Source organism: Lynx rufus, unplaced genomic scaffold (genome assembly GCF_022079265.1).
Source record: "Lynx rufus isolate CCGP_SWC_20201006 ecotype Redwood Valley unplaced genomic scaffold, mLynRuf1.p SCAF_9, whole genome shotgun sequence".
Classification (NCBI taxonomy): domain Eukaryota; kingdom Metazoa; phylum Chordata; class Mammalia; order Carnivora; family Felidae; genus Lynx; species Lynx rufus.
In genome coordinates, this window is record NW_025814897.1 from 40,452,640 (window position 1) to 40,524,728 (window position 72,089).

The 72,089-nt window shown below is 37.9% G+C and overlaps 1 protein-coding gene across 2 annotated transcripts; it reads left to right on the forward strand.

Annotated features, from left to right (window-relative positions):
• Nucleotides 1-723: 723 nt before the first annotated feature.
• On the forward strand, nt 724-52,349 carry SLC36A4 (solute carrier family 36 member 4). 2 transcript variants are annotated; one of them, XM_047071028.1, is made up of 11 exons: nt 724-871; nt 13,118-13,241; nt 14,648-14,738; nt 15,939-16,027; nt 17,065-17,160; nt 19,503-19,587; nt 24,780-25,007; nt 26,930-27,028; nt 33,392-33,561; nt 42,717-42,886; nt 48,042-52,349. In XM_047071028.1, exons 1-11 carry the CDS (start codon nt 820-822, stop codon nt 48,347-48,349), a joined length of 1,512 nt encoding a protein of 503 aa, XP_046926984.1. In that variant the 5' UTR covers nt 724-819; the 3' UTR covers nt 48,350-52,349. The 2 variants fall into 2 exon arrangements, with proteins under 2 accessions (XP_046926984.1, XP_046926985.1); XM_047071029.1 differs by lacking the exon at nt 24,780-25,007.
• Nucleotides 52,350-72,089: the final 19,740 nt, after the last annotated feature.

Consider the following 72,089-nt stretch of genomic DNA (forward strand, 5'->3'; position numbering starts at 1 on the left):
AGAATTCCATCTTTGCCATTTATTACTTTCCTGTCCTTGTACAAGTTACTTAGCTTTGTGGGCCTTAGTTCCCTCATCAGTAAAACGGATATAAACATTAGAATTATCTCACAGGATTGTCATCAGAATTATGAATAGTTCTTAAGAGTGTCTGACACATCAGTACAATTATTCTTAACCTTAATTTTCTTTCAGCCGTGAGATTAACGCCAAATATTTTTGGAGGGCACTGAAAAATCCTTAAAGTGAAACTATTTGACTAAATTAAATCCTAAAATTGAGTGCATCCTGAATCTCTAAACAGGGGCATAGGAAGACGGATAACCGAGGAATAAGTCAGAACTCCCGCATGGAGAGGGGACAATCCCCTCCTACTCTGCATTCTCTCTGGTGCCTTACAGAATGCTGAAGCCTTGCAAATTAGATGGGCCCTTCAAATTTAAGTTCGTGGTCACCTTTTAAGTCCTCCAGGGAACTACAGGCCTGGGTCCCCGCCAGCTCTGAGCTCCCATGCCAGTGACCTCCAAACCGCCCCTTGTGTCCCGTTATACCGCCCTCTTCCGCCCGGTCTCCGCTCCCTCGCGTCCTCCCCCGCCAGCGCCGCTCGCCCGCAGCGCCGGGCGAGCCCCAGGACGGCCCCTCGCGCGCCAGCACCGCGGCGGGCCGGGTAGCGTCACTGCGCATGCTCCCCGCCGCGCGGGTGGGGTCCTGGGGGCCGGGAGGCGGGCGCTGGGCGTGGGTCGCGCTCGGCCGGGAAGGCCTCCGCCTGTCTCCGGCCACGCAGCGGCGGGGGAGCGGCGTCCTGGAGACCCCCGAGAGATGGAAGCGGCGGCGCCGGCGGCGGCCGAGGCGGCGGGGCGCGAGGAGCTCGGTGGGTGCTGCGTGCCGGCGGGGGCGGAGGCCGCGTGCCCTCGGGATGCGCCCGGGCTCGGGGCCGGCGCTCGGCCTCGGCCGGGGAGGCGGGAGCTGGCGCCGGGCCGCGGCTGCCGCTCATCCGCACGCGCGTGGCCCTGGAGAGTCGCGGGTGGCTTTCCTGGAATGGTCGGGGGCTCTTGGGGTCATGGGTCTGGCACGGGTATGAATTGAAAACCCGGCAGAGCAAACCTCCGCGGAACGTGGGATGAGCTGAGGCTCGGGGAGGTGACTGACCCCGGGATGGCACCGGCGCAGGAACGGGTTGTCTGACCGGAGAGCTGGGCCGGCGAAAAGCCCGGCCTACCAAGGGCGTCAAATGGGCGTGCGGGTGTGGGTATATGTGTTTGTGTGTGTGTGTGTGTGTGTGTGTGTGTGTGTGTGTGTGTGTGCGCGCGCGCGCGCGTGTGTGTGTGCGTTGGGGGTGGGCTGCGTTGTGTAAACACGTCAATGGCAAGCGAGAGCCTGCGCGGTGACTCTCCGAGTTTCCCCCAGCGATGCTTTAAGGCTTTGCGATCGCAGCAGCCCCGTTCTGAGTCCTAGGTGAATCCTTAATTTACCGGGTGCCACCGAGGAGTGGCGAGCGCGCCGAGTTCACCTAACTGGACAGGAGAGACCTGTAGCCAGCTGGATTGCCAAAGTTTGTTTTCCTGTTTTCCTCTGGTCTCTTATCTCCTTGGCGACAGGGCAAGTACAACACTGTTTATGGTTTCCTGCTGTCACAAGGAAAACAAAAGCAAGGGTCGGAGTAGTCTTGTCACTGTTTCCTGTAGTTGTACGAATTATATTTAGGAATAGTTTTAATTCGATGCTGAATGATTTTTTTTTTTTAAGTTGAGCTTTAAAGAAACACTTCATTATAGTAATTAATAGGTTGGTGTTCCTGTGATAATGGGCAGGGCACTTTGCAAGTGATTTCTTTCAAGTCCTAATAATGGTAGAAATAAACTTAGCATTTTATTGATTGTTTACTTTGTGTCAAGCCATGTGCTACGTGCTATACATACGCACTGTTTCCTTTAACCTTCAAGACAATTGGGTGAGGTAGATGCTATTATTATCCCCATTTTATAGGTACAGTAATTTTAAGTTAATTAAAGGCATAACCCAGATACAAACCCAGTTTGTTTTAAATTCACTAATAACGCCTCTTAGGATGTGGGGAATGGGCATTCTCATGCGTTGATGGTAAGAACAGTGTAATGTAATTATCATTAAAAATGCCCATACCCTTTGACCCAGCAATTTTACTTCTAGAAATATTTCCCAGAGAAATAAGTCATGTAACAAATACTTATGTCAGGAAATGTTCACTACGTTATTTATAGTTGAGAAAATCTGGTAACTATCTAAATGTCCAATTAAAGGAAATTGTTTGGGTAAATTGCGATATAGCCATATACTGAATAGACCATTAAAAGTAATATGGGACGATGTTTGCCACATACATGTTTTAAATGTTTATTTATTTTGAGAGAGGGTGTGTGTGTGCATGGAGGAGGGGCAGAGAGAGAGGAGAGAGAGAATCCCAAGCAAGCTCTGTACTCCCAGTGTGGACGTGGGGCTTGATCTCACTCTTCTTTTCTGAAATTCAGGAAAGAGATGGATATGTCCTTTCCAGAAGTATGGTTGTAGCCGTGGGCTTGGAGAGAAATGGTTACACTCTGGATATACTCGAAAGTATAAGCAGAATGATTTCCTAACAGATGAGATGAAGGTTGAGAGTGAAACAGGAAACAGGGATGACTCCAGGGATCTGAGTATTTGGAAGAATGAAATTGCCATCAACTCAGATGTTTTGGTGGTTTTATAGAATGTCTCCAGATTCTTTGATATTTGTCTCTTCAAGAGGAGGACTTAATTTCCTTCTCTTGGAGTGTGGATTGTATTTACTAACTTGCTTCCAACGGACAGATGATGGTGGAAGTGATAATATGTGACTTCCACCAGGTCTGAAAAGGCATTGTGCCTTGCTCTCTCTTTCCTGGATCATTCACTTGGGGGGAAGCCAGCTGCCATGTTGTGAGGATACTCAAGCAGATGTTAAGTAGGTAGGCAATTAGATTTATGTCTAGACCTAGTGAGAGATCTGGTCTGGAGATATAAATTTGGAAGTCATCAGCATTTAGATGGTATTAAAAGCCATGGGACTGAAGGAGAACATACAGGAGTGACTGCATGTATTTGCACTCTAAAATGTTACGAGTGGTTGTTTCTGGCTAGTGAGGTAATTTTAATTTAAAAATATTGCTTATGTATATATTTTCTGATGTTCTACAATGACAAAATATTATTTTCTGCAATGACCAGATTTTAAAAATTGGATGTCTATGTAAAAGGCACTGGTAGAGATGTTAAGACACAGATTTTCTTAAGGTATGTAAGTAGCCATTTGTACAGCTTAAGGTCTACACTTCATTTCATAGGCAGTGGACGACTCTGGAAGGTTTCTTGCTGTGCATATTTTCACCACTTCAGAAATGAATAAGACAGTTACTATTCCCATATTGCATAGATAGTAGTTTATAGATTTAGAAGACCACATTATGTTATATTAAAAGAAGTTATTTCTATTTTTAGTTTGTCCATTGTCAAAATAAAAGTGATTTATTTTGCTATTATAAAAGAAATGCTAGTTTATTACTCTCTTCTTATTCCTTTTCTACATTTTCCAGAGGAAGACAGTAAAAAGCACTCATGATCCCATTGGCAATCTCTATCCTTAACGTATTCCCCATTTTTGATATGTTTCCTTGCTTTCATTTTAAATTAACTTTTTAAAACATCATTGAATTCATACTGTGATTATCCAGCTTTTTCACACTCAGCATGATATACTTTTCCCTGTTTTACTCAGACTTCAAAACTATAATTTAATGTCAGTGTAATGCTTTATAAAGTGGAGGTCCTGTAGTTAATTTAGCAATTTCCTGATTGTTGCACATTTAGGTTGTTTCCAAATTTTCAACATAAATAATGTTTCATTCAACATCTTTGTGCAGAAATCCTTTTTTTCTATATACTGGCTTGTCAGAAGTGGAATTACTAGGTGAAAGGATAAACATTTTTAAGGTTTCAAGATATATTGGTAAATTAATGTGATTTTCTTTAATTCTGACTACAACTAGAAATTTAGGTCGATTTTTAGGTTAAGAAATTGAGGTTGAAACAATTGTCTGGGCAGTATAAAAGATATACAAGTACTGCCTAATTTAAGAATGTTCCGATTTTCTGCCCTATTCATGTATACATACGGTATGTTATGTATCATGTATAATATTGAATGAGGCTGGTGTTTCTTATTCATATGGTTTTTCCATTTGTAAATAGAAATAACTGTGTTTAGGTAGTTTGCTATCCATTGCTTAATAGTGTTTTATTTTATAAGGCGTTGTTAACTCTTACCTAGAGTAATCACATAGCACTTTTTAGAACTGTCCAGTTCAGTACTTGGCCAAAAATTACAGCAGGATGTTGGCAAATAATAGTAAATTATAATATAAATTGTAATTTTGTAACTTTTAATTATGTTGTTTGAGTGTTCTGATTTACTCCATACCCTTCTAAACTTTGTTAAAGCATTTACCGTGACCGTGTTAGGTTTTTAAGTACTTGTTTCTTCTGCTAGTCTCTATTTCCTTCTGGCCAGCATAACACATTTTGCCTACACACAGTTTGCACCTCATAAATGCTCAAATTTATTAATTGTTGATAGTAAATTAATTAATAAATTTCTTGTCAGAAATTTACATTTAAAATCCTGTGCACGCTCCTTATCAGGGAAATACAAATCAAAACCACACTCAGGTATCACCTCACGCCAGTCAGAGTGGCCAAAATGAACAAATCAGGAGACTATAGATGCTGGAGAGGATGTGGAGAAGCGGGAACCCTCTTGCACTGTTGGTGGGAATGCAAACTCGTGCAGCCGCTCTGGAAAGCAGTGTGGAGGTTCCTCAGAAAATTAAAAATAGACCTACCCTATGACCCAGCAATAGCACTGCTAGGAATTTATCCAAGGGATACAGGAGTACTGATGCATAGGGGCACTTGTACCCCAATGTTCATAGCAGCACTCTCAACAATAGCCAAATTATGGAAAGAGCCTAAATGTCCATCAACTGATGAATGGATAAAGAAATTGTGGTATATATATACAATGGAATACTATGTGGCAATGAGAAAAAATGAAATAGGGCCCTTTGTAGCAACGTGGATGGAACTGGAGAGTGTGATGCTAAGTGAAATAAGCCATACAGAGAAAGACAGATACCATATGGTTTCACTCTTATGTGGATCCTGAGAAACTTAACAGGAACCCATGGGGGAGGGGAAGGGAAAAAAAAAAAAAAAGAGGTTAGAGTGGGAGAGAGCCAAAGCATAAGAGACTGTTAAAAACTGAGAACAAACTGAGGGTTGATGGGGGGTGGGAGGGAGGGGAGGGTGGGTGATGGGTATTGAGGAGGGCACCTTTTGGGATGAGCACTGGGTGTTGTATGGAAACCAATTTGTCAATAAATTTCATATATATAAAATAAAAAAAAAAAAAAGAGAGAGTTGCGCAGGCTGAAGACCAAGTCTATTCCAGTCTTAAATGCACTTTATTATTTATTTATTTTTTTTTTAGCAAGCAAGCTTTGCTCTTGCAAACTGACCAAACTGGCTGGTGTCAGATTGTATAGCTGAATGAAATGTGAAATTAAATTTGTTTCCCCTAAAAAAAAAAAATAAATAAAAAAAAAATAAAATCCTGTGCAGCATGATTGCTTCTAATATATCATTATGTAGGAAGGGGAGGAACACTAGTGTTTACTGACTACCTCTGTGCCAAGAACTAGGTTCTGTGCTTCATAAATGTTACCTCATCTCATTATAAAACCCCTGTGAGGGAGAAGTTACTGCTCTCATTTTACGCATGAGAAAGTAGGCCCACAGGAACCCTGGTTAAAGTATAAATCAGATCAGGTCACTCCCCTGCACCAAACTCTGTTGCTGTGTTGTCCAGTGTGATAATCTGCAGCCGTACGTATATTTGAAATGTTGTTTGTCAAATTAAAATATGATGTACGTGTAAAACGCACACTGGATTTCCAAGACTTAGTATGAAAAATAAAATGTAAAGTATCTTGTTAGTAATTTTTTTGTTGATTACATTTTCAAATGATAGTATTTTGAATATATTGGCTTACATAAGATATATTATTAAAATTAATTTTGTCTGTTACAGTTTCCTTTTTCAAAAATGTGAATACTAGAACATTTAAATTATGTTTGTGGCTCATGTTATATTTCTGTTGTACAACGCTTCTTTAGGTGGCTTTCATGTCACTCAGGATGGTCTGCAAGGCTGTGTACCATCTGTTACCTCTGTTACCTCTGATCTCGCTTACTCCCCCCTTGCTCTGCCCTCTCTGCTCACTCTGGCCTCCTTCTCCTGAACACACCAGGCTCTCTACATCCTCAGAGCCTTTGTCTTTGCTGTTTCCACTGCCTAATTGCTCTTCCCCCAGATAACCACATTGTTCACCGCCCCCTCCTCCTTCAGTTCTTCTTTAAAACCCTACTTTCTCAGTGAGGCCTAATTCTGCTGTCCTATCTAAAACCATAGACTGTCCCTCCCAATCCCTATTTTCCTTCTTAACATTTAACACTAGCATACTCTCTATTTTACTTATTTATTGTCTCTTTCCTTCACTAGAATTTGAGCTCCATGAGGGCAAGAATTTTTGTTAGTTTTAGTAATTGCTTAATTCCCAGCATCTAATAATACCGACACATATTGGATGTTAATATTTGTGAAACTGAATTAAAAAGGATTGCAACCTCTTTTATGAGCACATTCAATCAGAAGGCATTTTAATGTGTTCTTTAGATTCAGTAACTATCTTGTATCTTTCAAACTTCATACAAACAAATCATGATTCAAAATCATGATAATGTAATCGGCCCTAAAACCTGACTGCTTCACCTGCTCTTAGTTTACTTAGTTTAACAAATACATATTTCTTACTATGTAATGTTACCTAAATAATACAGGCTAAAACTGCAGAGAAGGTCTTAGGGAGTTATATTTTTAAGTGTAGCTTTTAAAAATACGTTTAAGCATATGGTTATTTAACTAATAATGTGTCATATTGCCTTAATGGTAGATGAGAAACAATTTAGAAACGTGTACTTCTTAAATTGCTAACACTGTTAAGAATAATTTTATCTCAAATAGTTTCAGATTTAAAAAAATAGCTCTTCTTAATCTCACTGTTATTTGAGAAGCTTCCTGAGATAATTAAATTTTTATTAAGGTTTTAAAGGTGAGGGTTCAGACAAATGGATTTAAAGCAAAGAAATATATATGAAAAGTTATTTTCACAGTAACTCATATTTAATGTTTCCTAGACCACATAAAATTGAGAAATAATGAATTTAAGAATGAGGGAAAAGTTTAAACTACAAGGCATTACAGTGTTAAACAAAATTAAATAAGACAGTTGCTATGCAGTATAAATTCGTTAAGACTAATTGTGAGCCCAACTAACTTTTAGTTGGGAATTTGACTGTACATTGTAATCCTATTTTAAAAACTTGATTCTGTGAATGATAGAACTAGTAGAGTACTTATAGATTATATTAACAACTCTAGATATTCTGGTTTAACTAAAAGATACTAAAAAGTGATCTGATGATGCCATTAAAAGTAAACTTACAAGTTGTGAGAAAACTTTTTTTTTCTGACTTTACATTGCTGCTATGATCTCTTGGGAGGTATGCTTCAAATAATAGATTGTTCAGTGTTTGAAATATTGGCAGTGATAACTGTCTTTATAGAGAACTTAAATAGTGTACTTAGTAATGCATAAAATGTATAGTACATCCTGTGGCAGAAAGAAATTAGTTCAAATAATGACAATTTGAATAGCTGAATGAATAAAAACGCAAATGAACTTAAGAGTCAGCAAGAGCAATGGAGTAAATTTTGGAATGAAAATATTAACACATTTCTGTTTAAAGATAATGCAATGAATAATGATGATTGTTGTCAATTAAATTCATATATTGAAGTCCTAACCCTTTAGTACCACAGAATGTGACCTTACTTGGCAGTAGGATCATTGTAAATGTAATTAGTTAAGATAAAGGCCACACTGGAGTAGGTGGTCCACTAATCCAGTATGACTTGTATCCTTATAATAAGGGGAAATTAGGACACAGACATGCATACAGGGAAAATACCCTATGAACTTGAAGATAGCCATCTATAAGCCAAGGAGAATAGCCTGGAACAGATCCCTCTCCTAGCCCTCAGTAGGAACCAGCCATGCCAACACCTTGATTTCGGACTTCTAGCCTCCAGAATTGATAATAAATTTCTGTTTTTTTAAGCCACCCACTGTGTAGTACCTTGTTATAGCAGCCCTAACAAACTAATACCATGGTTTTACAAGATAAAGTGTTAATTTACTTTGTATAGAGTATAACAGAAAAGATATAGGATCTGTTCAAACAAAAGATGAACATAGTTTATAATATTAACAGATATCAGAGTAAAGTGACGTGGTAGGTATCCCAGCATTAGCTCTCTAATACTGAGAAACACTTAATTTACTTAAATTTTCACTGTGCACAGGTTTAAGCTGAGCCACTTTTGATACTGAAGAACAAGAAACTAGGAAATCCTGCAAAATAGTCTATGGAGAATGTTCTGAAGATTGAAGGGTTAGAAAAACTACCCAAAGGCAAAGTTAGGGTATTCCTATTATAGAAAATCCTCATTAATTTAGATTCCATGCATTTAGAATGTTTACTAATTCATTGATTTTATTTTACACATACTAGTAACATTATTAGAGGAGGAATATTTAAATTACTGAAGAGTAGGCTATTTTCAAGCACTTTCCAATATCTTTTTTTTAATTATGTTATATAAACATTTACCATGAGATCTGTTCTCTTAACAGATTTTTAAGTGTACAGTATAGTATTGTAATCCATGGGCACAATGTTGCATGTCAGGTCTCTAGAACTTACTTACCTTGCATAACTGAAATTTCATACATGTTGGTTAGCAACTCCCTGTTTTCCCCTCCACACTGGCTGGCAACTACCACTCTAGTCTTTGTTTCTATGAGTTCGATTCCATAAATAGGTGGAATTGGTGGTATTTGGACTGTGACTAGCCTATTTCATTTAGCATAATGTCTTCAAGGTTCATCCATGTTTTGCATATTAAAGAGTTTCTTTTTTAAGGCTAAATAATATTCCATTGTGTGTATATATCCTATTTTCTTTATCCATTTCTCTGTCAGTGCATGTTGTTTCCACATGCTGGCTGTTGTGAGTAGCACTAACCTGAGCACGGGAGTATTAACATCTCTTCAAGCTCCTGATTTCAGTGCTTATGGGTAAATTCTCAGAAGTGGGACTGAGTCATATGGTACTTCCGTTTTTAATTTTTTGAGGAATCTCTGTACTGTTTTCCTTCACAACTATAACATTTTGCATTCCTACCAACTGTGTAGAAGGGTTCCAGTTTTGCCACATCCTCACCAATATTTGTTGCCTTTTTTTTTTTTTTAAGTTTATTTTGAGAGAGAGAATGAGCATGAGCAGGGATGGTGGAGGGGGAGAGAGAGAGAGAGAGGGAGGGAGGAAGAGAATCCCAATCAGGCTCCATGCTGTCAGCACAGAGCCCGATGTGGAGGTCAGTCCAATGAAACATGATATCATGACTTGAGCTGAAATCAAGAGTTGGACGCTTAACCTACTAAGCCATCCCGGTGCCCCACCTTTTTATTTGTTTTTATAAAGACCACACTAATAGGTGTAAAGTGACATTCATTGTGGTTTTAATTTTCATTTTTCTGATGATTAGTGACATTGAACATCTTTTCATGAATCCATTGGCCATTTGTGTATCATCTTTGTTCAGATCTTTAGCCAATTTACTAATCTGATCACTAGGTTTTTTGCTCTTGAGTTGTAGGAGTTTCTTATATATTGTGGAAATTAGCCTTTATCAAATATATAGTTTGCAAAGTTGGCAAATATTCTTTCCCATTCTGTAGGTTGGCTTTTCACTATGTTGATTGTTTCTTTTCTTGTATAGAATCTTTTTAGTTTGATGTAGGCCCTCTTGCCTATTTTTGCTTTTGTTGCCTGTGCTTCTGGTGTCATACCCATGAAATCATTGCCAAAACCAATGTCTGAGGCTTTTTCAAGTATTTAAGTCTTTAATATATTTTAAATTGATTTTTGTGTATGGATTGAGATAAAGATCCACTTTCCTTCTTGTGCATGTGGATATTCAGTTTTCCCACGACTATTTGTTGAAGAGATTTTCCCCATTGTGTATTCCTGGCACCATTGCCAAAGATCAGTTGACCATATATACATAGATTTATTTCTGGGTTCTCCATTTAGTTTCAGTGGTCTATAAGCCTAGCTTTATGCCAATATCATACTATTTTCATTACAAAAAAATCCCCAATACCCAAAACTATCTTGAAAAAGAAGAACAAAGTGATACTTCCTGATTTCAAAATGTATTACAAAAATATATGTTACAAAGCTAACGCATCTTCCAGTATCTTAAAGTATAACTTTACTCTTACGAAAAACTGTTGTAATGAGTTCCATTTGGTACTGGGATAATGAAGGCTGCCTAAATCCTAATCTCTCTACATGTCCTCCCTTAAAAACCTGTTAATTCAAAAAGGAGCACACGTAAACCATTCATGAAGTTACTCTTTTAGCATTAGTAGGAGACCAAGATACCACAAACCTCAAATTTTCTGTAAGCAGAAAAATAAACAGCAAAATTCAGAGTACCTGTTGCTGCTGCAAGCATTGAAAGTGGGGAGGGTTCTTTAGAATCTCTGGAAAAGAGGAGAGGGGATTAGGAGGTCTAGAAGTATAGTAACCTTGGCAAAACATTGCTTCTGGAGGAGAAGGAGATAAAAAGAGCAATCCAGATGTCCCTCTGATACCTGGAGGTGAAAAAAAAGAAGGAAGTAAGGGGCAGGGGGGCAGGTAGGGGACTGAATATCCTGCAGAAATGAAAGAGAACCAGAAAGATACCAGTTGCTCCCTATAACCCCAGTCAGTGAACATCATCCATTACATAAACTGAACTTCATCCTGCTAACAGAAGGCACTACTTTCAAATTAGGATCCCTGTCCATGAAATGCCTAGCAGTAGGAAAAATCATAAATAAATAATAGAGTACAAGGTGTCCAAGGGAGAACATATTGAAATGAAAATTTAATAGAGTCATTGAATTTCAAAGAAGAATTTAAATGAGTTAAAGACATCAAAAGGGTCAAAGAAGAAGTGGTTGAAATGGAAGACAGGCAAAGGAGATTTGACATATAATTGGAATCTCTAAAGAAGAAAAACAAAATATTTGAACTAAACAGATATAAATCCAAGAAAAATGTCCAGAAATAAGAAAGCCAAAATCTACATAATCAAAAAAGCCCACTGTGTCCCTGGGAAAATTGACTCAAAATGCTTAAACTGAAGACATATCATAGTAAAACCATTAGATCTTAAAGGCAAAAATTCCTCAGGACCTCAAGCAAAAGGGGCAAAGTATGTAATGGCTCAGAAAATTAGTTTGTCATCAGACTTCTCTAGAGTAGCCTATAAAGCAAGGCAGAGTGGAGCAGCATTTTCAAGAAACTCAAAGATATAAAGTGTAAGCCAGAGGTGTTCTGTCAAGCTGTCCTTCATAGCAAGGCTGTGGAACAGCAGTTTAAAGCGTGCTAGAACTTAGGAAATACTGTGTCCAGGAGCTCTTCCTAGAGAATGTAGTAGAGCAGTGGTTCTCAAAGTGTGGTTCCCAGACCAGAAACTTCAGAATCACCTGGGAACTTAGAAATGCATATTCTCAGACCCACCCCACGCCTGCTGAATCAGAAGCTTTGGGGTGAGGTACATCAATTTGTGTTTTCTCAAATCTTACGGGTCATTGTGATACACAGTCCACAAAAGAATGAACTTCTTCCAGCGAAGGAATGATTGAGAACACTTTGGCAGAGGACGGACAGCAAGCATTTAATATTACCAATTGTATATATAAGTCTTTAAAGTATTGTACCAATATTAAACTGAGTTTAATAACTGTAATGTGAATATTCAAGAACATCTTCTTGTTCCTAGAGAATACATGCTAACTTTAGGGTAAGGGGCTTTGATATATGTAACCTGCTCTCAGATAGTTCATAAAAAGTGATAAACATTTGAGCAACAAAAGGCAAACATGGCAAAATGTTAAAAATTGCTAAGTCTGGAAAGGATACATAGGAGGGTTTTTTTTTTTTTTGGTACCATTCTTGCAAATTTAATGTAAGTTTTAAATTATTCCAAAATAAAAAAACTTAAAAAAATTATATGATCGTCATTCCTAACTAAATTATTTATGTTACCCCAGTTCTCTGTTTCATAGGTTTATTGTGTTTATTTGAAGGGAGCAACTTTTCATTTCTTGTAAATATCCTATACTTCAGGGGCATCTGGGTGGCTCAAAGTGTCTGACTCTTGATTTCAGCTCAGGTCATAATCTCATGGTCTGTGAGTTCCAGCCCTGCGTCAGGCTCTGCGCTGACAGCACATGGAGCCTGCTTGGAATTCTCCCTCTCTCTCCCTCTCCCACCTCTCCTGTGTGTGCATGTACATGCTCTCTTTCCCTCTCTCTCAGAATAAATAAATAAACTTTATTTAAAAAATCTTGTTCTAGAGTTGTCATCCTCAGCCATGCTAAAAACTGTTAGATATAAGAGTACATTTTGATACTAAATTTTAAAAATTGGAATGGCTTTATAACTTAAAGTATTTAAAAATGTGATTGCTATTTATGATACAGTATGATTTGAAGACAAGAGACACAAAATCATTTGATTATTTACATTTTTTTTCATCTCATAGTTCTGGGATCATTTGCTATAAACCTCATGTGGACAAAGCAGAAAAAGTTTTGCATTGAATACTTAAGGTTTTCACTCTGCACTGCTTAGTCCAAACAATATCCAGCAAATAAGTCCAGTTGTTTTTTAAATATACTAAAACTCAAAAGTATTTATGTGAATTAACTCAGAGTGGAAATAGTAAGGATGAGTACAAGCGGTATGTCCGTGTTTTAAAAATTCATTTATTACCACTTTAACTCAGTTTTTAAAATCATAGTGAAGCACTTTGCTTTTCTTTTTAAAGATATGGATGTAATGAGGCCCTTAATAAATGAGCAGAATTTTGATGGGACATCAGATGAAGAGCACGAGCAAGAGCTGCTGCCTGTTCAGAAGCATTACCAGCTTGATGATCAAGAGGGTATTTCGTAAGTATTACGGGTTATATGTGTCCTTTTCTTTTCATTCAGTGTCTGTTTTGTAATCTATAGGTAAAGCACTTTTCTAGATACTACAGAAGACACACGGATGAGTCAGATATTGTCCCCACCCTCAAGGTGTTTATAGTCTGTTTGGGGAAGAAGAAATACATCTAAAATACGGAGCCATGTGTGGGAGTTGCTGCAATTGATATGTATTGCCACAATACTTATTTTTTTATTTTAATTTTTTTTAACGTTTATTTATTTTTGAGACAGAGACAGAGCATGAACGGGGGAGGGGCAGAGAGAGAGGGAGACACAGAATCGGAAGCAGGCTCCAGGCTCTGAGCCATCAGCCCAGAGCCGACGCGGGGCTCGAACTCACGGACTGGACCGTGAGATCGTGACCTGAGCTGAAGTCGGACGCTTAACCTACTGAGCCACCCACACACCCCTGCCGCAATACTTATTAAATGCTATGCATCCTGCAAGAAGGGAGATCTGATTGAAAGGAATAGAAATTTTAAGAGCAGTGGCTTCTGAAATAGTTAGGAGTTAGGAATTAGGCGGTGAGGGGTAGTAAACACTTTTTTTATGCTGAGTTAATGGTGTGAAACAAAGTGGTGGTAAGAAAGCAGTGGAACCTTTTAGAACCCTTTTTTGTTATTTTGTCATCATTAATAGATTTGAGTAAGTTCTTACAGCAATAGTAATTTAACTGTTAAGCAAAGTTACATTTTAAGTGATCATAAAAGAACAGTATGAACTAAAAAAAAAATTAGGCAAGCATGTTTGTTTTATACGTTTGAAATTTGGGCTATTCTTCCTAGTTTATTTTTTCTTGGTCAAGAGACTTCCTTCAAATGCCTCCTGGAAACTTAGGTGAAATACCTTAGGGAGTACTCGGTGTCTAAATGTTAATTAGTATTTATCTTACCTGATGATACGCATAGTTTTAAAACTTGTGTGATTTTTCTTTTAATTAAGCCCCTGTTAGGTTGATAATCATAGATCACATATACCATGATGACAGTAGTCAGTGTCAATAAATTGCTTTGTCTTATCAGCCTAGCCATATATAATCTTTGGTATTGTTCTGAATGTCATAGCAGCAAAGAATCTTAGGAGAAAATTACCTTTTCTGTGTTTCTTTAATATGTACAAAAATATTTTTCACTCAAATATCTAATTTAATCTCCATAATAATTTTCCGTGTTCTGCTTTTAAATGGCAAAGATAGGACTTGAACCAAATATGATCTCTGGCCAATTCAACTTCTGGTTGAGTGGAGTGCTATTTGATTCTTTGCCTAGATTAATTTTCGGTTCCCTTCCAATGCTAAAACAATGATCATGTGATTTTTATTAGCTTTTTTCCTAAAATGTTTAAATCTTACAACTTTTACGTTTCAGGTTTGTGCAAACTCTTATGCATCTTCTTAAAGGAAATATTGGAACTGGCCTTTTAGGGCTTCCACTGGCAATAAAAAATGCAGGCATAGTGGTAAGACTTCTCTTCGTGACCTCTAGCTAAATTACAGTTACCAGTCTTGATTACAGCAAAAATTGCAGGCTAACTTCTGGCCTGTTCACACATAACCTGTTCAGGTGACAGTGAGTTTGTATTGATAATATTGGGTGAGCAATAATAGTAACATTTAATAAAAAATGAGAATTAATTACTCTTTTAATCTCTGCTTAATTATTTATTTATAGCATTTGACAGAAAGATCCTAAAATAGTATTTGATTTTTCCAAGTATGGTTACATCTTATTATTCTTTTGGATTTTTCAGAGATTTAAGCATTGTACTCATATCAAGAGATGTATTTATAGAGTAGCTTGTTTGTATTGGTGAAATTTTGTAGTTTTTAAAATGGAGAATGAAATCTAGTTTTCAGATTTAAAGAGTTAACAGTTAAGAAAAGGAATAACAATATGTTTTGAAAACAAATATGCAAAGTATTATTATAACCAATTATTGTAATTGCAGAGACTCTCAGGAAGGGAGAATTCACCTATGAAGTAATGGAATTATATTTAACCTTTTTTCAGAGTCTTAAACCCTTACCAGTTTTCTAAGAACAGTTTTAACTGCCACCTTTCCCTGCAGTTGATGTTGTCCACCCTAATTTAGAGAGACGTATAAATTTCTGATTATAAAAATAAGTTTTGACAATATTTTGTTGGGTTCTCAATAACCCAGGCATTACTTTGATTTTAGTAAACAAATACTTGTAATTTTTTATGTACCACTTTCTTAAATAATCTTTTTCTTGGCATACTTCCTCACACAAAGTAAGTGCTCAACAAGCACCATCCCAGATTGGCATAGTGCTTTCTGGTCATTCAGATAGTGATTCATAGTTGCATTTAATTATAATGGTGGGACAGATGGTCATAGACTTACCATCTGAGGTTAACTGTGATGTTGTATGCTATCCTAGCTTATTGCATAGCTATACTCTGTATTCATGGGTTTGGATAGGCAAGCTGATGAGATGAAGTCCTATGTCCTTGTTGTAAGTATTGCTGAAATTCTTTCAGTATCAAGTTTATGAATTTCCCTTTATGCAAATGACTAATTATTTTGCCCAACAAAATTTGTTTCCACAAAAGAGTAGTCCATTGGCTCATTGCTTATAAGGCAATTTAATTTCTGTTAAACTTAAATATTTAAACCTTATACATTTTCCCCCCACAGCTTGGACCAATCAGCCTCGTATTTATAGGAATTATTTCTGTTCACTGTATGCACATTTTGGTACGGTGCAGTCACTTTCTGTGTCAGAGGTAAATGTAAATTTGTTAAGTGTATTTTATTTATTTTAAAGCTATGTATTGATTTAAAACATTAGATAGTCTTAACTGTGCTTTACAACTAATAATTGATTTTCTCTAACCTGTTATATAGACAAGTCTAAAATAATAAATATGTAAAAAGATATTTCCTGTGATTGAAATCTGGTCAGAATATATTTATTCCTCTTAAATGATAACCTTAGTAGTGAAATGGAATGATTTCTTTTCATATGAATAAAAAAAAATCAGGAAAGACCTGGAGGAAATGGAGGCCCCAGCACTACTTTTAGTTATAGAGTAATGGTCCTTAATTTGTTTGGATTTCATTTTAGGGTATAGTGCCTTTGGTGTTCTTTGCTGATATGTGGGTTGGTAAATAGTCAATAAAATAATATTCTTTTTCTTTATTTTTGTATCATGAAATGCTTCTGCACAGTGGACTTTTTAAAAAATAAATATTGCCTTTTCTAATAAACTAATATTCTGATTATAACTCTTTTTGTTGTTGTTGTTAAATGTTCTTAAAACTTTGAGCAAGTCATTTATCATCTTTAAATAATAATGATACTTGAAAAAAAGTGGGAAAGAGAACATAGGGAAATAATAGCTACCTCATGGGGCTAAGTATTAGATAAGATAGTTTATGTGTAAATATGTTGTAAAGCCCTGTGCAGATGCATAAAATAATGCTCTTTTAAGAATGAATAATTTAGGCTTGAACAATGTAGTTGATGTTTTTAGGTAATTTAAATATTTAAATCAGTGAAGCACAAATATTTATGTCATATGACATTTCCAAATTTATAAACTTTAACAGTAGATAAAAGCTAATATATTAGTAAAAAGACTTAAAATTTCATGAGACATATCTTAGGGTGTGCAGATCTTGAAATCTCAAAAGCTCCTCTGTTATTGTATACCCTTACATTTATTATTCTCTATGTATTCAATGTTCTTTTCAAGGGTTGGATTTACGGACCAACTTAAAATTTGCCTTTTTCATGTGCATGTACATCCTTAAATTGCAGGTTTAAAAAGTCAACATTGGGTTATAGTGACACTGTGAGTTTTGCTATGGAAGTAAGTCCTTGGAGTTGTCTTCAGAAGCAAGCAGCATGGGGACGGTAAGCACTTACTGTATTTCTAGTATCTGGTTATCAAAATCACATTACTTTTCAAGTGTTTTAAGTTGACAGGATACGTGAATAGAAGCGTGATAAAGCTGGGGGGATAAACATAATCTTTAGAGTTAGACAGGCTTGGGTTCAAATCTCAACTCTGCCATTTTTCAATTTTATGAACTGAGTCAAATGATTTATCATTTTGTTTTAGTTTTCACGTTATCAGATGAGTTTATGGTGATACTTACTTCATAGGATTATCATAGTATTTAAAATTTTTTTTTTAAAGTTTATTTTTGAAGGAGAGAGACACAGAGTGTGAGCAGGGGAGGGGCAGAGAGAGAGGGAGACACAGAATCTGAAGCAGGCTCCAGGCTCTGAGCTGCCTGCACAGAGCCCAATGAGGGGCTCAAACCCACAGCCGTGAGATCATGACCTGAGCCGAAGTCAGATGCTTAGCTGACTGAGCCACCCAGGCGCCCCAGGATTATCATAGTATTTTAAATAAAATGATGTTTATAAAGCATCTGGCTAACCTATGATATAGTCATGTTAATATTTTTTTTGAGGAAAGGAGAAAAAGCAAGAAAAATGTTGCAGTCTCATTATTTTAGATAAAATTGTAGTGTTTGGCTTTCATGCTCATAGAACATTTGAAGTGTGTATTTTAGCATAATCTTATTTTGCTATCTTATCATTTAAATGTAACTTCATCATTGGTAGACATGGCTGATCAAAGCCAGCTTGAAAACAGGACTGGAAAAATAGGCATAGGTAATCAACAAAATGCTGACAGTGGTACAAATGATATGTGCTGTGGAAATTAAAAGAAGGAAAAGAACAGTGGAGTGCTAGTAGAGTTTATGGTTAAACATGACCTTTCTGGGAATTTGCAGGAAGTTCGGTTTATTTATGAGCTTCTCAGAGTTCTTGATATGCCAAGTAGAAGAAGGAGGAAAGCAGACTAAAAGCCCTAGGATTTGCCCCAGAATCCTATCTTCTTCCTTCTTCTGCCCCAGAGTAGAGACAGCTTTGTCTATTTTTTCTGTCAAGAAGAATGACTTTCATGTAGATGTGGCTGGAATGATTGTTGGTAAGATGCTAAAATCCAAGGTGGATGAAAAGATCTTAAGGGAATACTTAAACATAATTAAACATAATTCATCAGAAAGAAGAAACTTGAATTCATTTCAGGGTAGTAAGATTCTTTACAGTAAGGAGATCCCTGAAGAACCATGAGAGCTATAGTTATGGCAAGAATGAAAATAAGCAAGGACCCATCCAATTTCAAATGAGAGAAGGAAGGTCTGTAGACTTGTAGACCAGATTGTTTGACAGCTTGACATTGATTGTCAAGCAAAGACTACAGTGAATTAGTAGGTGAATGCTATTGTAGTTACTCATCATTCCCTGGACAAAATAGAGACGTATGGGCTGCATATTAATAATATGCAGGCAGATTTATAACTTGATTAAACACAATACCCAAACTATGCAAATTTAACTGGTGGCATTCCTTTCTCATTTCTGTACACTATGTAGCTGGAATTCTCTCTCTCTCTCTCTCTCTCTCTCTCTTTTTAATGTTTGTTCATTTATTTTGAGAGAGATCATGAGTGGGAGAGGGAGAGGGACAGAGAGAATCCCAAGCAGCTTGCACCCCTGTTAGTGCGGAGCCCGACGGAGAGCTCCATCTCATGAACCCTGAGATCATGACCTGAGCCGAAATCAAGAGTCAGATGCTTAACCGACTGAGTCACCCAGGTGCCCCTGTAGCTGGAATTTTCTTAAGTTATCTCATTAAGAGATACTACTGGAGCTTACTCAGAGCTAAGCTACTGGATAAGTCTTTGGTTTATGATTTAGGGCCACACCCCCAGTCCTCTCCCATTTCATGTTCTTATTAGTGATTTGGATAGTGGAGAGCATGCTCACTCATAACATTTGCAAATGACATGAAGCCAAGAGAGCTGGGAAATACACTGGGTTAATCAGAAAAGGCTCAAGAAGTAGAGGAGATAGGCTTGACCTAAAAGATGAAATTTTTTCATGAAATCATTTTATAAGCATATACTCAGACTGTTGAATTTCAGAAATAAATGATAGGGAAATGTTGGCCTTTTAGCTGAATGGAACATCCTTTTGGTGAGTAGTACTTCACTAGTTCACATACTGATAGCAAATGTGTGGTCTTTGAGGAAATAAATTTTATTTACTTATTTTATTTAAGGAAATGACAAGAATATAAGCTATGATAAAATGTTTTCAAATAGTTTAAAAAGAGAAAAATATATTAATATATCAGCAGCTCTTATTGATACTTATTTGTGGGTATCTCTTTTCAGGAGTGTGGTTGACTTTTTTCTGGTGATAACACAGCTGGGATTCTGTAGTGTTTATATTGTCTTCTTAGCTGAAAATGTAAAACAAGTAAGTATTTCTCTTCAGTTATGGAGATCAGTTTCTTCCCATTCCATAGTTTTGGCATCATATTTCCTTTGAGTAAACCATGGTGAATATGAAAATGTGTTGCTTTCATAAAGCATGTTCCTTTGTAAATTTTCCTTTAGTCTTCTTTTTTGTAAGTTGGATTTTCTGCTGCTGTTGTTGATTTTACTTTTCTTGCCATTGTATATCAGTAATGTTTGTTATGTCAGATCAGAACCGGACATAATTTGACTGATTCTTACATACTTGAAATTTAGGCCTCAAAAGCAGATACACAGATGTTTTGGAAGCATATTTTTAAATTGATTTTTTTATAAGTAAACATACATGGTTTAGCCAGCAACCTAAAAAGTGAAGTTAAAAGAGGGCATTACTAAAATCCAGTAATTATTGCTATTGCCTAAAAAGATACCATGTCCAAAAATGTGTAGTGTTCTGTAATTCTCTCCATATTTTAAGGGTTCACGTTTAAAGGAAGTGGTTTGCAGTCTTGGTAGAGACTGTCAATTTGAACAAACATGCAAAGCACTGAAATAAAAAAGCTCCCCTATCAAAACAGCGCCAAAATACATTTCTTTATGCACTTTAACTTGTAACTAGTACATTATACCCTGTTCTGCTTTAATCATTATTTTAATCAATAACATTTGTTAACTATCCATATGTGCATTGTACAATAGTAGACATCTTACATAGTAAGATACAGTACTTGTAGGTATTTTAATGCAAAATGACATGAATATGTTTTCTAAAGAACCTATATGTAGATATATAAGTATATATTTGACTCACTTTTTCAAGTATAAAGTATGCTTCATTTTATATTTAGACCAGGAATGACAAATTTTCTGGAAAGGTCCAGATAATAAGTATTTCCAGTTTTGCAGGTCATATGGTCTTCTTGACTTAGCCATAGACAATAATGATAGTAACAAATATATATGGCAATATTCCAATAAAACTTTATTTCAAGAATTTAGGTGGTAGTCTGGATCTGGTGTTTGGGCCATAATTTGCTAAAGCCCCTAGCTTAGATTTTTAATGTTGGAAAGGCTCACGGAGTCAACCCTTCCTTACAAATAGGAGAGTAGATGCTTTCGTTAGCATTACTCATTATAGACAGTGTGCTTTTGACTTACAAGTATTTAATTCCACAAGTTGCATATTCTTTTGACTACTAACTCAGTCAAGAGACTATCTGTTGTCAAGAACTGATAAGACATACCATCTTACCAGTCATTTTTGTAGAATATGATGAAAAATGCTCCTTTTCCAGGATTATACAACATGGTAGTCATGTATCTTTTCTATTATGTTCTAAGAGAGCCACCACAAACTTGATGTGAATTTAAGAATAATGCTAGCAATGCCTAATAATCTTATATTAATAAAGTATTGCATTTTTCATTTAGTTTTTCATTTAGTTTTTACCACTACTCTGTCATGTACAATGCTCATTTTTTGAATGCGTAAACTAAATCTCAAAAAGCATGAGCAGTGTGCCCTAAGTCATGCAGATTAAACTGAGAACTAGGTCTATGACACACTGGTGCCACCCATTACATTAATTGTTCATCACTGGACAGGACCTTGTCTGATTTTAGTTGTGCGTGTGTGTGCATATGACATAGAGTATGTAAATGCATACAATAAATGTCTATAAGCTTAGGGTTGGTGACTTTCTCCTATGAAATATTATCAGTTGCTTCCAAAGTTGAATGGAAGAATTTAACTCATTTGCACATGTTCTAAGAAGACCAGGCAGAAAAAGTGACTCTCTGGGAGAAGAATGCCTGCTATAGATGGAACAATGAAAGTCCTTTGAGTTATAAAAAGCAACATGGTAAAAGATACGCAGACTTGAGAAAAGTTGAAAGCAATGGTGAACACTTCACCTCAGCAGAGCAGACAGATGGTTATTGAAACAGTAGCATCAGAGATTTTCACTCTCTGCAGATCTGTTCTCTCACATTTTATAGCAGTCTCCAAGAGTAGACACACTGGTTGATTATACGTTACCAATTACTATTGTTAGAGTTAAAAACTGTAAGTTTATTACCACATTAATCTACATAAAATCAAAGTTGCAATATTTTAGCAGATCAGAGAAGTAAGGGGTTAGTTGCCATACAGATGTGTGAACCTCCTACTCTGACTGCCACAGGACTGTTTTTGGTCCCATTAAGTCATTGTGGACAATTGGCAGGAGAAAATGAATGGATAGTACCTCCAATGATTTAATCCATCGTGGTTATTGTAGCTCCCCTCTGTTCCTACTCGAAGATACTCTAGAACATTTCAGGTAGATAAAATAGTGTTTTTGGGAATGAAGAGTGAGGAAGGGATATTAAGAGAAAAAAAGATATAGTGATACTTAAGACCGTGTATTTTAAAGACAATATCCACATTCAAATTGCTTGTCTCTCAGTTTTAAATCACACATTGGGTAAGATCTCCTTATCCCTGGTCAAGCCTCAGTTTCCTTATATGTAAAATGGGAATAATAACAAAATCTCCCATTGTTCCTCCTAAACTTATCATGAGGCTCAGGTGACAAAAGGTTTGTGAAAGCCTTTGCAAAATGTAAAGCAGTATACAAATATAGGGTGTTAAGGCTTTTTAATTTTGTATTTATTTTAACTTTGCTGAAGAACATAATCTACCTTTGGAATTTTAACCATTAAATTACTGAATCATTGAAAATTAATAAGTAGTAGATTTTAGTAAATTTAAGCTTTAAATGGAAACAACTGAATTTAGTAATTTTATTTTATAATATTTATTTCAGTGTTTTGCATTTTGGTAAACATGTGAGATCATAGGAAGTCCTATTAGATAGCCAATATCTGTCTCTAGAGGGCACCAAAGGACTCAAATGTTTACCTGAATCTTGCTCTGGGTATGTATCTACACTTTATTTTATTTTTTAATCCTGATGATTTTTATAATCATTTTTCTGGCAAAGAATACTAAATTATTATGAGATATTTGTGGTAGAATTAATTTCATGTTCCCAACCATCTCACCATTCAAACAACCCTTTTTAAAATTGGTTATATAACTGATTTTCTCTTGCCAGGTATCCTTGTTAGAGCTTAATGTTGATCATTATCTAATCTGATTATGGGTGGTACTTCTTTGATACAGAAGCATTTGGCTATAAATAATTTTGTTACTGGGAAAACAAGTCAACAAATAAAATATGTTTTTAAAAGCCAAATAATGTGAATTACCAATTTTGCTTCTAATTTCAGATCCTCAAATAGAAAGTTTTGGGGGCGCCTGGGTGGCTCAGTTGATTGAGCGACTGACTTTGGGTCAGGTCGTGGTCTCATGGTCTGTGGGTTTGAGGCCCGCATCACGTTCTGTGCTGACAGCTCAGAGCCTAGAGCCTGTTTTGGGTTCTGTGTCTCCCTCTCTCTCTGCTCTTCCCTTGCTTGCGTGCTCGCTCGCTCTCTCTCTCTCAAAAAAAAAAATTAAAATACAAAGTTTTGATGGCCAATTACAAGATAAATGTGAGGTATGCATTTCTTAAATGGTTCATGGTATAACCTGAGAGTTTGTTAGTCCAGTACGAGTTACAAATTGCCTATCTAACTTAAAACTAGTAAATACATTGCCTGCAGTTTAAGGTGATGTGTACATTTGTAGTGATACTAAACATTGTTTATCACAAATTAGAAGTATAGAATTATACTTCTATATAATTTTGTTTCTATATAGTATATAGGAAACAGTTGAATTGTTAATCATATTATAATTTTGTTCTAAACTTCTGACTTATGGGCCTCTTAATACTTACTATATTTAGAGAGAGAGATGTCAAAGTAGAGGGCAGGTGGCTAGTTGAGCAAGGGGCCTCCCCTTTCCGAATTGCAGTATTTTGGTCCAGTTAACATGCAGCAGTCATAAGCTAAATTCTAGTGTCTCCCGCCAGGTTTGGATCCTAGAACTACCACTTACTGGCTTGATATTATGTAAGGTTTTTTTTAAGGCCCTTCTTTAAACCTCAGTTTCCTCAACTATAAGTTGACATTAATACTACTACCCATCTCAGACAGTTGTTTTGAGGATTAGATGAGATGTTGTATATATTTAGTTCAGTACTCAAAAAATGTTCCCTGTTATTATTATAGGATCTTGTTCTTAAGAATTTAAGTATCTAGAGACTTGATAATGTCATTGTGTTCAAAGGAGGGTGTAGAGTGTTTGTGGGCAAATAGATTTTCCCTAGCATTTAAATTATAATATTATATACCTCTGCTGTGAGTTTGTAAGAGTGTTTGTAGAGTCCTGCATAATTTCATATTTGTTTTAGTAAGTTGGATTATGTGATTAATTGAATGAGACAAGTTTTAATATGTGGAACCTACAAATTACTGTAACTCTTGAACACTGAATGTTGGTATATAGAAGTGGCTGAATTAATTTGAAGGTAAAGTTGATTTATTGAAGTTTTTTGCTCTAGCAAAAATTTATCTACATCTAGCACATGGCCATGCATGTATTGATAGTGATGATTATTTATTTATTTAAAAGATTTTATTTTTAAGTAATCTCTATACCCAACATGGAACCTGAACTCAACCCCAAGATCAAGAGTCACATGCTCTAACTGCCTGAGCCAGCCAGGCACCCCTTTGATAGTGATGATAATTTATAAACAGTTGTTTTATAAAACAGCTTTAAAGTTAGGCTATGATTTCTAAACTCTATCTTGACTACTGTACATTTCTAAGAGGTATATGAGCTTGTTACCTTCTCTGAAGAGAGTAAGTCAGAGTAGGATATCTGGAGTAGAATATGGTCATTCTAGGCAAGTATGCATCCACTTTTGATTATCTCAGAAGCAGGTTGAGCCTTTGCTGGAATCATGAGCACAAAGCTTCAAAATAAATTGGTAAATTCATCCTCATAATTTTCTAGTGAACTTTATTTTTACAGTATGATAAAAGAAGTTGTTTTGCAAAGAAGAATTATCCTATTTTAATTATCCTTAAATTTGATAAATATGTATTTCTAGGAAGCTAGAATATCTTGAAAAAATATGAACATTTATTGTAAAGGAATTATCATATAGAGTGTATAGGTAATTTCTTGATATTTTGTCACTTATAAGTTGATGAAAGTTTTTTTCTCCCCCTCTTCCTTATTCTCCTGGTAATCCTATGTAGGTTCATGAAGGATTCCTGGAGAGTAAAGTGTTACTTTTGAATAGTACCAATTCATCAAATCCATGTGAGAGAAGAAGTATTGACCTAAGGATATATATGCTTTGCTTTCTTCCATTTATAATTCTTTTGGTCTTCATTCGTGAGCTAAAGAATCTGTTTGTGCTTTCATTCCTCGCCAACCTTTCCATGGCTGTCAGTCTTGTGATAATTTATCAGTATGTCGTTAGGGTAAGTATAACATGTTTTTAAACCGTTTTTAACCTATGGTTCTTATAACTAATTCTTTGTTCACTTTGGAGGTAAAAGTAATGATGTGTGAAGACCCCTACTTCGTCATGTGGCAACACAGGAGATAATCAGTAAACTTGGGGCTCCTGCTCAGCTGGCAGAGTGTGTGACACAGAGCGCAGGCTTTGTCTTCAGGCTTGGTTTTGAATCTTGGTAAATCTGTTTCTGGGCTTTGTGACACTGCTGCAGAAGATAGTGATACCTACCCTATTGAGTTGTAAGATTTAGGAGTGCCTCAGTACACTGTGTAACAGGAAACAAAGAACTCACTAGTGTTTTCTTTATTCTTGTAAGATTTGAACCAGTCTCGAGATGTAGTTTTATAATTTTCTTTGACTTCTGAACCTGTTTTTGCTGCCACCACTTCCATTCACTGCCACTCTACTAATCTGTAGCCTGTCTGTCTGAAGTATGCAACCTCAGCTGATTTCATTGTCTGAAGTCTGGGGATCCTAACCCTACAAGGACTATCCTTAAAAAAACATTGGTTGATGGGATTCAGGGGATCTGCAAATCCCTTAAAATTATTTGCAAGATTTAGCATCTCTGTATGTATATATGCATTCTTCTACTGAGCGGTGTATAGCTTTCATCTCTAAGGGGCTGAGGACTCAGAAAAGGTCAAGAATGCCTGCTCTAGTCTTTCCTGAGCCAATCCATTTTGTATATTGCTGTTGCAATTGTCCTAAAACCTCCATTGGCAGTTTATCACAAACTCTGTTATGATGGGTCTGTTTCATTCCCCCTGCCCTGAATTCTAAAACCTGTAGACATTTTCTTATTGTACATAAGATGGAAGGGAACAGGCAGGAACATCTCATAAGGCTGTAGTTCACGACCCCTTACCTGAACATGTAAGAATTAGTGGAGCAGAAAAGGTAGTTCCTTAGATAGAGGGAACAGTGTGAGTCTTGAATAACAGGTATTCTCAGATGACCCAAACACTTAAATATCCCTTTCATTTTGACCATAACTTGTATTTTCCATCATGGATAACCATTATATCACACAAGTCTCCCTACGCTTCTGATATTCTAGTCCTCTTTATTACCCAAATTATCCATGTGCTTTTACACTTCAGGTTATTTTTTTCATCCTCTTTTCTTGATCTTGAATTCCACTTCCAATTAAGGAGGGCAGAGAACACAGGGTGGTAAACAGAGTAGGAAGCAGACTTGGGATAGCTGGAAGATATAGTCATTGTGGAACCAGAGATCTTGAACAAGATGTACAGTTTGTGAGTCTCCGGATGGCAAAATTTGGAACAAGGCTGTGGGTCGGGGCTGAGTAATGAAAGCCAGGGTCAAGGAGTATGTACGAATAATAAGAGTAATGGCAACTGGCTGGTTAAAGTGTAAGACACTGCATCAAGGAGACCTTTACGAGGAAGCAGCAGAATTATGAGGTAGAAAGCCAAAATCAGGAACCAGGTGACTTGGAGATGGAAAGAGCAAAACAGAGTAGAAAATGAATTTCACTGGACACCATGAGCAGTGGTTGATAACTGACTATATGGCACTCAGTTCAGACTGAGTATGCTTATGTTATTTCCTGTTGTGCCAGGAGCCATACCCAGTGTGAACAGCCTGGGACTTGAAGGTGGAAACAGGTAATCGGGAGCATCGAGCTCAGATGGAATGTGTGGGCATGAGGGAAACAATGGCTTTTGGCAGTGAAATTCTAACAGCTTGGCTACATTTAACATAGGTGCTTAAAGTGTTTATTGAAAGAATTATTCACTTTTATAACATAAATTTGTTACTGTGAAGCTCAGAAGTATATGATGTCACGCTTTCGTTTTACATTGTTTAAAATAAGTAAAAGATGGAACTTCTCTTGTTTTTTTTTTTTTCTTTCTCCAGAATATGCCAAATCCCCACAATCTTCCAATAGTGGCTGGTTGGAAAAAATACCCGCTTTTTTTTGGTACTGCTGTGTTTGCTTTTGAAGGCATAGGAGTGGTAAGGATTTGTTCTTTATTATTGTTCATAAAAATTTTAAGTTAACACAAAGATTTATGTAGTCAAACTACATTTAAAATGCACTTTTCTTTTTTGTTTCTATTTTCTTCATTACCAGGACACTATTTGCAGTTTGATAGGGTAGACTTGAATTATAGTTTAGTTTAGATGATTTTTAATGTTTTATTAAGGAAAATTTCAAGCCTGATATAAAATCTTGAGAATAGTATGATGAACTCTTGTATAAGCATCACCCAGCTTTAAAAACCAACTCATGGCCGACTTTGTTTTATCTGTAGTCCATCTACTCTGCCAAGCCCAAGTTACATTCAGACAAGCCCCAAACATCATATTTTATAGACTAGATGATTTGAAGTGGATTGAAATTGTTACAAAGTTGCCATTACATAGAAGAATCAAATATAAATTCTCCCTTTAGATTTGCACATGTCATATTTGTTTTGAGAAATGATAATATCATAAAGCTAATACCAAGAAATACAAGTACCCTGAGGATTCTAAGATGTTAAATATTTCCATTCAAGATGCTTCCAGTGTATTTAAAGCCTGAAATGTGTAGATTTGGGGAAAATAGAAGATTGCTTTCTGCTCTGCAGCTTATGTTCCATTGTCAGATGGTTTGGTATAGGAGCAAAACCACTTATACATCTATGCGAACTACAGATGAAATAGATCTACAAGACAATTTTACAGCATTTTGCTTGCGTTCCTTGTCTCTCTGAATTCTCCTTTAGAGAATTCTCACATATTCTTACAGTTCCACTTATCACTGTTACAGAAATAACTGCAGGTTTTCACTTCTGTCTTTAACCAGCAAGCTCTAGTTAACTATTGGACATTTCCAGTTAAGTTGTTCCTCTGACATCTTAAGTTCAGCAACTCCAGAGTACTACATAGACTGTCTTATCTAAAACCAGCTTCACTTTCTCATGTCCTGTTACTTTCAGGTTTTTTTTTTTTGTAGTTGCTCAAGCTTGAAACATTGGAGCAGTTCCTTTCACTTTGCCCCTGGTTCCCCCATTCCATCAGTAATGAAGGCATGTCTGTTTTTCTTTCCTGTTTCCCCATAAATGAAAATACATTTGAAACACCCAAATGCTGTCTAATGTGAAGGAGCCTATCTAAATGTGAATTTCCTTCCCTTTCTCCTTTTCTAGCCACACCGGCACCATTCTTGACTGTAGCCCTTTATTTCAGGTCTAGATGATCTTTACAGCATCCAGATTATTCTCTCTTCTGTTAACCAGTTAATATTCCCATATGGACCTGTCACCTCAAAAGTGGAGATATTACTAGAGTTATTATCTCATAGTGTTATTTCGAGGACCACATGAGATGCTGCGTTCAAAGCATCTAGAAAAATACCTGGCAGGGGCTGGTCCAAGATGGCAGTGTAGGAAGATCCGGAACTCCCCCCTTCCCAAGGACACACCACGTCAACAGCCACATAGGGAATAATCCCCCTGAAGAAGAACTGAATGCTAGCTGAAGAGTTCCTCCACAACAGAGGATAAAAGGGCCCCATCAAGACAGATGAGGGAGACAGAGATGAGGTTTCACCAAAAACCCCATCCCCAGTGCAGCAACCCAATATAGGGAGCTTTTATCTGAAGAGCAAGGGGTTTGTGACCCACATCAGGCATCCCAACCCTTCAGACCTGCACTGGAGAGACAAGTCCCCAGTGGGGCTTACATCCGTGGGATCCAGAGGACTGTAGGATCTGAGAAACTCCTTTTTAAAGGGCTCACATATGGACTCACTTGCCCCAGAACCTAGCATAAAGACTGCAGTTTGAAAAGTGCCTAGGCTATATGTGGAGGAGATTGCATTTCTGAATCTTAAAGAATCTTCTGGAGAGGCAGGGACATGTTGGGACTTTCTCTGGGGATGGAGGCACTGATGGGCACCATTTTGGCAGTCTCCCTCTGTGATGCTGGCACAGGAGGACACTCAAAAACACAGCAGCCTCCCTCTGCCTTGCTAACAATGGTGGTTGTGCCCTGCCCCCAGTGCTATTCCCCTGCCATACTAAGGCTGCGGGCAAGTGTAGTCCACACAGGGGGCACCCCTTGATCCCTGGTCCTGGTGGCTAGGAGGTTTTATGTTCCAGAGCCCCATGGGACTGTAACAATGGGAAAGACTGTTCTTGGCAGGCTGCCATGCCCGGTGCTGTACAGACAGTTGACTGAAATGTACTCCAGTTTGTCAGCAAAAAAGGCTTATTTACAAGTTCTGAAGCTTTAACCTGAGGGACAGGCTTCAGGTTTGCCATGCATCTTGAGGCTACCAAAGCACTCTGAGGGAACACAGGGAGACACCGTCTTGTGCTCTCCCTTGGCCTTGCTACAGCCTGGTGGTACCTCCCAGAAAGGAGCTTAGAGTGTTGTCTGAAGCCTCAATTTTTGCAACTGTTATCCAGGGGACCCCTCCAGATCTCCTACTCTAGAGGCGAGCAGGGTTAACAATTATAGCCCTACAGACTGTATATTTCCATACTTTAAACGCTGCTGCCCAGGAATCTGGCTTTCGACTATTCTGAAATTTGGTACTGACTAAAATACCCACACTGGAACACTGGCAGGTCTTGGCACGCCCTCAACAACTGTAACTTCTCAAGATTAAATCAGGCTGCTTAGACAGTCACAAAGGTTCAAGAGACAGCCAAGACCTAGGTCAAGGTTGAATGATGAAGTTCATCTCCTACACAAGGTCACTCCTTCAGGACTGGGAGATGTAGCTGTTTCAGTTAATACACAGAAACAAACACAAAAAGTCAGGAAAAATGAGATGGAGGAATGTGTTCCAAATGAAGGAACAAGACAGAACTTCTGAAAAAGACCTTACTGAAATAGAAGTAATCTATTAGTGGGTAAGAGTTTAAAGTCATGGTCATAAAGATGCTGATGGAATTTGGGAGAAGAATGGATTGACACAGTGAGAACTTCAACAAAGAGAGAAAATATAAGTGCCGAACAGAAGTCACAAAGCTGAAGAACGTGCTAACTGAGCTGCAAAATATACTAGAGGGGTTTAGCAGCAGACCAGATGAAGCAGAACTCATCAGTGACCTCGACGACAAGGCAATGCAATTCACCCAGATGGAGCAGGAAAAAGAAAAAAAAAAAACAACAACTTTGAAAACGTAAAGTTTAAGGAAGCTGTGGGATAACATCCAGGAGAATAACATTTGCATTATAGGAATCCTCGAAGGAGGAGAGAGAAAAAAGGCATAAAAAATAACAAGGAAGTAACGGCTGGAAAATTCCCTAACCTGGAGAAGGAAACAGACATGCAGGTCTACAGATAGTTCCAAATAAGATGAACCCAAAGAGACCCATACAGAGACACATTGTAATTAAAATGTCAAAAGTTAAAGAGAGAATTTTTAAAGCAGCAAGAGAAAAACAACTTGTTACGTACAAGGGAACCCCCATAAGGCTGTTAGCTGATTTTTCAGCAGAAACTTTGCAGAACAGAAGGTAGTGGCATGATATATTCAAAGTGCTGAAAGGAAAAAAAACCAAACAAACCAAAAACCTATAACCAGGAGTACTCTACCTGGCAGGGTTGTCATTTGGAATTGAAGGAGCTCTTAAAGTGAACAGAAGGGTGAGCATGGCCATCCTTGACTTTTCCTGATCTTAGAAGAGAAGTTTCAGCTTTTTATTGTTGAGTTGGTACTAGCTGTGGGCCTGTCATATGTGGCCTTTATTATGTTGAGTAATGTTGCCTGTGTACATACTTTGTAGGTGTTTTTATCATGAATGGATATTGAATTTTATAGATGCTTTTTCTGCATCTGTGGTGATGGTCATTTGATTTTTTTCCTTCATTTTGTTAATTTGGTATATCATGTTGATTCATTTGTAGATGCTGAATCCTTCTTGCATCCCGGGAATAAATCCCACTTGATTGTGGCGTATGATCCTTTTAATGTATTATTGAATTTGGTTTGCTAATATTTTGTTGAGGATTTTTACATCTGTGTTCATCAGGGATATTGCTTATAATTTTCTTTCTTTCTTTTTCTTTTTCTTTTTTTTTGGTGTCCTTGTCTAGTTTTGATATTAGGGTAATGCTGGCCTCGTAAAGTGAGTTTGGAAGTGTTACCTCCTCTTCAGTTTTCTGGAAGAAGTTGAGAAGGATAGGTATTAAATCTTATTTGAATGTTCGGTAGAATTCGCTTGTGAAGTCATCTGGTCCTGGACTTTTGTTTGTTAGAAGTTTTTTTGATTATTGATTCAGTCTCCTTACTAGTAATCTTTCTATTCAGATTTTCTATGTCTTCATGATTCAGTCTTGGAATTCTGTATTTCAAGGAATTTATCCTACTTCAGTTTATTGGCATATAATTGTCCATTGTAGTCTCTTATGACCCTTTGTATTTCTGTAGTATCAGTTGTAACTTCTCTTTCATTTCTGATTTTATTTGTGCTCTCTCTCTTTTTTAACTGGTGAGTCTAGCTAAAGGTTTGTAAATTTTGCATGGCAACTATAGGCAGTAATACTTTATTGCATATTTGAAAATTGCCAAGAGAATAAATCTTTAAAGGTCTCATTGTAAAAAAAATTGTAATTTTGTATGATGATGGATGATAACTAGACATGTGGTGATCACTTTGCAGTGTATACAAATATCAAATTATTATGTTGTACATCTGAAACTAATATAATGTTCTATGCCAATTTTATCTCAATTAAAAAATGGTAAATCATAAGTATTTGGTAAATAATTGCTGTTATTATTTCTTAGTGTCTTTTACTGTATGATCAGATCACCTGGCCAGAACCTCTGAAGAATTGCCTAAAGTAGCTTAACTCTTCAATTAGCCTTTTTTTTCTTTTTTTTTTAAAGGTTTTTTTACATAATAAACATAACTTACTCATCTCACAAAATTGACACACAGTAGATACACATGGATACAGAAGCATTTATGACATGAATATACATAGGTTAGTATGCACACATGTATTTCCTAGCACCATCAGATAAAAAGTCCTATTAGAGATACACAGTCACTACAAGCCCACTCAGCACCCAGATCTTGATTTCTAAGTACCATTCTACAACAAAAGTTCGAAATTTCTTAGGAGAAATGGCCGATTCTGGGGCTGAAACCAGGAAATTCAAGATGAGTCTGGAGCGTTTTGTAGTGCCAAAAAGTATGGAAGTGCTCAAAAAACAAAAGAACAGAGGCATGTCAAAGGACTACAAGGAATACGAGAACCTAATGGGATTCACAATGACCAAAGCTGGAACAATATGAGCAACCAAATAAATAAATGCTTTGGATTCATACCCAAAGTATAAGACAATATACATGAATGCATACTAGTATAAATGAGCAATTAAGTAAATTTGTACATAGAGGGATTCCCAAATCACTTATGTAGGTATTCCTCTCCGGGAGGTGTAGCTTAATCCCCCCCAGTCCCTGAATTATGGGCCACATTTAGTGACTTGGCTTCCAACAAGCAGAATATGATGAGAAAGAAGACAAGACGTTTACAAGCAGAGAAACCTGGCAAACACTGCCGTAACCCAGTGATCAAAGTGAATTTCACCAGTGATAAATCATGTTGATAGTATGTGTGATGAGAAGGGCATTTCACTTCTGTGGTATCTTATTCTAAAATCTATAATCCCAGTGTACAAACATCAGGCAACATCAGACAAGCCCCAGTAGAGAGAAATTATACCAAATATCTAATCAGTACTCCTCAAAACTGTCAAGATGATGAACAATGATAAAGGATTGAGAATCCATCACAGTTAAGAGAAGACTAAGGAGACAGGAGATATGGTGACAAAATGCAATGTGACATCCTGGAAGGGACCCTGGAACGGAAAAAGGACATTAGTGGAAAAACTAATGAAATCCAAATAAAAATTTGGAGTTTAATAATGTACCAATGTTGGTTCTTAGTTGTAACAAATGTACTTTAGTAGTATAAAATGTTAACATTAGGGGAAACTGGTCAGGGGTGTATGGGAGTTTTTTGTTTGTCTTTGCAACTTTTCTGTAAATCTGAAGTTATTCCAAAATAAGAAGTTACTTACAAAAACCTGACAGGTTTGCTTAGTAAGAGCTGATTTCAGACCTTTTTAAGGATTTAAAAATCTGTAGTGTAAATAATATATATAACACCAAGAAAAATATTCAGTAATTTATGTGTTTTTTAAAAGGAAATAAAATTTGCATATAAACTATAGAAAGATTAATTTGTGTATATATAAGACAGAATACTTGTGTATATATAAGACAAGTATATATGTATACTTGTGTATATATAAGACAGATCATTTTAAATGACTTGTATTACCTACATTCTCTTTCTAGGTCCTTCCACTGGAAAATCAAATGAAAGAATCAAAACGCTTCCCCCAAGCATTGAATATTGGCATGGGAATTGTTACAACTTTGTATGTAACATTAGCTACTTTAGGATATATGTGTTTCCGTGATGAAATTAAAGGCAGCATAACTTTAAATCTTCCCCAGGATGTGTGGTAGGTGGACCTGATTTTGTTAATCCTAGCTTGTATACTCTATAAATATAGCTTACCAATGTTTGATGACAAAGATGTATTTTTGGATTTATGGTTTAAACATTTAAAATTTTTTTGTGATTCCTTATTTGTATAACCTTATTTGTGATTTCTTATTTTATTGTGATTTCACAATCTTCAGAGACCATCTAGTATTTTATAGGTCCTTTTGAGATTCTTTGAAAAGATTAAAAATTATCGGATATCCCACATTTGAGTAAAATATCAAAGTAAAACATGGATTCTTTTAATATGGACTCACTATAATAAAAATTGTAATACATGTACTTGATGCCAAAAAATCCAACACTCTGGGTTCCTGATAAAATAACCCATCACTTATGACCCTCACTATTTTACTGGTAAGCTTTAATCTTGTACGTACCCCAAGTCCTTTCAGAGCATAAGTAGGACACATTATAAAAATATAATATGGTGCATCTTAATATTATCTTAATATTAGAACCGTATCCTGCAAAATGAAGAATTATATAGGATTTTTCCTTCTTCCAGAGATTGGTCCCTGGAGATTTTAAAAGCTATTGCTAGTGATGACCATGTAGACGTGCACCCTTATTTATAAAATGGAAGATAACTCCTTAGTTTTGATAAATACAAAGAATAAATTTTAAATTGCTGATTTAATTAATGTCACACTGCTCAGGCTGCTTGGATAGAAGTCTGTGAAACCTGAAATGTTTTAAAATATTATATACTCTGGCTTTCTGTTTGTAGTTTGGGAGTTTGTCTACCATTCAGTAGACAAGTCCTGGGTTTTTATTGGAGTTGAAAATGTTGTAAGACCAAATGCATATAGGAAGCCATTTGTGGTAGAAAGAATATACCTAGAATAGTTTCCAGGCTGCACAAGGGACACACATGCAGTGTGTTTATTTTTTAAAATTGTAGTTCTGCTTTAGCCATGACCCATTTTATAAATGTATTTCAAGATGGAAGCATGTTGTTTCAAATGTTATACGTTTGTTTCAGTCTAGAGACAGGACTACAAACAAGATATATAATTTTAAGCATTTATTTCATTAACCTGCATTATAGTTGATTATATAATTTTGTTTCCTCCAAATACGCCTCTTTTTGTAACAATTTAATATGGACTAGCAGCTTAAACAGCTTAATATAAGAATTAGGCTAAAAATTATGGTATCATAGGTCCTCTTTTCAGATACCATATAATGAAAACAGTGATATCTTTCCGCACTTAGAATAATATTTAGAATAAATCTTAAGAATGATTTTATACAGGGGTGCCTGGGTGGCTTAGTCAGTTAAGTGGTTGACTCATGATTTCAGCTCAGGTCATGGTCTCATGATCGAGAGTGCGAGCCTCACATCAGGCCCTGTGCTTATGGCGCAGAACCTGCTTCAGATCTTCTGTCTCCCTCTCTCTGCCTCTCCCCTGCTTATGCTTGCTCGCTCTCTCTCTCAAAAAAAGATAAATAACTGTTAAGAATTTTTATAAATAAAATTTATGACTTTCAATGTCAAAACTAAAATATAGGTGGAAACAATCTCAGAATTCTTCCCAGAGAGAAGGGACTGGGAGCACGCACATCAAGTTCAGATGTTCCTGTCCCCAGAGAGTTAAGAGCATGGTGAAGGAACAGTGGGAAAGATGAGTAGGGAATGCTTCTGGTATTCACTAAATCCTGTGGGAGCAATACTGTCCCTGCAATAGTTCTATTTAATCCTTCCCTTTTTCCACATCCCCTTCCTGCTCTCACCTTATCCCTAATTGCTGTGGCTTTACCCTTAGAACAGAATTAGTTGCAAGTCTTGATTAAAAAGGGACCATTGCATCATCATTTCTATTCAAGAAAGCTTAGCTAAGTCACCCACTTTTCATTTAGAAGAAAGGCTAGTTACACGTATCCTAAGAAACAAAGATCTGGGAGAAAACAGAAAGCAAGTGAAGATATGCTATTCACCTTTAGAGAAGTTGTGTTAGGTAGTTCCTTCTCCTTGTGGAGGTAAGCCTTGTGTGGCCTACTGTCCATTTCGTTATGGTCTTTGCAGCTGGGACAGTTAAGATAATAGCCAAGACTGAGAAAGACTGCTGAGGAGATGCTTGTTTTGTTATAGTGATAGTCTTCTGTAAAAGGAGGAGTTTGGACCGGAATGATCATGGGATTATATCTAAGATTTCTTTCTTGTTGTGCTCTGTATGAGTCTTTTCCTTTCCTTCCCTGTGCTTAGGACGATACAGGCCTAGGAAGTCCGAGAATGTGCAGTGTACTCATTACTGTTGGTATAAAAGCGGATGGCTGTTGTAAGAGCCTAGGGAACCCGTAGCTGCTAGCTATGAGGAGCTGTAAAGGGCTTTTGATGTCATGTGACTTACATTGTCAGAATTCATAATGGGTATTCCTACAAGAAAATATTGAATTAGAAAGCAGCCCTGGGATAAAGAAAGTATGAATTAGAGAGGCTCCAGGTTATTAACTATTTATTGTTTGAGGTGACATCTTTTAAAACTAGTTATGAGTTGTATTGTTCAGAGGATCGCATTTAGATTTTTAAGCAAAGAATGTGTCTTAGAGATGATAATTGAGCTAAAACATAAGCACTGTAAGGGCAGGAACCCTTCATCTTTTAGGCTGATGATGTATCTCCGTGATCTAGCACATTGCTCAGCATTTAAGAGGCCCTTGGTAAATGATTGCTAAATAGGAATCTAGGTTTAATAGCATTTCCCATGTTACCTGATAATATAACCAAGGCACCACTACTAGTCCTAGTTGAGTGATGTTTTAGCAGTGTTTTTCCAAGACTTCCACTAACGTAATCCAATTAACAGTGGAGAGAAAAAGACAAAAGTGTTCCCTTGGGAGTCTTGAGAATAGACTTGCCCAAGTAGCCTGCCTCAAGCATAGTATCAGCTCCTGCTCTGTTTACATAATCATAATCTTGATGCTGCTTTTTGTAAAAATAGTTCTCCCTCCAAAAAACCTTTGAAACTGGTACTTCAGAGCGACCCACTGTGTTTAGCCCATCCTCTGAGAACCCCCAGCACACTGCCACCCAGGAAGGAATGTGTCCTCTGAAGAGCAAAGGCACAGTGCAGTTGCAAGCAAAATAACCAAGAGGAAATAACCTTTTGATTTAAAAACACTATACAAGTAAAGCCACCACGATAACATTACATAGGCCATAAAAGGATGTTTCTTTTTGTCTGGATCGATAGGAAGAATTTTTCATATCACTTTATGTAGATTCTGTTCTTCACACCGTGGTCCCAGGGGTTGACATAAATTGCTATGTACTACTTTAAGTTATAGACTCTTCTTACCATCAAGGAGGTCCTAAATAGGAAAAGTGTGCACGAAATTAGCCTGAAGAAAATACTGGAATGTGGAATTTGGCAGACGAACAGTATTTATGTTAGAGCATGGATGCCACATTCATTGTAAAATCTTCCTAGATTACATGTCTCTCTACCTCCTCTAATAGCAATTTCTGGAATGTAAGCCATCAGGTGAAGATTTCTAGTCAATGTTGTAAGGGAAGGTGTGGAGATTTGAGCATCAATGGTGGTAGAACAAGTTCACAAGAGGACTTAAAATAGCACAGAGTATTTATGTGGGTTCTGTCTTACTGTGTCCTTCTGAGTGATGGTATATACATAATAGGAACAAACATCTTTCTCTTTGTTGCGGTTTCCTTTGTTCACTTTTGTTATGTTGCTTGCTTTTTACTGGCCCGAAACACGAGGTCTGTTCCATACCCCTTCACCTTTTCCCCAGCACAGTTACCGTGCCTTCTTATTTGGTTCCAGTTAGTGGCTTTTTAACTTTTCAAACTATAACCTATAGTAAGGAAGGAAAATGTTTTATAGAAAAACCATCATAGAAATAAGTGTATTTGCGTCTGTGTGTATATGCGTTTTTGTGGTACACACCACCCATACACATGTAAATAACTGAAATAAACATAAGGCTAAATAAAAACATATTTTCTGCATACAGTGTCCCCTGATATTCTCTATTCCAGTCTATATATTAGGAAAAAACATATTCACAACTCAACTCACCCAATTGATATCATAGCCCCTTTAATGGTTCCTGATTAGAGTTTGAAAAATCCTGGCCTAGAATAAATTCACATGTTACTCATTCATTCAGCACACATAGCACTTCCACTAAATATCAAGGGTATTAGGTTTTCATACAAACAAATATTGAGAAGCAGTAAGGTGCTTCTGCTGTCCCGCATGTGGCGTTCTTTCTGAAGCATGTATTGGATAGGAAAAATTCAGTTAAAAAAATAGAGAAGAATAATTGGGGCACCTGGGTGGCTCAGTAGGTTAATCATCCAACTCTTGATTTCAGCTCAGGTCATGATCTCATGGTTTGTGAGATCGAGCCCCTTATCAGGCTCTGTGCCGACAGAGTGGAACCTGCTTAGGATTCTCTCTCTCTCTTTCTCTCTGCCCTTCCCCTGTTCATGCTCTCTCTGTCTCTCTCTCTCTCTCTCTCTCAAAAATAAATAAATAAACATTTTTTAAAAATACAGAAGAACCATATAAGAACAGGGAAGGCATAAGGCAGGCATTTTGATTTATTAAGATAATTGAACTGGTACTTCATTTTCCTCCCCAAACAGAACAAACTCCAAGTCTAAGCCCATGTTTGTAGCATACCCAAGCTATGAACATGAATATTCTGGGAAATAAAGCTGACAAGTAATGGCAGGTAATCAAGCCATGTCTTAATGGATCCTACCAGGCAATCAACGGTTCGAACTCTGAGGAGCTTGTTACCTACAGTGAAAATATTTAGGCAGGAATGGACTCACCAAAGGGCACGATAAAAAAGCAGTAAGAGAAATAAATTTAAGAAAACTGGAAAAATAAGATTTCATATATCCTAGACTAATCCCTCTGTCCTCTCCCTCACAAATTCTTTTTTTTTTTCCTCATTACACTTTTGTTTTAATGGGTGTCAAAATTGTGTGACAAATTTAATTATCTTTTTGCAATATTAAAGTTGCCTGTAACTGGGCATCCTGGCCTGCCCAAACTGCCTCTGACTTTCCTCATCAGAATGACTGTTATTAATGATATTAAATTCAAAATGAAGGGCATCTCACAGATACTTAATTGTATGCCTTTTATGTACTAGGTATCGTTCCAGGAACTAGTGGTGAACAGATGAAAAATCTCTTCCTCATGATACTTGGTTTAGTGAATATGCTCTAAAAGTTGAGTGGTTTACATTATTCAATCTAGTTGTGAAGAGTAAATAACCCTTGTCTTAGTTTTCAGCTTAGCATGAGGTGAGGTTCTTGGTAAGGGTTGTAGCTAGTCCTCAGACTTGTCTCTTCTTAACAGAACTAAGCTCAGATTCTTTTTTTTTTTTTAATATTTTTTAATGTTTATTTATTTTTGAGAGACAGAGAGAGGGACAGAACACAAGCGGGTGAAGGACAGAGAGAGAGGGAGACACAGAATCCGAAGCAGGCTCCAGACTCTGAGCTGTCAGCACAGAGCCCAACACAGGGCTTGAACCCGCGGACAGTGAGACCATGACCTGAGCTGAAGTCGGACACTCAACTGACTGAGCCACCCAGGCGCCCCAGAACTAAGCTCAGATTCTTAACCTGAGTATCACCAAGGGTCTGGGATGGCAAGTGAATTATCATAGTCATCCCAGGAGTAGCTTTGTAGTCAGCCTTGAGAGAAAGACAGTCAGCAGCTTATATCCCAAGTTGGCTTTTCAGAAATTTTAAGATCTTCGTATCTGTAAATTTAGGGTGAGTTTTGATTTATTAGCCAATGTGGGGAAAAGAGTAGAAGCATTGCAAATTTTGAAATGCTGTGCTTTTAAAACTAATGTTTTCATTGGAACATTTAGTTGCCCCATAATCTGATTTCATAGATTTCATATATTGACTGCAAAGTAATTATTTAAAACACACACTTAACGTTTTTTACTGAGATACTAAATTTCTTTGCTACCAGTATAGTGTTTTTTTCAAGCAAGAATTATTTTATTCTTTGAAGTATTTTTATTTGTGATATTGAATAAAGTTTCTAAGAATTACCTATCCATACCCATTTTTTATTATTAATATTTACTTAATGAGTATCTGCCACCTGCTAAGAATATACAGAGAAGAATAAAACATGGTCTCTAACTTTCAAGAATGTTGGGGCGCCTGGGTGGCGCAGTCGGTTAAGCGTCCGACTTCAGCCAGGTCACGATCTCGCGGTCCGTGAGTTCGAGCCCCGCGTCGGGCTCTGGGCTGATGGCTCAGAGCCTGGAGCCTGTTTCCGATTCTGTGTCTCCCTCTCTCTCTGCCCCTCCCCCGTTCATGCTCTGTCTCTCTCTGTCCCAAAAAAAATAAATAAACGTTGAAAAAAAAATTAAAAAAAAAAAGAATGTTGGCAGTGAGTTTCATGGTAATTTTTAATGTGCGTTAAATGTTATTTAAAAGTTGTTTACATTCTTCTGTATCTTCAAAACAACTTCCTATAACTTTAAGAAAGTTTTTTGTCCTTTGGACATACAGTTTAAGAGTAGATTGTTCTTTCAACTCTTCATTTCTAAAACTTAGTACATAGATGCCTGCTTACAACCAAATTAAGAACAAAGGTTGGTAATACCTGTAGAAAAGATGATGAGAGAAAAAGTTTAGGGTGATTGAAAATATAGATGTCAAACAGAAACTAGTAGATTCTTAAAACAGAAAAGAAGTAAAAATGGAACAATTGATTTTAAAAGACTGCAGTGCTTTTCTTAAGCACTCTTATTTCTATATTACTCTTCTGTGGTTGATAATCGGAAGTATACTAGCCTTTAAAAGGTTCATATCATTTTATTTCCCATTTGTACTCTGTGTAATACCAAATGATGATATTTGCATATAATCAGTATTATTGACTGGCATTAATAATAACCAGATCCTTAGCCTGTATAACTTGTTTTAAATCAATAGAAAAGTAATTATACCTATATGCATAGATGTATTTTAAAATATATTGTTAAAAACATATAAGTTAAAAGATTATTAGAACAAAAGGAATGTTCTAATAATAAACTGGTAAGAATATTTATTTAATTGTCTATAATTATATATCAGAGTAAATGAAGCAGGAGTCTTTATTCTGTACATTGCAGTAATTTGACCGTTTATATTTAAATCTCAAGCCTCAAGCTGAGAAATATATCCTGAAAGCATTTAATATTAAGATTTTATTGTTGCTAGCCCTAAGGAGTTCCTTCTTTCTTTAATTATGTTGTTTGCAGTATTTTCAAAGCTATTCCTACTCAGCTGTTTTTCTTTCCTCTTCCTATGATGCATATATTATAGAAGGAGACTTATGAATTCCCTCTTGCTTGGCCACAGTTTAGAGAACTGTTGATAATCTTTACTATAAGTCTTAAGACATCAGAAATAAGCTTAAAGCCTAATTAATATTTAGGACTTTCTGTACCAAAAGTGGAATATTTTATATCCCTTTAAAATGATTGTATTTTTTCTCCTAAGGAAGAAACACTCTTCCCTGTGCATAGGCCTTGCAGGTGGGAAAGCAGAGCTCTAAAGGGAAGATCGGGGCTATCAATGATGTTTCTGCCTAAAGAGGACGTGTGTTAATGCTGCGGCACTTTCCATCCATGGTCTCCTCTCCAGTTTGTTTTCTTTAAAGAATACAAGAGCAATTGTTTGTTTTTTTTTTTTTAATTTTAATTGTTGCAAAATATTCAAAATTTCAAAAAACCACAACACATAATTTTATTATCTGTAACCTGAGAGAGTAGATTCTATAATGTTCTGAGTCCTATGATTCTAGTTTTCTCTGTGTGCCATTATCAACATTTAAAAAGTGTTCTTTGTCCAGACAAAAGGTAGTTAACCAAAGTCTCTATAGGGACATGTATACTGATTTTGACAAGACACCATCTACAATGTAGAAATTCTAAAGATACTTATAAAACTAAAACTTGTGGTGCTGTTTTGAAGCACTGGGCATCAACCCAGCCTAATAACTCTATTTCCCTATTAATGTAACTTTTATATAGGTGGGATTCCTGTGTAATCTAGAGGACTTTGCAAGTTGAAACCATTTAGATGCCCTCCTTGTGGACCTAAGAATGATGACATTTCTGCAACTAATGACATACATACCAAGATTTTTAAGCAAGGAGAAGCATAACTCAAAGTTCAATGTGAAGTTTTTCTTCTATATACAGATCAATAAAAAGACAAACAGTATGCTCAGTTTTTAAAAGAAAGTTAAGAAAAGACATTAGCTCTTCATGAGACTCAGCCTAGCCTTTAAAACATTGGCTTCAGGGCCCCATGGGTGGCTCAGTCGATTAAGTGGCTGACTTTGGCTCAAGTCATGTTCTCACGGTTTGGGAGTTTGGGCCCCACGTCGAGCTCTGTGCTGACAGCTCAGAGCCTGGAGCCTGCTTTGGATTGTGTGTCTCCCTCTCTCCCTGGCCCTCCCCAGCTCGTACTCTGTCTCTTTCTCTCAAAAATAAATGTTAAAAAAATTTTTTTAAACATTGGCTTAGCCTAAAATGAAGTATTTCCAGCAATATTCTGAAATCTTTGCATTACCACATTCAAGCTCTCTAGGCTTGTCAAAATGAACTGTCCATACGTCATCTACAAATTTAGTAGAGATCAGCTAGCTTTTTTTTTTTTGATAAAAAAAGCATTTAATTATTAAGATACTGGCCTACGTTTGTGTTAATTTCTTACCTATCTAACATTAAAGGTAAAAGGAAGAAAGCCAGATTCCTAGGGGCTGGTGGATAGGGAAAAAGAGGCTGACAAAAGGGTACAAACTTTTACTTGTAAGATGAAGAAGTTCTAAGGATCTGATGTATAATGTGGTAACTATAGTTGATAATAGTGTAGCGTTTAATTGAAATTTGCTGAGTAGAACCGAAGTGTTCTCACCAAAAAGAAAGAAAAAAGACAAACATGTGAGGTGACGGATGTGTTGATGAACTCAGTTACGGGACTCTTTTCACAATGTATACTTAAGTCATGTTTTACACTTTATACATATTACAGTTTTGTCACTTATACCTCAGTAAATCTGAGGGGAAAAGAATCAACTGAATTTTGAAATATTCTTTTAACAGGTTATATCAATCAGTGAAAATTCTGTATTCCTTTGGCATCTTTGTGACATATTCAATTCAGTTCTATGTTCCGGCAGAGATCATCATCCCTGTGATCACATCCAAATTTCATGCTAAATGGAAACAAATCTGTGAATTTGCAGTAAGGTCCCTCTTGGTTAGTATTACATGTAAGTATTACTACATATTTATATCATAATTTTTCTTGTTGAATTGCTTATAATTAAGCTACCTAAGTTATATTTTTTAATATGTTAAAAACAATTCATTCACCTCGCTGAGATACTTTTTGGGTTAAAATTCTGTTGTTCTACCACTATATAAGAAAAACACAAACCAGATCCTATCATACTTAAAAGAACTACTCAAATTATTATTTTGAAAACTACATCAATGGTGATTAAAATATATCTAAATCAGATGCATAAGGGACTCATTATATTGTTCATACACATTTTACATTGGTTTTCATTTTCCTCAGGTTTTTTATTTCCACTAACTTTTGTGTATTTAACAGTTTGATTCTCTAAGACTACCTATAGAAATGGGTTTTATTTTCTTTTGGTCTTTAATTATTTCAGTGGCTAATTTATATTGTTTGAAGGAATATATAATCTTGTATTAAGGTTTCACAATATAAAATGCCTCCACCAGAAAGCATTAAAAATGGAGACCTGTGGAGAAGAAACTTGATTGTGGTACGGTGATATACTAGAAATAGCATGAGTTTTGGGGTCATACTGACCTGATGGTTGAAACCTACCACTCACCTGCTCGTGTCTTTAGGCAAGTTACATAGCATCTTTAAACCCCTCTTCCCTCAACTTTGAAATGAAGATAAGATTTCCTTAATGGCATTTTTATAGAGTTCAAGAATATTAACAAAGTAGCCAGCATTTATTATTGTCACCATTATTATTGTAACCACAAATATAAGATGACCATAACATTGAACTAACTAATGGGATTGCCTAGACCTAGAATGACCCATTAGAAGTGGGTCAGCTTTCTGTGGAAGAAAACCATCTTGGCCCGTTCAAGGTGAGAGAAACGAGAGAGCTAGAAATTCGAGGCAACTCTATAAATCGCAGTGAGCAATTTGGGGTGGATCTTATGCCTAGATGTAAAGAAGAAGCAAAGCTGGGAAGAAGAGATGAAACTGGTTTTCCAAAGTAATCATTTAAGTGAATTGTATCAACAATAATCATCAAAAATCACACTGAGGAATGAATTCAGTAAGCCCTTACTCCAATGACTAATAAAACATTCAGTAGGAAAAAATTATTTTAAGACATTTGAAATATTTCTTACACATTGTTTTTATTGATATTTTGACTACATAAAAAGACTGATTTCAGTAAAAGTCCTTTTAATATAGATGTAAGACTATAAGTTCTGAGAGTATATCTCCTTTTAAAATTACTGAAGTTCGGGGCGCCTGGGTGGCTTAGTCGGTTAAGCGGCCGACTTCGGCTCAGGTCATGATCTCGCGGTCCAGGAGTTCGAGCCCCACGTCAGGCCCTATGCTGACAGCTCAGAGCCTGGAGCCTGTTTCGGATTCTGTGTCTCCCTCTCTCTGACCCTCCCCTGTTCATGCTCTGTCTCTCTGTCTAAAAAATAAATAAACGTTAAAAAAAAAATTTAAAAAAAATTACTGAAGTTCACTTGAAGGAGCTTGAGGAAAACATTAACGGGATTTAACACTTCTGATATTTTGAGAACTCCATCCATTTCTGCACATTGGCTGTCATTGTTATGTGGAAGCTGCCCGTCAGCTGAAGCACAGAGCACACTGCATATCCGCTACCATGACTTTATTCCCAGAAGCCATGGGCTTTTTCTCAAGAGCTGAGTTCATGGCACAGAGAGTTGCCAGTTTTCTTTCCTGCTTCTGTCTTTAAGTTAAAAATAGTGAAAGCTATTGAACGGTATATGAGGGCTATATTTACAGCATGCTTTGGACAAAGAGAACATAGACCAGGCAGTGTTCCCTTCTACTTCATTGGGACACATCATTGGATGCTGAACTTCTTTTGAGTCTTGGGCACATCCTGGTAAAGGCCAGTTGATATTCATGGAAGGACTGTTTTTCATCTGCTCTCTAGAGCACTTGACAAGCTTTTGGGGCAGGCTCCTCGCTGATGAATGTGTACACAGCTGATGGGACCTCATCGTGTCCACAGAGCAGGCTGTTCACCACTAGCAGTGAGAGTGGAGGCTCAGCTGGAGGTGCTTTGAAAATTGAATAACCTATCAGTGTTCCATAATCCTTTCCAAGTACCGAATCTGGGTTTGTAGGATTGGCCTTCAAAGTAGTGGGCTTATCAGCTTGGGTTGCATTGGTTTGTCCAAGGCTCTATTTAGCATTTGAAGCATCATTTCAAAGTATCTTCTTATGGAACTCAAAAGCTTGGAAAGGTGGGTCAGACTCATCCTAGCTGTTTCCTGTAGGCACCTTACTTGCTATAGAGGCATCTCACAGGTGAGGGAGAAGAGTGAGTAGAAGCTGGCCAGTGGCCACCATCGACTACAACAGATACTTTTTACTTTAAGAGCACATCTATAGAAAGAACCTGTTAAGTTTTGAATTGTAATGAACATGGAGACCAATGTTTTGATTCCATGTTTGACTTGAATCTGTAAAATATGCTAAATACTATTTATTTTTGTTATCCAATTCATTGATCTTTCTACTATTTTTATTTTGGAAAGTTTTTGGCTTTGGGAGCATGCTTTCTGGTTTTAGGAGATTATGACTACAAAGCACCAAAAAATAGAAATCTTACTAATTTGTAGAATACTAGAGAAGATACACTAAAATCTTTCATTTAAGTTAGGTGCCACTTCAGGTGAGGAAAGATACGATTTCATAACCTCATATTCTATCTTAGAGTCAGGAGGTATCTGGGGAGTACCATTAATTATTTGTGTGATTAAAATTTATGTGCTGGAGTAGTTCTTACAGTTTTGTTGTTTAATATCAAGTATTTTGTTTTTTTCTCTGATACATCTTTTTTCACCCTATAGTTGTCAAGAATGGACTTAAAATAGGATTTTTTTTTTTTTATGAGAGGAAACTTTGTGCCTTAAAGATACTTTCTTTTTCTCTATACTGTAGTTTTGGCAAATAGTGAATAAGCTTAATTGGTTTTTAATAGATCTACTCATAATACCTGTCTATAAAGGACATAGGGCAGCCTATTTACAGTAATCCTATAGTAAATATTTGTAATGAATAAATTGCCCATATTCTAGACTATCCTTTGTTTCTGTGATTTTGAGTGTTTATATATTGATTTTGCCTAAAGTGTACATATTTATCTTCCTTGTCTACTAATAGCATTATAAAATAAAACTTCAAGCCATTTTTTACTAGTGTGTATCCACTGATTATATAACATTTATTTTAAGTTTATTTTGAGAGAGAGAGAGAGGGAGGGAACAAACCAGCGGAGAGGGGCAGAGAGAAGGAGAGACAGAATCCCAAGCAGGCTGTATGCCATCAGCACAGAGCCCGATGTGGGGCTTAAACTCACCAACTGTGAGATCATGACCTGAGCTGAGATCAAGAGTTGGACGCTTAACTGACTGTGCCACCCAGGCGCCCCAATTATATAACATTTAAAGGATGACTTCAGCTAATTGATAAATTTCATGATCAAAAGTGTTTGATAAATGTCTGAATAGATTTTAAAAACCTGTAGTGTTCATCCACATGCTTTTTCAGCCATATTTCACTTGATTTTTCCTAGTAACAGCTGGATTATTGAAAAACATTAATGAGGAAAGATGAATTCCAAAAAGAAATCCTCTTCAGATGGCTCTGTTCTGGTCATGCTTATCCAGCCAGTCTGTTACACTACCGTCTGCTATAAATAGGTAGAAATGTGTCTCCATTAAACGGATGTAGTCACTGAAATTTGCGAGGTCCTAATTGTGTTTGGGAGTTATGCTTATAGTGCCCTTGAGAAAAATGTTAAGAGAATGTAGCAAGTGTCCGTTCCACAGGGAATCTACTCTATGAAGCATTTCCAGTTTAGAGTTTCAACTTCTTCCAAATCATTTATCTTATTTAAGAAACTTTGCTACACTTCAGTCCTCTAGGTGTGAGGCTAGGTTTATAATTTCAAAATAATTTTTGGTTTTAGCTTTCAAAAGAATTTAAATAGAAAATAACAGATATTTCCGAGAAACCTAGTAGTTCCAAACTAACCCCATGTCCTCCTGGAAAACATTGAGAGCCACAAAAAGAATAGGGGAAGGAAAAAAAACACCCATAACCTAAAAATTAAGAAGTGGAGAAACTAGTAGGCTGCACCCTGAAGACTTCATTGCAAAGAGCCCAAGTTAAATTATATACCCACCACAGAAAGGTCGGCAGGAGACAGACTAGAAATGAGGAAAGCAAAAGTACATAAACTTAAAAATAAAAAGAGAGGGATAAAAAAAAATGGTAGCTTTAGGAGACAAGTTAGGGAGAGCCGGCACAGACCTCGATGGGGTCCTCAAAGCTGGGACTCTGGGGGTGGAGTCCTCCGTGGTGGCAGGGCTGACGTGGCTGTCACGGGGTACGTGTGAGCAGACTCCGTTGTCTAGCTGCTCCAGACCCTCAGCAAGCCATTCAGTGAACCATTTTAGGACATTTTGAAGCAGGAGTAGGGGTCTTAGTTTTTACAGACCTTCTGTTGATACCTTTGTTATGATGAGGGTAAGTGAGGTCAAGAAAGTGCAAGATCAGAACTTTCAGAAATTTGCCAATAGTTTGGAAGAAAATCCTGTCGACAGTAGTAGTAGTACATTATTTTTTTTTCATTTTTCATTTTGAAATAATTTAGAAAAGTTATAAAAGAAAGTAGAGTAGAAAAGTTATGAAAGTTGTTTACGTAAGAAAATCTGTTGAGAAGTCACAGTTCAAGAAATGTCACTCACTGTTTTGGTTTCCTTGTGTGTTTGACAGAGTCTTCAACAGGCAGCAATTTAGTTAGTGCCTACTTGCATTAATTTTGAAGTATTGAAAATACAGTAAAACCTCGGTTTGCGAGCGTAATGCATTCTGGAAACATGCTTGTCATCCAAAGCACTTGTATATCAAAGTGAATTTCAAGAACCATTGGCTCGGTTGGGGTCATGTGACATCCCGTGTCATGTACTACTCGTATTGCAAGACGTCACCCGTTTATCAAGTTAAAATTTACTAGAAATGTTTGCTTGTCTTGCAGAACACTCGCAGAACAAGTTACTTGCAATCCAAGGTTTTATGTATCTACATTTAGTGCTCATTTAAGCAGTATATATTTAAAGAAAATACGTATTTTCATTTTCTAGGTGCTGGAGCAATTCTGATTCCTCGTTTAGACATTGTGATTTCTTTCGTTGGAGCTGTGAGCAGCAGCACATTGGCTCTGATCCTGCCACCTTTGGTTGAAATTCTTACATTTTCTAAGGAACACTACAATATATGGATGATCCTGAAAAATATTTCTATAGCATTCACTGGTGTTGTTGGTTTCTTCTTAGGTACATATGTAACAGTTGAAGAAATTATTTATCCTACGCCCAGAGTTAGAGCTGGCACTCCACAAAGTCCTCCTCTAAATTTGAATTCAACATGCTTTATGTCTGGGTTGAAATAGTGGAAGCAGAATTATGAGTCTTCTCCTTTTGTCTAGTTCTGAAAATTATTAAAATAAGAACTGGTAGAGTCCATTGCCATATGTCTAAAATTAGAGCCAAACTCTCTTTTCTTTTGGCACAATAATGACATTTCAGTAGTAAACTGTAATTCTTTACCAGTAGTGGTAAACTATGACAGATTCTTTGTTTTGAGTATTAATAATAATTTCAAAAAATGTTAGTTTTGAAAATACTATAAATTAAAATGTAGAAGAATTAAAGAATAAAAAGACTTCCATTATTCTTCATTCAATCAGAAATACTCTAACCAAGATTCTCTTTTACGCCCATGCTCCTCTTTCCCCACCCAGCTGAGGAGAGAACAAAGTTCCAACAATAAGAGAATCAGAGAAGGACATAGTTCACAAAAATCTTCAGACCATCTCGGTGAATGTCAAAGTGTACTTTGTGTATAATGTAAAAATATCTCAATTGTGTTTTTATTAGAAAGCCAAATACCTACGAATTACCCTTGCAAGGATAGAAAACTCTAATGTACGCATCAGAAATCCCTAAACCAGAATTGTTCTACACCATTCTATGATGGTAGTTGACCTGCACAATGAAAATTATGAGGTGCTGTGGAGATCCTGATTTAGTGTCTCAGTCACATTTGGAAGAGACTTTAAGGGTTATCCAACACAATTCCTTTGATGTCCAGAAAGGGTAAGTCACTTGGTCAAGACCACTTAGCTTTGAGATCAAGCAAGAGAATCTGATCTTTTTACCCCAGTCCAAGATTTTTTATTTTTCACATGACATCCAAGAAAAATAAAGTATGTTCAGTTTAGCCTTTAGTGTTGCATCTACATAATTATATTTTAAAGCTCAGAAAGCCGGTGATCTTTTAGTAATATATGTGACCTGAGCATAAAATCAGAGAACTCTAAAAAGGATGCCTTACCGGTACATAAACCTAAACAAGAGAAAGAAAGTGTTTGTTTGTTTGTTTGTTTTAGAGAATAGAAAGCACTTTCTGGTTTAACTGCTGGTGAGTTGGAGGTGCCCAGCCATTCTGTCTATGGCTGGAACTCTCATTATTTCTTCTCTTTTTAGGGATTGTAGGCACCGTTTTTCTTAATGGCAGAAAATAGGTATCTGACAAAATACAGGATTTGTGTATTATTTCCAGCCTGTGGCTTTCCTGATTATAGCCTTTTATCAGTCTGAATGGGCAGAATTAACAAAAAACATAAATTTATACTGAGGAAAAATCAAGGCAATAATAGACTGTCTACTAAATATTGAGATACTCCAGGTTTCTTGCAGAGAAATACCTTGTATTCATATTTGTCAAGCCCAGTTATTAATGAAAACAAGCTCAGTTGACATGGATGAAAACTTTTAAGTTTAAAACATTAGGAATCTTGATTTTTTAAAAAAATTCATACATTAAAACATTTTTAATCAGGCTGGTAATTTGTAATACTACAAGATATCGTCAAGATCACTGTAGTATATGTATTCTATATTTTTATATGTAAATGTGAACTTAGCTCAAGTATTTTTTTGCTTTACATCATTAATGAGTCATCAAGTACAGTTCTAACAAAGTCTCAGAAGCTTTATTTTTGTACAAATTCATAAGAATCAAACTTTTTTTAAACATTTACATTAGATACCACCGATAATTTTTTGTGACACTTTTGTATCAAATCTATTATGTTGAGCTTTCAGTCACATTGAGAGAATGTGGAAGAAGTTACAGGAAAAGTAATCGTCATTGAAACTGTTACAGAGTTGTGTTTCTAAGAATAAATTAGGGTTTTTTTTTAAAAGAAATGTATAACTTGGTATAAAATGACTTGAAAACCATTATTTAATAGAAAGCACTATTACTTTGCCAGGTATCTTCAGATATTTCTAGTCTATGCATGAAATTTTATTTTTATACTTTGACCTGTTTATTTTCCTTATTCATCAAATTCAGTGAATTTCGAATAGTTGATTATAGCAATAAATGAATTTTAGCATGAACAGAATGTTGAGTGCATTATCAGCCAGGCTTCCTTATTGTAGCGAGTGCTGAATTGACATCTAGTACTTAGTTCACTAAGCGATCAACACTTTAAATATGAGAGGAAAGTCGAGATGGTGAAAGAGGGGCTAAAAAGGGAGAGACTAGTCCCAATTCTTAACAAGAAACTATTTAGATGTAAAGGATATATGCACTCTTCTTTAAGGATTTTTGATGAAGCATATTTTTTGCGAAAAAATCAGTGTCATATTTTTCCTCTGAAAATTTAGTTTTAACAACTTACAACGTTTCAAAAGATTTTTGGAGAAGATATTTTGATTAGAACAGCTGTTGCTTTTATTTGGGGGCCTGGAAAAATGAGAGTGGTTGCACCTGTCAAATTGTGTACTTGATGTCTAGGTCCGTTACATGATGGCTGGGGCGACTTCAGCATTTCACCCGCCACTGCAGTAAAAAACCCTCCTCTCTGAAAGTGAGTCAGGTGCCTGAGAGGCCTTTCCACCACTGAGGTAGGGGAGAGAAAGGAGAGCTTTACTCACCTCTGCTGACCTCTGCTCTAAGCCAGTCACCATCAGCACCCTACATTCAAAAGGGTTTTCCCAGCTCCAGAGTCCACTTGTCAGAACACTGGCTTTCAGACCTTTCGTATCGGAGGCTCTTCTTTTCCCCACATGGTCAGATTTCTGCACAATTAAATAAGAATTAGGGTTTGTTTTCCCTAGGTAAAGACCAATTGGTATTATGTTATCAAATAAAAGAGTGCGATGTATTAGCAAATGCCACATCATGTTTTAATTCTGTCCTTGCTGGATTCTCCTTTATTAAAACCATTTCTGCCTCCCACCTAAGCAATGCACTTAAATTAACATTTTTATAGGCATTTTATGCAATGTGCATGTTGTAAATTTCCTAACAGGGCCTAATTTCATTCAGTATTTTCAGAATAGTTACAGGAAAGCTGTCTAACTGCAAAGTACTATAAAAATATTAACTGGACCATTAATTAAAGTTCCACATTAGTGCCATTTCTAGCTGTGGCGAAGTGCAGGTCTGCCTCTAGCTTACCTGGGGCACTTGGTCACTGTAGATGTCAGCCCGGCATCTGAAGTACATTTGTGTATGATAGTATATAGCCACATTAGGTTTTCACCTCAGTTCTTTCTTTCTTTAAAAAGGACAGTGTACAGAATAAAGATAATGGAAATAATAAATAATTTTAAAATCATACCCGTGGCTCAATGAATATTTTCTGTTGAGAAATAAAAAAAATCGGTGAAAATACCGTTGATCATGTAAAATGAGTTTTGTTTTTTTTTTTAATGAGTATTTTGTTCATTTTGGATTACCTAGCCTCCTCCTTCATAAGAAAATTTGAGACCTTTGATCTAAAAGGTGGAATAAGACACTTCCTAACATGACGTGGCCAACTGTAATAAGTGATGCTTTCTTATGGACTATCTTGTTTATGCCACTAGTGCTCAGTCGGCTAAATGCCTTAATGAAAGTGGCTGATTTCCACCTAGAAGATAGGAAAACATGCTTAAGAAATGACTAGAAATGCTATTTATTGCCCTCTGATAAATGACAACTCTCATTCTTAAAATTTTATATTAAAATTAGCTAGTGCTTATGTACACACACACACACACACACCAGTAATCTATGTGAATTAGATACTAATATGAATATGCCATTTAAATTGGGTCCAGAAAGATAATGCATTCATTGAAAGATCACTCCAGAAATTATTCCATTAGAGTTTTCTTGATAACAGATAGGAAATTACATGCTTATATCGTGAATAAATTAAGCTGTGGATTTTTGTTTTTCAAAATGATTTTGTTAGTTTGAAAACTTAAGTTATCGTTGCACTTGAGTTCTTTTTCTTTTAACTTATTTTTCTTTATTATATGAAGAAAACTGTCTTAAAGTACTGTAACTCTTCTGAATTTTCAATAAAATACAATTATTTTGCTTGCAAATGCCTTTTTAAATGAATTTGGCTTTTATAAGGTTAAGTGATATTGACAAGTGTCATAAGCTGAAAATGGCACTCATATTCTCATAATAACATTTTAATCGGTCTTTGTGGTTAAATCTTTGTCATGTGTGATCTTCAGCGTTGGAAGTTGATATTATGTGCCTCCAAGATTTGAGAGCAGAAGTTGATGAAAAATGAACATACTCAAACCATGACCTGAGCTTCCTACAGAGTGAACACAGAATGAACAGTCTGGCGATGCTGCCTCTGTGGTTTAATGTCCCGTTCTCTTAGGTCAAGAATATGTATCACTCACACTTTTAATACGCTTTGCTTGCATTATGCCAACTCACCATATCAAAGATCATGAAGATATTTATACCTTTAATAATAATCCTGCTCTTGTGAACCTAATGTAAGAGCAGGCCATAGTTCATCAGAAGAGAAACAGCAGCAGCATTACGCTTTAGTCGTGAGAACTTGGAAACAACCTGAATGTTCAACAATAAGGAAATCATGAATTGTGATATATTCACCTAGAATACAATGCAGATTGTATTAATTACACTATTGTCATACCAAAGATGAATAATTTTGGAAAGAATACATACATAAAATTAATTTTTAATTGCAGCTCTGTAAAAATAATGCTTTTGAACCGAGACGAGATACACAGAAATTGGAACCATAGTGTTAGGAAAAAAGATGGGTTACTATTTTTAAATGAATAGTAAAGGAAGGACTGTGAGAGACATAAAGAGGAATAAAGTTATAAAACCTTAGTAGGAGTACATGCTCTTAGCCAGCAACAGAAGGAACAGGAGGACAAAGACCATAAACATACAGTAGGGATAGAACAAGGTACAGATGCAACAAAAAGCCCCATGGGCTACTTGCTGAAGGAAAACATCAAATATGACCACTTCGTAAAATTAATTTTAGGTTTTTTTTAATGCAAAAGATTTAGAATGGTGGTTCTAACATATGCAACATGGCCTCAAAATTTTGCACATAAATTGGTGGAGTTCACATGTCAAAGGACTGGTTTGATTTGAAGTTTCCTTTTAAGTGTAGATTTGTTTGAAGGCTTAAAATGGTGGGAGGGAATCAGGTCTTCTGGTCTTCAGAGTTTTCTGGTGCCATGAAGCACAGGACTCATTGGTACCAGATGACAGAATGCTCCTCAAACGAAAGCTGATACATTAGTCTTGCCAAGGAATTAGGGAGTAATTTCATTTCCCTCCCTCCTGGATCTTGATCTGGGCTAAAGGATGAGAACTGGACCCAGAACTCCCCCTGCCCCCTACACACACCCTGCCTAACTTGCACTAAGCGGAGAGGAAAGGGGGGTCGAGTGTGGATCAGGCTGAGCAGGTCTAGAGCTGAACAAGAACGCAGACAAAAAGTGCAGAAGGAGTGCCTTCAGATCACAGAGCCACAGGGTTTCATGTATCTTTATAACTCCAGCTTTTCACAGTGCTCTAAAGGGCAAAAGAATAGGTACTAGGAAATTGGATATCGCCACTCTCCTACCTTAAATCTTCTCTCCTTCCCCAATCTCAGCTATACAAAGACCACACTCCTTAACGTGGCTCACCGGCAGGTCTCACTCCCTGCCTCCCCTACAAGTTACAGTAACGCCCACATGCTGGTTGCCCCACAAACAGCGCATATTCGGTTTCCACCTGCACAAGTCCATCACGTCACGCTGATATGATTTCCTTCTACTTCCACCCCTGTGTTTTTCTGGGCAACCCTTAGCTATTGGTAAGGCTCAGTTGACACATCCCTTCTATCAGCGAGCCTTCCTATCCATCCTCTCCACTCCTCTGTTCAGAGTGAGTTGTGTCTTCTTTCACGCTAGCAAATGACCTTGGGTTTATTATCACACTTTCCACATGGTTTGACCATCCAGTTTCTGTGTCTCTCCACTACACTGGGAGTTCTACAAGGATGCTACATATGTTCATTGTTTGGTTCTTCTCTGTCCACCCATAGAGAGGATAAGCTCCACGAAGGAGGTGATTTTGTCAGTTGTCTTCACTCCTGAAAATCCAGTGCCTAGAGGATGGCTGGGCACATCGTAGATGCCTAAAAAATATTTGTTGAATGAATGTATGAATTGAAAAAATAACAACAAAAAGCCCATATTAGAGCTCTGGCACACAATAACATCTCCAAGCACAGGGGCAAAGTCACACTTGTTATACTGTCCCCTGTACCCCATGCCTATTTGTTTAATGACTGTAGCCAACCCTCTTCTGTATGCTAACCCAGCAGGCTGCAATATTATAAGCAAAGACCCCCAACTCTGAGTGTCTTATAGAAAATCCTATGAATCTGTCAAACCTTAACATATTCAGGACCTCCTGGTAGACCACGTGAAGTCTAATAAGAAAGAAAAAGCTGTGGGGCGCCTGGGTGGCGCAGTCGGTTAAGCGTCCGACTTCAGCCAGGTCACGATCTCGCGGTCTGTGAGTTCGAGCCCCGCGTCAGGCTCTGGGCTGATGGCTCAGAGCCTGGAGCCTGTTTCCGATTCTGTGTCTCCCTCTCTCTCTGCCCCTCCCCTGTTCATGCTCTGTCTCTCTCTGTCCCAAAAATAAATAAACGTTGAAAAAAAAAAAAAAAGAAAGAAAGAAAAAGCTGAAAACTCTTCCCCACAAGCTTTGATGTCTTCATGTTATACATGAACATATTGAGTTTTGTAGGAAAAAAATCATAGGTTACACTTTCTACCCATTGTTTAAAAAATTACATATGACCTACAATGCAAGTGGTCCATTTCTGTCTAAAAAAGTATAAAAAGAAGTATCTGTCTAACGTATGACATCTAGTCTTGATATCTGAGAGTACTTTCCTGAACTTTTGATGCCTAAAAGTTCCGTGCTTGTAGAAGAGTCATGCATTCAGTAGTTTTGGGGGATCCTCTCACAAAGGAGAGTATTCTTTGGCTATTCTGAGAAGCTATTGTCAAGCACGTCACAGTATATGCCATAAATGGACCCCAGTAAAAATCAAGAATGGGAATCTACAAAGGGGTACATGCATCCCAATGTTTGTGGCAGCATTATCAACAGTAGCCAAACTATGGAGAGAATCCAAATGTCCATTGACTGATGAATGGATAAAGAAGATGTAGCATGCATATATATATATATATATATATATATATATATATGCATATATATGACTCAGCCATCAAAATAATGAAATCTTGCCATTTGTAACAACGTGGATGGATCTAGAGTGTATTACGCTAAGTGAAATAAGTCAGTTAGCAAAGGACAAATACCATGTGATTTCACTCATGTGGAATTTAAGAAACAAAACAGATGAGCATATGGGAGGAGGGGAAAAAGAGAGAGAGAGAGAGGAAAACAAACCATAAGAGACTCTTAAAGATTGAGAACAAACTCAGGGTTGATGGAAAGATGTGGGTAGGGGATGGGCTAGATGGGCGATGGGCATTAAGGAGAGTGCTTGTTCTGGTGAGCACTGGGTGTTGTATGTAAGTGATGAATTCCTGAATTCTACTCCTGAAACCAATATTGCACTGTATGTTAACTAACTAGAATTTAAATAAAAATTTGAAAATAAAAGAAAAAAAGTGAGTGGGAATCTATAAGTGTTGGGGAAAGGGACTGTTAAGACGATTGTTTTGTAGAAATAGCTAGAAATGAAAAGTGAAAATAAGAAGCAATGGCTATCTGGAAATTGGAATTAACTGAAGATCCATTGTTCCATACAGTGTCTTTCATGAGACCTCACCCATGTCTATTATTGGCACAGAAAGCAGAGTGTGCTCTAGGACTGCCATCAGAATTTTCAGTACGAAATAGATGGATTTTGCCACTAGGAAAAGACAAGAGGCCTCAAGATTACTCTCATATAATTCAGGTCACCTTCTTTAGGATATGCTTGTATGAGTGTGGAGCCTACTTAAGATGCTCTCTCTCCCTCTGCCCCTCTCCTCCACTTGCACACTCTCTAAACAAACAGAGAAATAAATAAGTAAATAAATAAGTAAGTAAATAACAAAAGTGTCGGAAATCACATAATATCAGTGGTGTATGATGTGGAAGGTCCTCATCAAACGGGTATTCCGGGAGCGATTTCACCGTTCAGCTAATGCTGTGTAGTACCTATATGAAGGACGTGCTCAGTGACTTTTGGTTATTACAATACAGAAAAGCCACACAGGAGAAGGGATTTTTAAGTTATTTGGGAGCCATTATATAGACTGGACATGTGTTGTGCTCAATTCTGACAGAGGCCCAGATTCTTACAAGATTAGAAGAGTGGCCTCTAAATGCAAATCCATACCCTTGCTTGGTTTTCAGAAGTTAATTAGCCATCTACCATAGAGCCTCCTGATTGCAATTTTATGTTTAAGGAAATAGTGACAATTATAGTATGATCAGCTTGTAGTTGTTGCCTGTGCATATTTTTAGCCCATTCTGCCAAGGAATAGATAGACTAGAGTGATTAGAAGACACTGCTTTTCCCTACTGACAAATGCTGGCTGGCAGAGGGACATGTGCTCTCAGGAGCTGTGCACTATGGGATGGGGAAATTCTTTCATGACATCGTTAACGCCAACGATGACCATTTCTATCATTTCAAATATGTGGGCTCTTTCAGCGATATCCTCCATTATCCTGACAAGCCTGAATTTATCACTGCAGGGATGAATTGTTGCCAGTTTTCAATGATGAAGATACAGTGTCAGGATTAAAACAAAACAAAACAAGCTGCGGTACAAATGTCTCGGTCGCTTTCAAGCTGCGGTACAAATGTCTCGGTTGCTTTCTCACTAGAAAAAAGAAAGCGAAGAAATCTTAGGTATGTTGAAAAGCCACATCAGGATGCTGCAATAAGACATAAAGAATTGTTCAACAGAATGCAATGCAAAGAGTGGATTAGGAATTTATTTGTCACTCCCCATAACTGGACCCAAACTGCCAGGTTTTGATCCCCCTGTGGACGTAAGAGTTTTCAAGGCACCACTTATTAAATCTCTCTATTAGTTCTGGGTGCATATTTGGTGTGAATATCCAGAATTATCAGATGGGGCCATCACACACTTGCTGAAATTCCCCATCATCTATAATTTTAATTTGAATCCTCCAATTTAGTAGCAATGGAGAGACAGTGGAGAAACATACCGCATATAGAAGTGAATGTTTGAATTAATTGAGCCAAAGCTTAGTGAAAGGTTAGCAATGAGATCATCCGTCTTCCACTGACATGAAGCGATTATTTTTACCATTAATATTATGTTCTGCTTTTATAATTTAAATACTTCTGTGTCTTTCTATTCACTTGGAATTAATGGCCCAAGAGTACACTGAGGAAACCATTAAGTAGTTTGGGGATAACAAAAATTTGAGAAACTCTGGTGAGAGATTGTTGGTGGAATGAGCGGCCGAGGGAATTGTCTAAGGTACGTAAAGCCTGACAGTGACAAAAGAGAATCCTCAAGGGTTTTTTTTCTTGCCAAGGCCATGGAAAATTGGAAATAAATATTGAGAACTGGTACAAGGGAGGGAGTGTTACAAATCCTAGGATTTGAATTTGATGAAGACCAATATGGAGATGATTGGATCTTTTTTCTTTTAAGTTTACTTATGTATTTTGAGAGAGCAAAAGAGAGAGTGTGCATGCAAGCAGGTGTAGGGCAGAGCCCAAGGAGGCTTTATGCCCAGCACAAAGCCCAACAGGGGCTCGATCTCACCACCATGAAATCCCGACCTGGGCTGAAATCAAGAGTCGGACGTTTAACCGACCGAGCCCCCCAGATGCCCCTGAGGATTGAATCTTTTAAGACTCTTAAAATACAATAGTTCCCCCACTCCTTATCCATGGAAGATACATTGCAAGACCCCAATGGATGCCTGAAACCATGAAAAGTAATGAACCCTATATATACTGTTTTTTTTCTATATGTGCACATATATGATAAAGTTTAACTTATAAGATAGACACAGTAAAAGATTAACAATACCTAATGATAAAATAGAACAATTACAACAAAATACTGTAATAAAAGTTACGTGAATGTAGGTTCTCTCTCTCTCTCAAAAGATTTTATTGTACTGTACTCACCCTTCTTGTGATGATGCCTTTGTGTTGAGATGAGGTGGGTGATGTGGGCATGGTGATGTAGTGCTAGGCTACTCTGACCTTCTGACCATATGTCAGGAGGGTCACCTGCTTCCAGATCATGCTAGATTGTGGGTAACTGAAACACTGGAAAGTGAACTCGTGAACAAGAGGGGACAAGTATATAACGTATGGAAATGATCATATTAGCATAAGATAAATTGCATCATTGGTAACCATTCTCAATAAAAATGAAGACACTAGCAGGATGACAACAGGTCAGAAACCCTTTAAATCTGCCAAATGATACACAGATTTTCCTCTTGGCAGGAAGATTTGCCTGCCAAAATTTCAACCCAAACCGGGCCCCCGATATTGCATTTTTGGACAGTATTCTGGAATCTTCTCTCACGATTACCCTAATAGAGCTCACTGAACTTTGAGGGGAAAAAAAAATAAAAGGACAACTATTTTTGGTATCCACATATTTTTGTGAGCCTGAGGTCTAGAAATATAATGACAGCAAGAAAGAAGAGAGAGGTGATCTAGATACTAAATCTGATAATCAGTCCATTTCAAAATTGAGTCCATGAAACTACATCTTGAGGAGTACAGCTAGTAGGAAAATATTGCTCTGATGGTGCATTAGTCAGTACAAGTAATATAGCTGCTATAACAAACCACCCCTAAGTCTTAGTGACTTCACATGATAAAAGTTTATTTCTTGCCCAGGTCATGAAGTGTTGTACATTGGGCCCTTCTCCTCCAGGTGGAGATACTGGGATCCTGGCTGATTACATCTTGTGTCACTACCATACTAAACACATAACCTCCGTGGTAACCCTGGAAGGGAAAGAAAAAAGCATGGGCTACTGTGTATGGAATTTTGTGGCCAGGCCTACAAGAGGCGTAATATCACTGCCACCCACATCCCATCGCCCAGAACCTAATCAATTGGCCCTATGTTACTCATTGCAACAAAGGCTTGGAAATACAGTAAAACCTTGATTGGAGAGCACAATTTGTTCCAGAAACATGCTTGTAATCCAAAGTACTTGTGTATCAAAGTGAATTTCCCCATTAAAAAAAAATGGAAACTCAGATGATTCGTTCCACAACCCAAAAATATTCATGTAAAAATGATTACAATACTGTAATATAATACAAAATAATAAAGAAAATACAAAATGTAAAGAAAAATAAGCAAATTGACCTGCACTTACCTTTGTAAACCTTCATGGCTGGTGTGAGGGAGACGAGAGAGAGGAGGGTTATTGTGTAGGATGATTTTCACTATCACTAATGGAATCGCTGTTATGTATTGGCTCATTGGAATCTCTTTCTGCACGGGGGCCATTGTATATACTCGCATAGATGTTGACTACAGCACAGTATTAATAAACTCTTGTCATATACTGTATTTAATGTAACTGGCAATAAGGCAGCAGAGGAAAAGGTCTATATCAGCAGGCAGTCTGACCTACAATAAAGCAAAGCATTCCCAAGCTTACTCTTGTACAAAAAAGCAAAGGTGTCCATAGGTGCTTTGAAGGGACAAAAAATACACTAGTACCAGTTGTGGGCACCTTCCAGCCAAACACCTTTCTGCCAAACACCATGACCTAAGCATGAGAGACGATCACCCACAATCCCGCAGTGAGAGAGAGAGAAGAATCACTGGCTCAGTTGTGATCATGTGATGTTCAGCATCACGTACTACTCATATTGCAAGCTATCGCTCATTTATCAAGTTAAAATTTATTAGAAATGTTTGCGGAACACTTGCAGAACAAGTTACTTTTAATCCAAGGTTTTACTGTAGAGGCATTCTGTATGCCCAGAAAGATGAAATGAGAATGGTAAGCATCTAGCAAGTCTCAGCTGGAGATGAGTAACAGAAAGTAGTATTTTACACTAACAAACCAAAACAATTATGCTATAAGATCCAGAAAGCATGTGAATTTTTAAAATGCAGCACAATGCATTCAAGCAATTCTGAGTTTAAGGATTTCCAATTGGGTTCAACTGCGGACACGTGAGAAAGCACAGTCACACTCCGCTGTTCTAACAGGTATCTTGGTAAAGAAGATGGAGAAGTTGGTAGCCATGTTTTTGGACTGAGCTATCCACACATTGTCATTTTCAGCTCGGTGATCGACATCAGAGAGAAACAGATATGCAATCTGCACATTTAGGACAAAATTTCTTCTCACACATTCCTCCCCATTCCCTTGATGGAGATAATTGACTCATACGAGACATGGAAACAGCTGGGCTGCCGATCTCGTTAGCACTGCGATCAGGACTGAGGGGCCTCAACATGGGAACCTAAAAGGATGCAATGATGGAAGATTAACCGCTGTTATAAAAAAGGTGAAAGGAATTCAGTCTGTTCAGCTTTTCCCATTCACACAAAGAGAGAAGAAACGTCAGCAATGGGGAGAATATGGAATTATATTTCACTTCTGAAATTTACCATGTACCTTTTCTCTTGAAACCTTAGGGGTCAGAACCAAGCGAGCATCATCCATGGAATGCAGCCACTGAGCTAATTTTGAAAGTCCCTTCTGAACACAGCAATGTAGTAAGAAACATTTGGTGAATGGCGGAGCAGAGGTAGAGAACGATACTGCAGTACCGACAACTCCTGAGTGGAACGCGCTATCGTTTTTCATTAAAAGGATACAGTCAATAATTAAACTTGCCATTTTGAATCTCCATGCTTGCTTAAGGAGAAATAATTTCCTGAAATTACAAAAGCATTAAATATGTAATTCTGATATAAGTAAATACCAAAAGCTTCATATTTTTAAGTAAAAAGCACAGTTTAGAACAGTATGAGAATAAAAGGCTCTGGAGATAAGAGGTAAAAACAAAAAAACTACCAAACCAAGAAAAAAAGCTAAGAGTGCCGACCTCACCAAATCACAGATTAACCCTATGTGGTTTGCGCCTATTTTTTTCCCCAGACTGTATGTTGCTTTTTCATCCTATAACAAAGTATTTTGCAGAGCAGAGTTTTTATTTTGATGAAGTCCTATTTATAAATCTTTTATTTTATAGATCACGCTTCTGGTTTCAGATCCAAGAACTCCTTGCCTAGACCTAAACCCTAAGGACTTTCTCCTACTTTAAAAAAAAAGTTTTATATTTTTATATTTTGCGTTTAAGTCCATGATCCATGTTGAGTTAGTTTTTGCCTAAGGTGCGACTAAGGTCAAGGTTCCTTTCCCCCCTCCATGGATGTTCAATTGCTCTGGTACCATTTCATGAAAAGCCTATATTTCCTCCATTGAATTGCGTTTGCACCTTTGGGGTTATCTGTAGGTGTATGTCTGGGCTCTCTATTCTGTTCCACTAATCTATGAGTCTATTCCTCCACTAACACACGCATTGCCCTGACTATTGCAGCTATAGAATATATCTTGAGGGGTGCCCGGGTGGCTCAGTCAGTTGAGCGTCCAACTTTGGTTCAGTTCATGATCTCGGGGTCACGAGTTCGAGCCCTACATTAGACTCGCTGCTGTGAGACTGTCAGCACAGGGCCCACTTCGGGTCCTCTGTCCTCCTCTCTCTGCCCTTGTGCTCTCTCAAAAATAAATAAATGTTTAAAAAAAAAAAGAATACGTCTTGAAACTTGATATACTGATTTCTACGACTTTATTTCTCTTGTACAAAATCGTTTTAGCTATTTTAGTGCCTTTACTTTTCCATACAAATTGTAGAATAATCTTGTGTCCCCTAACAATCTTTTAGTAGACTTTTTAGCTTAGTTACCTGCTCACAATTGCAAGAACAACAAATGTGAGAGGTCGTTGTGTGATCATTTTTTGTTTATGCCGATTATATTCCTTTATTTCTGAAAGGTTCCAGTGTCATCCTTTGGTGTCCAAGCTAGGTAGCCTAACAGAGCGGGACTAGCGGAAAGAGATGGGGAGCCTCGTCCTTGCTTCCAACAGCTTCTCACCCCTGAGAATTGGTGTCCTTTGACAGTCTGACTATAGTGCTGTCTCATCCCTTGGATTTATATCTTGCTTGCCAGCTCTCTACGGCTCCTTTGCCTCTCTACTGGACTCCATTAGTGGACGTCCAATGCGGACAAAAACATATTCTAGAATTATTCAAATTACTTCTGATAACCATTTTGCCAATGGTGGCTGACAGTTGCCCCCCCACAAGCGTCACTGTCTGAAGGTCTTTCACAGTGAGGCACAGTAAGACTTAAGGTCACTTGACTTCTGTGAAATGAGCAAAGCCAGAAGTAATTGAGGATAAAAATTGCTGAAACTTTAGAGAGACATTCAACGCATTCTCTCTGCTTCCGGATTTAAAGAAATATTTTTTTAAATGAATAAATAAGCAAAATCCCCTTTATTGCTTTCAAATTTGGCCACGTGGAGCAACGAGAATGAGAAATTCTCTCATAGCTAATTCATAAGGGTAATTACCAACTATACAATATTTCATTGCTCAGTTTTAATAAAATGGGTCTACTGTAGTTAAGAAACGAAAAATACATAGTTTTGGGGTACCTGCTATGTGTGGGGCCCTTTTTATAGGCAATATGTGTTTAAATCTCACAGCCATATAAGCGAGACAGCATTACTATCCCACGCCACAAAAGAGGAAACTGAGTCCCAAGACAGTTAAGCGAGTAACCGCAGGAGACAATGCTAGTAAGTGGTGAAGCCAGGATGACAACCCAGGTCTGACCAACATGAAACCCCATGCTCCCAACTAATATAGTACATATTATATTTGATTGCTTCTTTGTGGAGGGAAATGACACTGAACGGTTAAGGATCAAATTAATTATCATCTTATGACATTATTCAACTTTAATGATAATAGCTTTTGGCATTTTTCAAAAGTCAGACAATGAAGTAGTAACTTCTTTAGGTAATTATGTGAATGCTTCCAGGCTGTTCTACCCTCCCTAAAAATGTCAGGAGACAAAAGAAAGGAGACAGGCTCAAAGTGGAGGAGGTCAGATGTAAAAGAGAAATTCCCAATAGTGTAATAGGTATGGAAATGTTTTACTGGGAGAGGGAATGCATAATCTTAAAATGTCCACAAAAGGTTTAAAGATTTCAGCCCAGAGCAAGAGGATTGAGTTAATTACTTCTTAAAATCTTAAAGGGTTTTCATTATTAAGGACATTCTGAACCAAAGTTCAGATCCTTAAAAACATATGCCGAAAATCTTTTTGGCTATAACAAGGGAAGACCAAACAATCCCACATCTCCCTAAATTTGAGGATTATTTAGACAATTAAGATTTTTGTAACATTTTATTGCTAATTAAGACCTCCAGAGAAGAGTACAAAGTGAGCTTTGCAATGAGAATTTCTATGTTATTTCAATATGCCTACCGCATCTAGGATACACACACACACACATACACATGCATAAACACACACAGAAAGAAAGATAGAGAAAGAATTTTCTTAAATAAATAGAAGAAACTCCCTGGAAGGGATATTGTTGCCGCAGTCTAGTCCTCTTCATTCTGGTACTTGGTGAGCAAGCCAAATAGCCAGGTTCTTTCCCAAGAACCCAAAAGTCAATCTTTTCAGGTCATTTCTCAGGTTACTGTCCTTCTCAAATGCCCTGGCGACATACACAGAACTACCAGGGGACACTTATTAGAATAATAAGGAGACACTTATTAGAAAAATGCATCTCCTATACAGTGGCAAAGAAACGCACCCCATCTACCTCCAATAATCATTCTTAAATATGAGTGGACAACCAATCATCAGACAAATGAGGAAAACATCAAGATGGAAGAGGAAGGCCAATATAAGCGAACAGGTAGGGGGGGGGTACGGAATGAGCCCAGAAGAAATAGACCTAATTCTGAGAACAGATTATACTTTAAAAAAATCTAGTCAGTGTTACTTAGGAAGACTTGATAAAATACTGCTGCTACAAACTGAGAATAAGATGTTGTGAAAAATGACAAAGAATAAAATAAAGTGAAAATTATTGCCGAAATAAAGTAATTCATCAGAAGGATTGCTAAAGTCAAGTAAATCTCCCAGATCATGAAGCAAAATGGGAAATACAAGTGAAAAAATAAGAGATATAACAGAATTTACCCAAAGGCACTCTGCTTTCCCTGCCAGGGAACCTGAGACTGAACAAGGTACAGCTAGTTAACATTCTAGATCCCTCCACCCCCACCCCCATCAGAAAGGCCCAATGGGGAGCAGAACCTCCACCCTTTGCCAAAGGCAATGAGGCAGTGAGAGTTGATGCTGCAGTTTCACCAGGAGGTATTAGTGGGACCGAACAGGGAACTGAACTTCCAGCCCCATCTAGACCTGTCTGCTACACCTAAACACGATGACTGCCTGCAAAAAAGAAAAATAGGATCCAGGATCTCACAACGTAATATCCAAACTGTCTCAGATGCAACAAAAATCCCTTGTCAAACCAAGGACCATCTCAACTTGAGTTAGAAAAGACAGTCAACACATGCCACACTGAGATATTTCAACTGTTGGCATTAGCTGACACGGATTTTTAACCAGCTTCCATTAAATAAGCAATTACGACCATGCTTGAAACAATAGCGAAAACAGCCTCAGCAAAGAAATAGAAAGTATAGGGGAACAAAATGGAAATTTTAGAAGAGAAAAACATAACTGACGTTTGGAAAACTCACTGGATGGACTCCATAGCAGAATGAATACAACAGAGGAAAGAATCAGGGAACGTGATGATAGAACAGAAGTGACAAATCTGAACAATGGAAAGAAAAGAGATGGAAAAGAAGTGAACAAGAACTTCAGAGGCTGGTGGAACAATAGATTTAACATTTGTATAACAGAGACCCAAAAGGAAAGAAGGAAGAGTGGGGCTCAGAGTATTTGAAGAAATAATAATAATATCAGACTTTTTTGAGCAAGACATTCCTCTTTTAAAACTATAATGAGGCCACCTCATTACAGTCGCCATACTCTTGCGTTTATCCATAGGGAAAATGCAAATAGCAAAACACTACAATAACCTCAGCACTTTTAAGCAAACTCATATCACGTTATCACCACTACCCTGGAAATTAGCAGACATGGGTGGATGCATGAAGCACATAGCCTTCCAAACCAACCATAGTCGATGCGTGCCATGGCTTGCAGATCTGATCATGAGGCTCCGACTTCTGAGGATGGTCACCAGGTTGTTCATTTGTTCTTCATTCAATAAATACTTCCTGTTCCCTCATTCTGGCCGACATACTGTGATGTGCTGTGTTATAGCGAGATTTCTGCATTGAACCTTGTTTGGCAACCTATCCAGTGTGCTCTACTGCTCTAGGAAATATCTCCTCTGGACACTGACCACCATCAGCTTATCAGAGTAGAGCTTGCTGTAAATCTGGTGAGAACCTGGTTAGCCTTTTGTGGTCTTCTTTTTTGAAGCGCAATAAATCTTTTTGTATGGTAAAAGCAATTTTGCGATTTGCCATGAAATGTTTTTTTACCCAAGCTTACCTTATAGTTGATTTTTGTCTCCCCGCCCCCCACAACATCTTGTACTTATTTAAATACTCACTGAAGTCTCACTCTCATTCCCAGTGGCTTTTTATTATGTAAACTCTTTCTAGCTCCCCGTGACAAGTGCTGCCTACTCTCAACAGGCGGAACAGACAAGCCCATGAATTACTATCAAATAAATTGGAAATTTGGGTGAAAGGAACTTGTTACTACTTGGGTTGGATTTTAGGCCGGCATCTTCCAGCTTTCAAGTTCTAAATATTTCCTGCCTGTCTTGCTATGCCAACCAAAACGGCAAAAGGTCACATTTCTATTCCACATCTTACTAATTTGCTGAATTCACAATTCAGTACAATTACTAACTGAAAATTTGTGCAGATTAAATGGGACGTCAAAGGGTAATTTTCAAGAATTAATAGGAATCATGACTTTCAGAGAGAAAACGAACATGTGTCAAAGATTTTAACTCATTGTATGCACAAATTATAATGCAGCAAATAAATAAATGTTGAAATGAATTGCAAAACTCGTTTTACGCATAGAGCAATAGTCAGTTTTATTCCAGTGGATATTTACATTAATTTACATTCTTGTAGACAGGAATTTTTGCTGTGCTGTCAGTTGGCTACTAAGTTAACTTCTACCTCTACAGAGTTGTAAAAGCCTAGATAGAGTCACCTCTATATGGAATTAATTCTGGAGCCTTCAGCCTTTCATTGAAAGGATATTCAGTAATTTCTCACTCCTTCCAAAATCTTAAGGTTTTCTATACAGTAATAAAAACTATAATGCTGCCTTGGCACAATTATAGAAGGCAGAATAAAGAACCTATTTGCTGAAAGTACACAGAAAGAAATCACATCTCTTTCTTTCATTTTAATTTTAATTCTGGTATAGGTAACACACAATGTTATATTAGTTTCAGGTGTACAATTCAACGATTCTATACATCACCCAATACTCACCAGGACCAGTGCCCTCCTTAATCCCCATTATCTATTTCACTCATCTTTCCCCCACACTCCCCTCTGGGAAATCACATCTCTTTCATAGCTTGTATTTAGTTTTTTTTTTTAAACACATAAAACAGATACGTTTTAATAATCATGAGGATGATATTGTAAATATCACTTCATTCTGGTTATCTAAGGCAACAAATAGAAATTCAGTAACTATTAACGAAATGCAAATGTGGTAAATATGTTTTGCTTACAAAGAGCATACACTGTAGCAAATGAAAATGGGGATTTTTTTTTTAAAGATATGAATTATTCCCATCACTTATGTCCCCCTGTAATAAAAAAGCATGCTCTCCCATGTCAGTGAGTCAAGCCATAGAAGCCCAGGAAGATGACTGGGAAGGCGAGCCGTTCTGATTTAATGCAAGTAGCATAAGAGGACAGTCAGGGGCGTCTGAGAAGCAGTTTCCTTAAACTATTGACATGCAGTTGACTTACTTGCTTTAGGAATTTATTATGTCTGCAATGCAAGTCCCATGCATTTTAATTTTCTTTTCTTTTTTTTTTTAATTTTTAATGTTTATTTATTTTTGAGAAGGTGGGGAGCGGGGCAGAGAGAGAGCGAGACACAGAACCTGAAGCAGGCTCTGGGCTCTGAGCTGTCAGCACAGAGCCCGATGCAGGGCTAGGACTCACGAATGGTGAGATCATGACCTGAACCAAGGTCAGACACTTAACCCACTGTGCCCCTTAACCCAGGTGCCCCTAATTTTCAAACAGTAACTTGCTTAGCCAGCTTTTATTTATGTCCTTACTATGTGCCCAGAACCATGCTAAGTAGCATTATCTTCTTTCATTTAATACTCTTAAAAATCCTACTGTTAAATAAGATTGTAAGCAGAACTTCCTTAGACTTCACACATGAGTGGGAGGGCTGTAAGAGCTAAGATCAAGGCACAATTTTTTAGCTCAGCTGGTGAGAAAGCTAAGTCGGGAAGGCAGAGCTGGGAAATGCTTACTTCTTGGGCTTGGATATCCTAAAGGCATCAATATCTAAGCAGCCCCGTCTTCTGCTTTCCCGACATACAAGGTCACAAGCTACATGAAGTTCTTTTTAGAGTTCAGACAAAAGTTTATTTGCTTTGCCACAACTGTAGAATTGTACAAAAACAGAACTCCAAACCTTCTCACCTTAATTTCCACTGCCTGAATCCCACCACTACCTTCTCTTCCAGACTGATCTGTTTTGACAAGATTTGCATCTTGCCCCTACATATGCACCTATGTATATTCTTAGCACCTAGAGTACCTTTGCGTATGGTAGGTATTCAGAATGTTTGTTGACCAAAGGGCTAAAAGAAAGGAGACATAACAAGTTGAAAAAAAAAAAAAACATTTAAGATTTTTCTGGATTGTTAAATATCCTCTCTAAAACTCTAACTTCTTAGAGGGCACCTGGGTGGCGCAGTCGGTTAAGCGTCCGACTTCAGCCAGGTCACGATCTCACGGTCTGTGAGTTCGAGCCCCGAGTTGGGCTCTGGGCTGATGGCTCAGAGCCTGGAGCCTGTTTCCGATTCTGTGTCTCCCTCTCTCTCTGCCCCTCGCCCGTTCATGCTCTGTCTCTGTCCCAAAAATAAATAAATGTTGAAAAAAAAAAATTTAAAACTCTAACTTCTTAGAGGGACTTAGCGGTGCATCAATGACTGGTAAACCAATTAATTCTTTTCTAACACCCAGGTAAAATCCAGAAGACATTGGACATTTTGATAGAAGGTCCTGGGGAAGGATAAAGATGTGGTTTCTGAGTCCTAGGCAGCTGTACCAAGAGGTGAAACAGAGAGAGAGGTGGGAAACGTTTTTTATATTTATTTATCTATTTTGAGAGAGAGACAGTACAAGTGGGGGTGGGGGTGGGGGATCTCAAGCAGGCTCCACTCTGCCAGCACAGAGCCTGATGTGGGGCTTGAATCCATGAAGCCGCAAGAGCATGACCTGAGCCAAAACCAAGAGTCGGACGCTTAACCGACTGAGCCACCCAGGCCCCCGGAGGTAGGAAACTTTTGAGAAACAGTCTCCTTTCCTTCACAGCTCTACTTGCCAGGGAACTAATGGGGAGCCATTTCTACTTTTGGAAAACTGAGCCCAGCTGTGATGAAGAAAGCTTCACTATTACTCATCAACCCGTCATTCTCACTAGGAGGGTCAAGGAGGCCAGTAAAGACCAGGTTCTTGCAGCCTGCGTGAGGAGCTGATTCTCCGGACCCTCCTTCTTCCCATGGTTTCTGTCACTTGCGGGAGGTGGGGATGGGCGGGTATGTCATCCAGCAGGAAGAGCAAGAATCAGATATGCTGGAAAAGGAGCCCCCTCTCCTGTGACCAGAACCGAACTGAATTGTCTGTTTGTGCCTCTCAGGCAGACGTGCCTCTGACTCCACCGACAGCACAGAGATACCACACGGGAACTCCCCCAGGGTCCCTCTCCCCGCTTCTCAGCGCTCCCCACAGCAGCATCCATCGTGTTTCTTTCTCTCCTGGATGTGCACGTATAGTTATAGACGTGAAAAATGCCGAATCTTGCAACCAAGATGTCCGCCAGTAGGGGAATAGATAAATAACCTGTGGAACATGCAGACAATGGGGGATTGTTTGGCACTAACATGGGCACCTGAGTGGGTAAGTTGGTTACACGTCCAGCTCTGGGCTCAGGCTCAGGTCATGATCTCATGGTTCATGAGTTCGAGCCCTGCATTGGGAATGGGATTTTCTTGGGATTCTCTCTCTCCCTCTCTCTCTGCCCCTCCCCAACTCTCTCTCTCTCTCTCTCTCAAAATAAATAAACTTAACAACAACAACAATAACAACAAAAGGAAATGAGCTGTCAAGCCATGAAAAGACATGGAGAAACTTTAAATGCATGTCACTAAGTGAAAGAAGCCAGTCTGAAAGGCTATATACTGTGGGATTTCAACCATGTGACATTCTGGAAAAGGCCAAACTATGGAGACAGTAAAAAGATCAGTGGTTGCCAGGGTCTGGGGGTTGGGGGAGAAGAATAGGCAGAGCTCAGAGGATTTTTAACCTTGCATGATATCATAATGACGGATACATGTCCTTTACACAGTTGCAAAACCCACAGAACGCACAACACAGAGCGTGAACAGTAATGTAATCATGGACTTTGTGTGATGGCAATGTGGCAAGGCAGGTTCGTCGATTGTTGATAATGGGGAACCCATGCCTGTGTGGGACCCCCCTCTGCACAGAGGGCACCCTGGCAGCACAGCTCAAGCTGAAGTGGGTGCGGGCCAGGGGTGCTCAGCAGAAAGTGTGCCCTTGTGGGGTGGTTGGAACTGTGGCAGCCACCGACCAGGGTTCCTGAGGGTGCTTTGTGCAGAAGGCAGGCACCCTGTGGGGGCAGCTGGCGCCCAGGAGGTGTGGGCCTGGAGTGTGCCAGGTGCTTTGCGCTTGTCACCTTGGTGCAACCGCTGGAGCTGTAGTGAGTACTGAGCAGGGGTGTCCTGATGTACACTGTGCTGAAGTCACCTTGGTGGGATGGGGTGAGCTGGGGCATGCGGGGGGCCTGGGGCCCACTGAGGCAGCAGGGGCTCTGGTGCCTGGAACCCTGCTCCAGTCCTGCTCTCCAGGTGGAGGGGGAATGTAAACCGTGGAGTTCGCCAGTGCCTCCACCCCACAGAGAGTTCTAGCTTCTCCCCAGCCGCTGGCAAGATTCTGGGGCTAGTTCCTCTATATCCTAGTTGCTTTTTCTGTGCCCCAGGGCATCAGGGCTGGTTCCGGGGTGAGGGGCCCTGGCACCCTGCTCCAATTCATGTTATTAAGGTGGAAAGGCAGCAGAAACCTTGCGCTCGCCAGCCCCTCCTGCCCTATAGAGAGTTCTAGCAGGCCCCCCACTGTTTGGAGGAGCCAGTTCTTTGTATTCTAGTTGCCCTTTCAAAGCTCATCTTTTTTTGAGGATGGACGAATCTACTCCCAGACCCTCAGTACTATCCTTTTCCACTGCAGTTAGCGTGTCAGGGGCTGGTTCTCTTCCTCGCCTGGCACGTCTTTCTCCCTTCTCTATGTGGTCTCTGTCTTTTGTTGTGCAGAAGCTGTTTGGTCAGCCCTCAGTTCTTCTCTGGAGTCATTGCTCTATAATAGGTGTAGACTGCTGTGTCTGTGGAGAAAATGGATTCAGGGCTAGTCATCTTAGACCAGAACCCCTGTGGGTCCTCACATCTCCAGCTGTGGGCCAGCCGTCACGGCAGCATCACCTGAGAGCTTACTAGAAATGCGGAATCTCAGGTTCAGCCCCAGATCTACTGAATTGGAATCTTCATTTTAACCAGATTTCCACGTGAAGGGTGTGTACTTTAAAGTTGATGAAAGTGGGGCGTCTGGGTGGCTCAGGTCATGATCTCGCGGTTTGTGAGTTCTAGCCCCGCTTCGGGCTCTGTGCTGACAGCTCGGAGCCTGGAGCCTACTTCAGATTCTGTCTCCCTCTCTCTCTGCCCCTCCCCGGCTTGTGCTCTGTCTCTCTCTGTCTCTCAAAAATGAATAAATGTAAAAAACAATTTTTTTTTAGGTTGATGAAAGTTTTCAGCCAGCTTTGGTAAAATGGGATTTAAAATAAAAATTCATGTCAGTTCTGCAAACATTAAGGATGTCTTGTTCTTTGGTGCCTAAACTTTTGTTATTGTTCGTTACCATTTGTCGCTATTTATAAAAAGTCACATATTGTATGATTTCCTCTAGTATGAAGTATCCGGGACAGGCAAACTCACAGAAAAGAAAGTAGCAGTTGCCCTGATTTGTGGGGATGGAGAACCCTGGGCAGGGGTGGGGGGGGGACGATGACTAAGGTATGAGAGGTTTATTTTGGGGAAATGCAAATGCTCTAAAATTGACTGAACGGATGGTTTCATCACTCTGTGAATATACTAACACCCTTGGAATCGTATGCTGTCAGTGGATGAAATCGATGATATGTGAGTTATATCTGCACAAAGCCCATGGGGAAAATGCCCATGGGGAGGCCTCCTGGACACCTTCATTTTGGCCTGCAATGGCCGAGAAGTCCCAGGATGTGAGCCTTTCCAGGGAACCTGCTGGACATCTCAGGCCCAATCCGGATGCTTGTAAGACCTGGGACAAGGTACTTCACTTCTCTGAGTATGTTTCCTCCTCT

What these genes read in the sequence shown, in the direction of transcription:
- SLC36A4 (XM_047071028.1), top strand. Translation starts at nt 820, where the DNA reads ATGGAAGCGGCGGCGCCGGCGGCGGCCGAGGCGGCGGGGCGCGAGGAG. An exon ending in TTTATCAGTATGTCGTTAGG is followed by an intron (nt 25,008 to 26,929) that starts GTAAGTATAACA and finishes TTCTTTCTCCAG; the next exon opens with AATATGCCAAATCCCCACAA. An exon ending in CCTCTTGGTTAGTATTACAT is followed by an intron (nt 42,887 to 48,041) that starts GTAAGTATTACT and finishes TTCATTTTCTAG; the next exon opens with GTGCTGGAGCAATTCTGATT.